The sequence below is a fragment of the Haliotis rufescens genome, unplaced genomic scaffold (assembly GCF_023055435.1).
Source record: "Haliotis rufescens isolate VD_foot unplaced genomic scaffold, xgHalRufe1.0.p SCAF_1, whole genome shotgun sequence".
Classification (NCBI taxonomy): Eukaryota; Metazoa; Mollusca; class Gastropoda; order Lepetellida; family Haliotidae; genus Haliotis; species Haliotis rufescens.
The window spans coordinates 19,897,743-19,959,265 of NW_025963779.1; the positions used below are offsets into that span (position 1 = coordinate 19,897,743).

A 61,523-nucleotide genomic window follows, 5' to 3' on the forward strand; every position below is an offset into this window, starting at 1 on the left:
CCGGTCGGATGAGATGGAAATGTGACATTTATCCTTCTAGCATCTGACAAGGCAGCCAGAGTTGTATACTCCCCAGGGAGCTGAGAATGACAATCGAGTGCACACAGATCCAATGACTGGCTAATAATGTTTGCCCCTTGATCATGCACTGAGTGTATGGAGGCTAGCGCAATATAAGTATCCGCATGATTACTATAATAGGAGACTCAAAGACTTGTGGTTCAGGTGTTTGCTGTGGGCACACAAGAATCATAATGCTTGAACACTGTACATCATTTCGTATTATCGTCATATTCGTATGTGAGTTCAAATTATAAAACCACAAGAAGGGTCCTCTTGTTTCAAAATACAGACCTAGAAGGATTAATGCCAATCTAGATCAATCAATCAATAACAGATAAATTAATCTAACATTAGACAATGTACCTATTACCATGATATCATAATAATGAACAGGCCTTGAATTTTAAATGGACACCAGAACACACACAATGTGGAACTTAACCTCTGTTATATATGATTTAGCATTATTTCGTTAAATTGATTTATGGTCAGCACCGCATAACTACTACTACCACTATCCTTTTGTTTACAAACATTCCCCTCCCACACTATCCCACCAAACAATGCCATAAATAATCTCCCCATAGGAACCATAAGTCATCTCTCCCACTGACGTCACTACCCAGTGATCATATGACATCACTACCTCTACTTGCCATAAAAGGCGACTAACAGGATCGGGTGGTCAGGCTCGCTGACTTGGATGATGCATGTCATCGTATCCCAATTGTGTGGGTCGATGCTCACAACATCAATCAATGGATTGTCTGGCCCAGATTCGATTATTTACATACTGCCGTCATATAGCTGGAATATTTCTTGAGTGCGGCGTTAAACATGTTAAACAACAACAACAGAAAAAAACAAACCTCTACTACCCAACCGCCATGTCACTCTAACAATGCGTACGACAGCTTAACAATGAGTGGGTGCAGAATGGATTTACAAAGGACAACACTCTGTTGGAGCTGTTTCTAATTGGCTGTTGGCCAGACATCTAAGAAACAAGCGAGTGCTGTTTGTTGTGTGACAACCTAGCTGTCGTAGAAATTATCAATAAATAAACAACAAAAGCACCCCGAGTTACGTCATTGCTTTGGCACTTCTCTGTTTACAACATATTATCTTGTTCAAAGCAGCTTATATTCCTACATATGTAAATGTTACAGGTGATTCACTTTCGAGATTTCACTTTTCAGTGGCCCATGTTCAAGCAAGCAGCAACGCAGACAGACGAGACACCTGACCACAGAGGTGCAACATCTAGTACAGTCTTCTCTTGCACTGAACACATGGAACCTGGATGGGGCCGCAATAAAGTCATTTCATATATTCCTCATCTCTTTCAGCCTGCTAAACATTTGGCCAACCTGCTTTATCACCTTATGGATTTTATCACCAGAGCTACAGATAAGCAGCGTATTTGCATAAATACCCCCCAGAAATATTCAAAACCTAATTACTTTCAAATAACTTGCGTACAGAAACGCATGCATTAAATGAAAAACTCAACAGCTCATGTAAATACCCAATGAAGCTTTTTCAGCATGCGTACAAAGGAGCTAATTTCCGAAACACAATTCAAGCTCACTGGTTGCTTGCTAACTACTATATATTCTTTTGTCTACTGTTTCTACAGGGGGAGTGATAGTATCTATAATTTTGGGCCTGTCTGCCAAGCACTTCGGAGGGATGGCTTAACCCGCGATAGGGTCTGTCTGTAAATTTGAGGTAGGACCTTGCTTATCTGCCCCCACCTGCATTATCCACTCTGTTTGGTTAATGTTTCCGTCAGAGATAGTCTGACCACAAGCAGTTACAATACCTCTTCATCTTTCTGTCTCCATTCATCCCATTGTTCAGGTTTGTTTTGTTGACCTCCTGATTTCTGTTTCTTGTTATGCTCAGAGGAAGAGTCCTTGTGTTGCCGAGGTGTGCGAGTGCCAAATGCCAACTGTTTCAACTGCATCAGAAATTTATTTTTTAACACATTAATAAAAAATGCAATATGTGATATATGTATTAGGACCTTTTTATCATATTAACATTCCAATTTCCACAGTGTCACTGTCAGTTGCAAGAGTGAGTGTGTGAATATTGTTTCAGCTGCAGTCAGCAATATATTCAAGCCATAAGACAGTGGCTTGTAATACAACAGATGTAAGCCTATGGTAAAAGTATGGGAGTTATAACCATCGTAGCACTAACATCACTTTGTGGAACATGGCCCTGGCTAATAGTTGTGGACGTGAGTAGCAATCCACACTATTCTGACAATGACATGTGCAATTGGTCTAGTCTGGTAATAATCACTGAGTATACTTCGATATCCTCATTAGCAAGATTAGTTCATTTCTTACAAGCATGGAGAAATTGTAATCCATAATTTTCCATTCCATTTAATAAAAAATCACCATTTTTGACAAGTATGGAAAAAATGGTGACGTATATTTTCCATTCCATTTAATAGGACTAAAACATCAGCATTTTTTTCTTGAAAAATACAATTATTCAATTTCAAAAGAAAACATCTTAGAAATTAAGAAAAGATAGACTATGCCATTCACTTAATTTTGTTGTTGTGCATAAACAAGCGGGGTTGTCATATAGCAAACTTTACTGCAGTTAAAATAGATGTTGAAAACTGAAAACTGGTATTATTTTATACGGTAGAACAATGTAGAAACAAAGCTGCTACATTCCTTCTTATCTTACTTCAGAGTTTTCTTGTTTCTGTTTTGATTTGTTCTTCTTTTTCTTTGGCTGACTTGGCTGTTCATTTGACTTTCCCTGTTGTTTCTTTGATGACTTTCTGTCATCATCACCACCATCATCAATTGACAATACTGCAAACCTTGATTGAGCAACGGATATTGACTTTGCCATTGTAAACCGAACTTCTGCACATGCGAAACGCAGATAACTCTAAGAGTCGTTACATATACAAGGGAGGTAATTTGTTAAAACTAAGTACCGCTAAAAACTGTCCACACTGCTTCAAAGCAGAAACTTATACTTAGTCTCTGAAAATATATTATTTTGTTAGAAACAAAACTAACAACTTCATTTAAACTGAAAAGGAGCCCTAGTGAGATGGGGGATTTTGAACCTGAGAAAAATCTTGACCAGCTTCATGTAGGGCTTAATTTGCATTACAGAAAGTGCTGGGCGGAAGGGAAAATAATTGTGAGACAGACAGTTCAAGCCTGGAGATCTTAGACGTTCATGAGTTTCGTTACATAAGCAGGGAGTCCGTATTAGATGAATATTAAATCCTTGATTTGAGTGAAAATATATAGATGTATGCAATTCGTAAATTCTTTCTGGAAGTCTTAAAGTTTTGCTTATCATTTTGTTATAACGACATTTCCCTGAGCAAGGGCCAAACAAAATCGATTTGAAACGAAAACATAAATTTTGATAATAGAAATACAAACCATTGTTTCCCTTGCATCAACCGAACAATATGAAGAATATGAAAGATACAAACGTATTATCATCCTATGTATTATTCTCTGAAACCGCGTATGAGACGGAGATGAAAATATTCAAAAAGTATTTTACCAGTGTTTGGCAGTGAGCAAAATTGTTCAGTAAAACCAGCAGGTAGAAGGATCTCCTGGTCATGTTCGGTCTCTCGTTATCCCGACCAAAAAGTAGCTATAGTACTTGTTAATACAAATAGAAAACCATATACTATATGCAGGGTTGTTTAGGGGTTTCTGATAGTGCTTATACCATGGGCTAGAATTCTGGAAATAAGTCATTGAGAAGATTTACTAGATTGGGTCCAACAGGCCAGCAAGTGTGTCAAACGCTGGTTATCACAAAGCTTCTGGTCACAGCTTACAGTATATGGATATTTCCCGTATATGGTGTTGCAGTATGTGGATATTTCCCGTCTAGGCGTATGGTGTTGCAGGATGTGGATATTTCCCGTCTAGGCGTATGGTGTTGCAGTATGTGGATATTTCCCGTCTAGGCGTATGGTGTTGCAGGATGTGGATATTTCCCGTCTAGACGTATGGTGTTGACGTATGTGGATATTTCCCGTCTAGGCGTATGGTGTTGACGTATGTGGATATTTCCCGTCTAGGCGTATGGTGTTGACGTATGTGGATATTTCCCGTCTAGGCGTACGGTGTTGCAGTATGTGGATATTTCCCGTCTAGGCGTATGGTGTTGCAGTATGTGGATATTTCCCGTCTAGACGTATGGTGTTGCAGTATGTGGATATTTCCCGTCTAGGCGTATGGTGTTGCAGTATGTGGATATTTCCCGTCTAGACGTATGGTGTTGCAGTATGAGGATATTTCCCGTCTAGGCGTATGGTGTTGCAGTATGTGGCTATTTCCCGTATAGGCGTATGATGTTGCAGGATGTGGATATTTCCCGTCTAGGCGTATGGTGTTGCAGTATGTGGATATTTCCCGTCTAGACGTATGGTGTTTCAGGATGTGGATATTTCCCGTCTAGGCGTATGGTGTTGCAGTATGTGGATATTTCCCGTCTAGACGTATGGTGTTGCAGTATGAGGATATTTCCAGTCTAGACGTATGGTGTTGAAGTATGTGTATATTTCCCGTCTAGGCGTATGGTGTTGCAGTATGTGGATATTTCCCGTCTAGGCGTATGGTGTTGCAGTATGTGGATATTTCCCGACTAGGCGTATGGTGTTGCAGTATGTGGATATTTCCCGTCTAGACGTATGATGTTGAAGTATGTGTATATTTCCCGCCTAGGCGTATGGTGTTGCAGTATGTGGATATTTCCCGTCTGGGCGTATGGTGATGCAGTATGTGGATATTTCCCGTCTAGGCGTATGGTGTTGCAGTATGTGGATATTTCCCGTCTAGGCGTATGGTGTTGCAGTATGTGGATATTTCCCGTCTAGGCGTATGGTGTTGCAGTATGTGGATATTTCCCGTCTAGACGTATGGTGTTGAAGTATGTGTATATTTCCCGTCTAGACGTATGGTGTTGAAGTATGTGGATATTTCACGTCTAGACGTATCGGGTTACAATATGTGGATATTTCACGTCTAGACGTATCGGGTTACAATATGTGGATATTTCACGTCTAGACGTATCGGGTTACAATATGTGGATATTTCATGTCTAGACGTATCGGGTTACAAAATGTGGATATTTCAGGTCTAGACGTATCGTGTTACAATATTTCGATGTTTCCCGTCTAGACGTATCATGTTACACTTTGTGGATATTTCAGGTCTAGACGTATCGGGTTACAATTTGTAGATATTTCACGTCTAGACGTATCGTGTTACAATTTGTGGATATTTCACGTCTAGACGTATCGGGTTACAATATGTGGATATTTCGGGTCTAGACGTATCGTGTTACACTATTTCGATGTTTCCCGTCTAGACGTATCGTGTTACAATTTGTAGATATTTCACGTCTAGACGTATCGTGTTAAAAGTTGTGGATATTTCACGTCTAGACGTATCAGGTTACAATATGTGGATATTTCATGTCTAGACGTATCGGGTTACAATATGTGGATATTTCAGGTCTAGACGTATCGGGTTACAATATGTGGATATTTCATGTCTAGACGTATCGTGTTACAATATTTCGATGTTTCCCGTCTAGACGTATCGTGTTACAATTTTTGGATATTTCACGTCTGGACGAATCGTGTTTCAATTTGTAGATATTTCACGTCTAGACGTATCGTGTTACAATTTGTAGATATTTCACATCTAGACGTATCGTGTTACAATATTTCGATGTTTCCCGTCTAGACGTATCGTGTTACAATTTGTGGATATTTCACGTCTAGACGTATCGTGTTACAATTTGTAGATATTTCACATCTAGACGTATCGTGTTACAATATGTAGATATTTCACGTCTAGACGTATCGTGTTACAATTTGTAGATATTTCACATCTAGACGTATCCTGTTACAATATTTCGATGTTTCTCGTCTAGACGTATCGTGTAATTATATGTGGATATTTCACGTCTAGACGTATGGTGTAACAATATGTGGATATTTCACGTCTAGACGTATCGTGTTACAATATTTCGATGTTTCATGTATAGACGTATCGTGTAACAATATGTGGATATTTCACGTCTAGACGTATCGTGTTACAATATTTCGATGTTTCATGTATAGACGTATCGTGGTACAATTCGCGAGTGGTACACCATTCAATAGTGTAGGAGGCTGAAAGAACAGTAATAGGCACGTATCAGCATGTATTCCATGCTGTGTCATCTTCACTTGATCAAACCGACAACAGACAATATTGCCAATAATGTCTTTTTGTTTATTTGTTTGTTTTTTAACGTCGCACTCAGCAATATTCCAGCTATATGACGTCGGTATGTAAAATATTCGAGTCTAGTAAGACAATCCAGTGATTGACATCATGAGCATCGATCCACGCAACTGGGTGAGGGGAGGTGAAATGGGGTATAACGTCGCGTCCAAGCACGCAACTGGGATACGATGATATGGATAACCCAAGTCAGCGAGCCTGACCACCCGATCCCGTTGGTCGCCTCTTACGACAAGCACCAATAACATATACAGTATACAGAGATGTACACTACAGTAGGCTATCCATATGGTCCGCACGTCGCTATATAAGTGCAATAATCTTGGACGCGACGTTAAACCCCATTTCACCTCACCTCACCATATGGTCCATTATGGTGAAATGACACTATTCGTTAGAGAGCTATAAAATAAAATGTACGTAACGATCACTTTTTTTATTATTAATACCACTGTTTACATAGGGTTCATAGATCTACATGCAAATTATATGCAGTCCTTGCGCATGCGTCAATATGGTCTTACATATATGCAAACATCCCAGGTCCAACAGAATAAATATTTGCATGTTCGTTGCATTTTGTTACTTGCGATTTGAGACTACTATGATAAATCCCTCATTGAAACAAAAACAATCAAGAATTCTCACAGTAGAGGAAGTGAAAGTACACGGCTAACACTATGTTACCGACGACGTTTATGCTGATTTTTTAACATTGGCAAGGAGGTTTTCCCCCGTGAAGAAATACGCCCTCCTCAGTTTCATAATAGTGAGTGAGTGAGTTGGGTTTAACGCCGCTTTTTAACAGTATTCCAGTTATATCACAGCGTGTCAGCTTAATGTGGGAGGAAATCCCGAAGTGATGCAGGTCTCAGACGTTTACCACTTTGGTGAAACCCACGAGCACGGGTATGGTGCCGACAAACCTAGAAACATAATCGGGGCGAACCGGGAGTCGAACCCACGATTATAGGTTTCTGGCGTGCCCAAGGGACGCAACTCTGCACAGCGAATCGCGGCGCCTTAGACGACTGGGCCACCCGTGCCCCCTAGTTTCATAATAATGTCATACAGATACCCATTATGTATTTACATATTTACAATGTGCATACAGATTTTCATAACCTATAAGCATAAAGAAATATAAAGTCAGAAGTTAAATCACTGAATTAAGACCGTATCGTCCAGCATAGTTAACGCACTGACGTCACACACTAAAAGCACTATTAGATAATTAAGTGTCACATCCTGTCCGTCCTTTGTAAAGTTGTTGAAATTTTAGGATGGCTGATTGACGCCCCAAGCGAAAGGCCACCTGTCATGCAGGGCGAGTCTCCGCTTTATTATAGATTAGATAAGCATAAATGTCAATCAAGTAAACTTAATTTATTCATGTTCATTCAAATGAAATTGTACATGATTTATTGCTCATTTGGTCCAATGAGAACGCAGCAGTTTATATTCAAACGATAGCAAATGGTTATCGTACTTCTGTTGATGTAATTATTATAGTTAGTGGTCACACTCTTGGTCAGCGCCTACCCGTGTCCCTAATAAAGGCCTTACATATAAAAAGGATTATGTTCGATCCCATATGGTCAGTCTGTGACCTTGTTACGCCATTACATCCATAACTATACTTAGGATAGTACGTGGCTTAAGTAACAATAAGACCAAAATCAACACACACCTATCCCACCCTCACCTCAAACACCCACCTTCGTGCTCTGTTACAGTGGAAAGAATCACCTTAATCATTAACCGTTTGATTGGCATTCTAGAAGTTCAGGTCTTTGAAAGGCATTTGAGAAGTGATTCACATAAGGAAGAGAATATATGGATGTCAACTTCTTTATTATGAGGAACACAACGTTTCGGAGTATATGCTTACTCCTTCATCATTTATTCTAGAAGTTGGCAAATAATTAAGAAAAAGAAAAAAACAAAAACAAAAAAACCAAAACAAACAAAATACGTACAACTTTATGGATAACAACTTCTGGTTTATTGCATGTAGCCACGTTTCGATGTAGATTCTTACACCGGTATCAAGCTGGTTTTCCATAAAGTTGTATGTTTTTCTTAACCTTAATCGTTATCAGGCTGTTTTCATCTCATCAGTGCGGACTTCGTGGACTAAATCCTAAAAGAACTCCCACCACAAGACAGATCATCTCCATTCAGACATTACTGATCTGCAAGTTGGAATACTTTGACTGACCCCACCTTCTCCACAACGTACAGCTTGTCTTTAAACACACATACGCCGCTGGGTTCTTTCAGCTGCTTAGAATCCAGTATCGTTTGTATATACTTGCCGTCAGACGACAACACGACGACATGGTTGAGACGCTGATCCGCTACATAAATCCGACACTGGGCGTCACATGCAACCCCAAGGGGGGCCTCTAAGGTGTGACCCTTCTCTCCGTTGTATACAAACTTTACAGGATTGTCGTCTGCTTTGGGGTCAACTCCCACGACTTTTCCCGCGTTTCCGTCCGACGCAATAAAATCTCCATTCGGCGATACAGTCATGTGTAATGAACACTGCATCATGACTTTGGATTTTTCTGGACAATTGTAGGATCGCTCAATCTCACCATCGTCGTTGAGTATGTAGATGCCACCGCCGCCGTTCCACCAAGCAGTGCTCGCTGCCCACGTGTGTTCGTCAATTCCCACAATGCCACGGTAATTGATGGTGGTGCTGACAGTTTTGAGAACCTTCATTTCACCAGTGTCAAGGTCGACGGTGACAAGAACAGTCTGTGGATCGCTATCGAAATTTATTGTCGAAGCAATGAGTGTGGGTGACAATGATGTCACGGCGCAGACACGAATGGGCCTGCTGATCTTGCTCAACGGCGAGCCCTGGGAGTCGAATAACTTTAAACCGTTGCCAAAATCTGACACAATGATCCTGTCTTCTCTTAAGACAACGATATCTCGAATCCATTCTTCACGGACGTCCTTCATAACCCTGTCTGTGCTCTCATGTATCCGCGCGGGGAAGCTGCATAACAAACTTGCTGTCTGTGACGCCATCAGACGACAAGAACCTGTGGGAAATAAAACATATGGAACGTTTAAACAGACATCATGTTTGTGGCCATCTTGTATAGAAGAGTAAAAAGGGTTCGTGGCTTCATATATATTGTTTCGTGTGTAATCTGAGGTTTTCAACACGTGTATGAAGAAGAATATTATTTCTAGGAAGATATAACACCAAGCTACAAACAGATAATGGCATTATTCTGTTTTCGAGAAGTGAACTTAAGAATATAGGGGTGAGAGAGAATTGCCAAATGGTTATTAAGTACCTGCATTAAAAGCGGAATGTACCAAAGCAGATACACAGCGATATCAAAAGCGCTTGGGGATGACTGCCTTCACAATTAACTGTTGAGAAATTGGCTGCTGAATTTAAGCGACGCAAAAGTAGCGCAGACGATGACCCTCAGGTATGGTCATCCTAAAGATGCCACGTCTGAAACTAAAATGGAGGCTGTCCACTGCATGGGTATGGCTAACTGACGTTTTACAGTTCAGCATATCGCTGACACTATTGGGATCACATTGCATACTGTTGCTATTAAATCACACCAGCATGTTTTTTACCAGTAAGGACGATGTATTGCGCTGTGGAGGCCTTTTTGGAGACCAAGATGAAGAGTGTGTAAGTATGGTTTTACGCCGCTTCTAATGATATTCCAGCAATATCACGGCGGAGGACACCAGAAACGAACATCATTCATAGTACCCATGTTGGGAATCGAACCCAGAGCGAACGAATTGAAGAGCGTACGATTTAACCACTAGGCTACCACACCGCCCCACCAAGATGAAGACGTCTATAGGACAGTACAGGGATAACCTGTACAGGGACCAAGTGGATTTAAGAAGATCACACTGAAACTCTTTTTGATTCTGTGATTCCATGTGAGGCCTTAAACATTTTGAATTTTAATAATAATTATCGTATATCTTAATTCCCCCCTTGCTCAATATGTAATTTACTCTGTAACAACATTGATTTCATGTTTGATCTGTTTATGAATCTACTGAGAATAAAAACATGCTTCATATATTCTATGAGTGAATGAATGTTGCGTAACGCCGCATCATCGAACTTGCAGAGTGTCTCCAGTTTTGTTAACAAGATCAATAACATCTATGTTGAAGATCATTAACATATGTCATACACTAAAAGACACTGAAAACACATAATCAACATTAACTATATACCAGAATAGATTTTCAGTTTATTAGACTATTCTTTTGATAAGGATAGCAATCATACCAGCAGTTTCTCCAAATTCCCGATGGTTAATTTCGACTCGATCGCTGAATGACAAGGGTGACGCCGTGTTTGTTTATAAACACTTGAAGTAATCGATCCTACTTGACGTTTGATATTTCCATGCCTATCAGCATATACGCTGAAAACATATAATCAACTTTAACTATATACCAGAATAGATGTGTTTTGTGCTGAAGTCCATCTACAAACACATCGTGTGAGATTCTAAAACGTGCGACATTGTTGTGTTTGATAATCTCATGCCTAAAACCCAGAACAACTTAAGTTGATTTTTGTGGCCATTATGTTACAAAACATAGGCGGATCCAGAGGGAGATGGTTAAGGAGTCCGTACCCTTTCCTTGAGAAAATGCTCGATCCGCTCTAGCAAAAATATCGAATATGCGTTTTTGTGTTTCAGTATATCGCATTCAAGGTCAAACAATTCAAATCAAGATCTAATTTAAACATGTTAAAAGGAAAATACACACTAGAAGATTTCATGCTTTCAGAAACTAACGAGGAGTAATCGTTTCATTAACAATTTAACTGATAAAACAAATTTCTGTTCACATTACAAAATTAATAGCACCCTTGTACCACGGTAGCGTTTCGTACCAAGGGAGGTAACTGTGGAATGCTTCGAGGGTTTGAAGCGCATAAATTATAGTTCGCGCGGAGACCGATTGACATGATTAAAATTTAACTTACAATAACTCCTATTCATTAATTAATCCATATATAATGACATCTACTCATATTTTCCAGATCCAAGTGCGTATTCCTTGTTCGAGTAGCCGATGTTGTTTTTCCCTGTCGTCAGGTATGATCAGGTGGTTGGTTACTTCCGCATTCACATCAACACATAGAAGGTGCCACCGCTCCGTGTGACATCCCAGGACGAATTACATTTAACATGCCGTTGAGTTGATGTATTACGCTAGCCAGCAGTGCAAACGCTCGGGCCACAGAGAGAGTGCTTTTATATAATTAATAACATGTCGTATGTTTCTATTTATATCTCAACTCGACCAAACGTGATGATCGCGCCAGTGTCCCGGATCAGAGCAACCGGGACGAGATCGGGACAAAATATTACAGATCGGATCACTGCCCGCTCTGAACAGTATAGTATCTCACGAAGCAGATAGTCTCAGTCGTGGTAATAGAGGTTATCACGCGAGTGCGTTTGCCTTAGCTACGTCACGGTTAGACACTGATTTTCAGCATATACGAGACTATTCTTTTGTTAAGGATAGCAATTATCCCAGTAGTTTCTCCAGGTTCCCGATGGTTAATTCTGACACGATCGCTGAATGACAAGGGCGACGCCATGTTTGTTAATAAACAGTGAAAGTGGTCCTTGACCTTTGATATTTGCATCTCTATCCGCATATGGCCCCAACAGATGCCGTTTTTATCCGTGGGCTTTATCCAGCCGAGAAACCCACCCATAATATGATAAATATTTATATCATGTTGTTGAGGTGAAGTCATACGTTCGTATTAGCTATAACGCAGCTAATATGATGGAATGTTGTAACCACTAAGTGAATGGGTTGATTTTCAGGTTTTGACTTAAGGGTATAAACAAATTATCCAGATTCATTTTTAATGAGGAAACTGTGTATGACTTGACCATTTATACACAACTATGTAAACCTTCCGATTACAGATCTATTCTGTCGATGTATGTTACGGTGTGTTAATATTTACCTATTCATACCAACAAAAGAAAAGAAAAAGTAACTACATCTAAGAACTGTAAGTGCTAATTGTAGTCGGGTGACATGGCATTGTATTGACCAGAAAATATTTGTGACTTAAATATTGTCCCTTGAATGTCAAATTCCTCCATGTTTCGCGTCTGTCGTTTTGGTAATGCTGACACAAATCACTTATGGACGATGTTTTATACAGAAATAAATTTGACTTTCAACTTTCGAGTGGCAGTCTACTTGGAATACTATTACCTGTTGATAGACCCGTGAAATTACGGGTTAGTATTGGTCTTCAGTAGCCCATGCTTGTTGTAGCGGGATCGGGTGATCAGGCTCGATGACTTGGTTGTTGCATGTCATCGTCTCCTAATTGCGAAGATGAATGCTTATATCCAGACTCGATTATTTACAGACCGCCGTTATATAGCTGGAATATTGGTCAGTGCGGCGTTAAACAACAAACCTGTTGACAGCTACCGGTATTTGGTTTTCTTAATTCAAATGGATCTAAGGACCGAAACACTGACGTTATTAATTCAATACTCATTTATTGTAACAATAATATCCTTTATTAAGTCCGTGTACACATGGTTTAGTTCCCACTTCCTTCTATAGGAGTTTTCCCAGGTGCCAAGACTTGCCAGGGGTTCTATATTTGCAAGACTCGCTGAATATTTTGTGAGGAATCGGTTGCATTGTTTCCATTAGGATTAAACGTATGTTCGAAGCATATACTGTGAATGCGTGACCGCCTCCATGGTCGAGTGATAGAGCCTCCGCCCGAAGAGCGGAAGGTCGAGGGTTCGATACCCGGCCGCGTCATACCAAAATACGTTCAAATATGGTACTTGTTGTTACCCTTCCTGGCGCTCTGAATTAAGGTGATAAAACAAAGGCTTGTCGGCTCACAGTCAGTATTCTGTGTCTTATTGGGGATTCATGTTAAACTGTGGCATGGTATGTAGTGGCACGCCAGTGTTGTAATCAATATTGGATGTAAAGTTAAGTTTCTCTAAATATAAATATATTTTTTATCTTTTTATCTTTTATTTGTAAAAGCAAAACATAACAAAATATCAAAATAAAACGCTGAAATGATATGCCGGACTATTTTCCTTTCTGAGAGGCTTGGGGTGATAACCGTCAACCTCAGACGGGACAGAAATAGACAGTCCACCAAAATTATAATTCCAGCCGGTATATTTGCTTAGAAATACCAAGTGACCTGTCGGTTACCACTTGTAGGCAAGTGACTTGACTATCTGTCATGTTTGGGTTTTTTATCATATTTGGATCGGGCTTGTTTGAAGTCCTTAAACAAACTGTTACGTCTATCCTTCTGACCGACAGCTCTGTCTCGCCTTGCTTTGGATCTGTCGCTACCACAACCATTGTTACTACCACTCTCATTGTCACTACCACTATCCAGAAGGGATTTCCGTTTCTTCCTCATTGTTCTTGGTACACTATCTTCGCTATCATCTTCTAGTGCTCTATCGGAAGTGTCATTCCTACTCCCATCTTCGTCGTCGTCTGTAGCAGTGCTATTAGTGTTTGGATCATGTGAAGATGGAATTGCAGGAACACGACGACCATCCTTATTTTGCTTTCTCACAGCTTGATTAGCATCATTATCATTATCCCCTTTATTCGAATCACGGATGCTATAATCATTCCTTGATTTCTTTCTGCGTAAGGATGATCTTCTAGACGTACCCTCCCTATTCGATGATTTGTCCTCATCAGAACTACTTGCTATGACCTTACTTGACTTCTTCACCCCTGTTTTTAGGCCAACTACAACGGCTTCGGTTCCAACCTCTGTAACCCCAGTGTCGCCATCAACGGTTCCGTCAACGCTGTTAGTCTTCTTAAGTAGTTTTTGACGAAGCAATTTTCGGACATCTTTGTCCTCGTTGTCACGTTCTTCCGGTAACTTTGAATCAGTGTCGGACCCAGATGATGGCTGAATAAGTCTTCGGTTTTTCACACGGTGCTTTGTCTTCTTCTTGCGATGATCGGGCTGAAGCAAAAAAACACAAACAGATACATATACACTGTTCACCCAGTCAGCAAAATCATAACTTGATTGGTGGTCAGCTTCTGTGAGTAGTCGAGTGTCATCCTGCCTTGATGGCGTGGATCGTTGCTCACGAATACCATGTCACAGTTTGACTAGTCCAGCATGGAGGTGGGGTGAGGAGAAATGCACTATTGCACTTATACATGGACATGCATGACCAGATTCACTACCACAAGCAATCAGTGTTGCTTCTTGTTAATATTGGAGAATCAGTAAAGTCTAATATCACATTATTCACCACGTATACCTCCAACATAAAAGTCATTTTCTTTCCAATTTCTGTGGGGATATTAAAATTTAAGTATATGTACCCAAATCAATGATAACTGTTGCAGCAGTTTGGGGACAAAGTGGTCTCTAACAATTGCCTTTGTACTTGTCTCCACGAACCTCCAGTGGTGTGTCGTCACAGAAGTCTGAGTCACTACTGTCACTGCTACTGTCGTCGTCCATCGCCAGGAAGCCATCTAAAGATGAGCCCTCATCACTTGTGTAGACGGGGTCGTGGTTGTAGCGGTGGGTGCTGTAGTGAACACAGTATAGGTAACTGTAAACCTGTGATATAGCTCGATTTTTCACTCACAGAATGTATGTGTGCATTAGATTAGATAAGATTATCCATGATTCTGTAAAAGTGCTACACATTCTACTTACAGGGTGACAAAATAATAATAGGGTCTTCATACTAGGCTTTTAGTAGGCATTCACATTGCTCTATGCAATATGATCTATTTGGTGTAAATCTTGGTCACCCAATAATGCCATAATGGTTTAGAAAGTGAATTATTTTCATTATTTTCATTATTGTCTTGAATGCCTTAATTACAGGTGTACCAAATTCCATTCCCAATTAATTTCTGAGATCTCTAAAAGTGGTGTAGGCCTTAAAGTTGATACAATTTTGTTTGGTAATGTAAACTTTTCGAAAAGTATAAATCATGTTTTAGAGCATGTTATTACAAGAAAAAGATTTCATTAGTTTGATACGTTCGATTTTATCAATTATATTCTTTCTCCTATTTTATGCTACATTTTTAATACATAATTTCTGTTTATGATGATGACTATATGTATGAAGTATTTCTGGAGATGGTCCAGTAAGCAAGATGTGCTTTTCCCAATCCAGATTGACATCAATAAAATATTTTTTTAAATCAGATGCTCCTCATAAGTGTTTTTGCGTCTTTGATCTTTGCATGTTATTCTAAAAACACATGTATTTACTATGTTGTGTATCGGAATTTCTACGGCAGCCTCGTCTCATCAATACTTGACATCATAACACACATCACTGCCATGACTTCACTCTCCTACCCAGAGTTCCATGCGACGGAGTGTGCAATGACTTGTAACACACCTTCATCATAGGAAGACAAACACTTTGCACCAATCTCTCTTCACGCTTGGATTCATATTAAAAGTTTGAATGCAACATATGTGCCACTTGCCTGTACTTACACTCGTGTAAAATTGTTGACTAGTCTTCTAGGCTTCAAGTCAATATGACTCTTCTCGGGGGTCTTGGTTGTTGGAATGGCATCCCAGATTTCGTGTCTGGAGGGCATCACAAACTGTCTAGTCTGCCGTTGCCTTATTCTACCAGAGCTCCGAGAAGAGGCATCCTGTGACAGACCATTAAACATAGGACTACCAGCAAAGAAGAATAAACGAACTAACTGGTTTCGTGCTCCTCACCAAAAAAATCGAACAAATGAAAAAAGGCCGTAAACTTCTGACCACTGTCGTAGAAAATCTAGGTGAAAGTAACTATTTAAATATTGAACCCAGAACAAAACAGTTTTGTACGATATTGTGGGCACGTGACTGCGTATATTGAAATACGTACATAACATTCTCCACCAAACTTGAACTCACTCAAGAACACTTGGATTATTATACGTTTGATATTTTACTCGCCCTTCCGGTATTATAGTACACCGGCATTGTCCGGGTGTTAACAAAAGAAAATGTATCGTTAGTACAAGGTTCACAGTACCTGGCCAGCAGAATGACTGCACGAATCAGTCTTTTTGGGTGTTTTATGAGTGTCATCGTTGGATGATGATGATGAAGAAAGTCGCCTTTTCTTAGCCGACATGGCTTTGCAGCTAGCAATGTTTTCATTGGAGTCATCGCTGCCCGCGTCCTCCATTACATACGTACTTCTAACTCCACCAACTTAACCATATTCGTATGATATCAAAGGAGCGTAAAATGAGTTCGTGAAACGGTGGACCAAAAATATAAAATGTCCACGATGAAACGGTTCCAAGGGATTCCGATTTTAAAGGAAAGCCCCACTTCACCAATTACTACTGGTAATTGGTAAACCAGGCTAAGCTGCTTCTTTGAGAGCCATTAGAAGTTGGAGTATCAAGTGAGGATAACAACATCTTTATGGGGGTGCCTAAAAGTCGGACCGACACACTTACACCAATACCGACGACCATACCTACATATTACTGATGCAACATACATGGCATTAATGTACAATCACAAACCAAAAACGCGCAGCGAGTAAATCGCTTGAAAATGATGAAGTCGTGGCCGAGCTAGATTGCATATAAAAGAGGAATAGTTAGTCCGACCTGGCACGGGCTGTCAAAATAAACTAAAATCCTCACATATGTATCATCAAATGTGTTTACATCTTTAGATTAGAATTATATCTACCTATTTACAACTTTATAATGTCACAGTACATCGCATTTAAAGATAACTGGTCCTTTAAAGTTAATCCCTATAACTGTAACGATCCGACGTTCAAACAGTTTGGTCCTCACTCCATGAATCCAATGATACACACAAAGTGAAAGTCAATTCTCATAATTACTTTCAGCATCAGATGATATCAACTCACATTCATGATAAACTCTGACTTGACTGGTCTTGTGACATCTACACGAATGCGGCGGCCGTTGATAGCACTATCGACGACTGGTTAGCCTACTTGACTTAAACTGTAAAGATCCGACGTTCAAACAGTTTGGTCCTCACTCATATGGGGAAGGCTCATGCCACTGATCGGCACATGTGCCAGGAAAAAAGTGCCAGTGAGCTGACCCACATCTCTGTGTTATTGTTTATATCCCCTTTCAGCAACAGCTGTGTTGTGGCGAGACTGTCCTTTATCTTAAAAAAACGGGGGGTCAGAAGACATTGACTTACACAGGCTTTTCCCAAAACACACTCCATGAATCCAATGATACACACAAAGTGAAAGTCAATTCTCATTATTACTTTCAGCATCAGATAATATCAACTCACATTCATGATAAACTCTGACTTGACTGGCCTTGTGACATCTACACGAATGCGGCGGCCGTTGATAGCGCCATCGACGACTGGTTAGCCTAGTTCAGACTTGAGCATTTAAAACATTCCCATAACGTTTAATTAAGCAGAATCCCACAATGTTTTCGTTTTGTGCTGATGCCATATGTCGCTACACAGACTATACACTAATCTTAACGTCATAATGTTCTTGACTGAAAGTGAAGCTTTTCGATTAACGAAAATGCTATTGCCATAAAATGACAATTCACTCATCTATTTCTAGTAAAGTGGAACGGAACTATGAGATGACACACTTCCCGAGTAGTAGAACACGAGTCGTGCCCACAAGCCGGACAGAAGAGTGCATGGGCGCACGGAGTTATCTGCCAACCACGCATACGTGGTAAGTATACATTTTCTATAATTTTGTATGCGATTAAAACACTTACATTGTTAAACCGTGAGAGGATGTTCGCCTTGTTACTTGCTGATGAGAATACACTTGCAAATTATAATGAGAGTGTTGCTTAAGTTTCTCCGCATATACGATTAAAAGAAGCAGGACGTTTAAAAGACATTGTCACAGGGAAGTTAATGTAGCCAAATATTGTATTATTGAAAACAATGACTGAAGTCGTGTGTTTTGTTGGTTGGTTTGTTGTTTAACGCTGTTTAAAGCAATATTCCAGCTATATGACGGCGGTCTGTAAATAATCGAGTCTGGACCAGATAGTCCATGATGCAAATCATCTGCATCGATCCACGCAATTGGGATCGATGGCATGCAGCAACCAAGTCAGCGAGCCTGACCACACGATGCCTGACCTCCTACGACAAGCATAGTCGCCTTTTACGGCAAGCATGGGTTGCTGAAGACCTATTCTACCCCGAATCTTCACGGGTCCCGTGTGTTTGGCAGACCTGCCATGAGCAAAGGAGTTAAACAGTCCAATTCAGTTCAGTCACTCACGTTCATCAGACCTATTCTGATTTACCATCTTACGCCACATGTCCATGCAGTACGTTTTAATCAGACAATTTAATCAGGTCACAGTCTATGAGAGAGGAACCTCAGTGAGAAACGAGATGTCATTTTGTAGAGAGGGGGAAGTAGTTTGTGTTCACACAACACAAAACCTCATATACACGGTATGAGAAAACAATGAGTGGAGGATGAATGTCGAGAAGGTTATGCACATACAGCTTGTGTGTTGAAATTGTGTGGTTATCCATTTGATAAGCCTCATTGTCGACTTAATGCAGCACAACTTTGCGAGGCCTTTGATAGTGTTAAGTATGTTGTTTAACGCCGCACTCAGCAATATTCCAGCTATATGACCAGTCCAATGACCAGTCCAGTGATTGATATCATGAGCATCAATCCACGCAATTGGCCTTTGATAGTGTACATACTATACATGAATATAGGGACTCGTGAAGTTAGAATAGGTCTTCAGCAACCCATGCCTGCCGTAAAAGGCGACTATGCTTGTCGTAGGAGGTCAGGCATCGTGTGGCCAGGCTTGCTGACTTGGTTGATGCATGTCATCGATCCCAATTGCGTGGATCGATGCAGATGATATTAATCACTGGATTGTCAGGTTCAGACTCCATTATTTACAGACCGCCGTCATATTGCTGGAATATTGCTGAGTGCAGCGTTAAAAATAGCGTCAATTAATGACCAATGAAATTGCAGAGAGCATTAGCTCCGGGACTTGTGTAAGGAACTTCTGGTACAATATAGTGACATGTGCCCTAATTGACTTGTCTGTGTTCGCACTAAATAATACAATTTGTATTACTTGACCCGAGTACAGATAAATATTCTGCTGGCACCAATAAGTTTTATCTCCAATAACCATTCATCATTTTAATGGAGTGATGAATACAAGTGTTCATGATCAACTAACATTGTGGTATGCTCAGTGCTGTTACTTGTTTTAATGAATGAAAAAAGGTAACTACATTTGAATTGGAGGTGGATTTTATGATCTCATAATGCTCATAAAGAATTAAGATTATGATCATGATCATTTTAGAAGTGCTATGAAAATAACAGTTGGAGTTCACGTGTGGCTTGTGTGAAAAGACACAGTATCAACAGAATCCAAGTGGCATTTTTGTAATGAAAAGTGATGTTGTTGCAGCAACTGTCTGAGAGTTTAAGCAAGTTCACTGACAAGTGGGAACACAACCCTGGTGATGGCGCCTTCTATGGGCCCAAGGTGAGTAAGTTAGACAGACGTTCTAGAGACCCGTGAAGATCCGTTAGAATAGGTCTTCAGCAACCCATGCCTGCCGTAAAAGGCGACTATGCTTGTCGTAAGAGGCGACTAACGGTAACGGGTGGTCAGGCTCGCTGACCTGGTTGATGCATGTCATCGATCCCAATTGCGTGGATCGATGCTCATGATATTAATCACTGGACTGTCTGGTCCAGACTCGTTTATTTACAGGCCGCCGTCATATAGCTGGAATATTGCTGAGTGCGGCCTTAAACAACAAACAAACACACATGTATATTAGGATAAAGACATCCATGTCAAACATGGATACCGATTCTGTAAGGTAATGACATTATCAGCAGCGTCTATGAGAATTTAGCCCGTTGGGACCCAGAAATGTAGGTTTCCCTAGCACCCCACTGCTGGTCGTTAGAGTGAGTGAGGTTTTACGCCGCTTTTAGCAATATTCCAGCAATATCACGGCGGGAGACACGACAAATGGGCTTCACACATTGTACCCATGTCGGGAATCGAACCCGGATCTTCGGCGTGCCCTATAAACAACTTCGTCCCTTACATCACCTAGACGGGTGGGTAGGAGGGGTTCGATCCTATCAATCATCTAGTCATAATTGCATAAATGTTTTGAAAATACTTGCTTTCGCTTTTGAACAACGGATTTGCCATGGTCATCTATTGAATTAAGAAATACAACTTGCAAGTTGTTTACAAAGGCTCAAGGCTATTGCGCAATGCCCGGTCCCTATATGGCTGAAATAATGCCGATGCGACGTTAAATTTTAACTCAACGGAAGGCGATGGCACATGGGCGAATCTAGTAGGACACATCTTTTCAAGTTCTATTTATGTCATCTTGAAAATATATCTCTCCGCCTCTGAAAAATATCAGGATTAAATGCCTAAGCGGAAGGATTCTATTTCGTAATTTGTTGTGATAACAATCAACTTTCAATTTCATCCAGGACTCATCTTGCCATTTCCTCATCACGCGTTAGCAAAGGCAGATGCTAATTCTACTCAACATGTTGTTCAACATGAGCAGTGTCCACCAATACAACACCATGTTCGCCCGTCAGAACCTGCCCGTCATCGTATTCCTCGCCGTTCTCTTGGCCGTGGGTGTGGTGGGCAATTCTTTGGTGTGTTATGTGTACTCTTTTAAGTTCAAACCTAGCAACAACCGCTGTTTTATTGTTGTCATGGGGATTCTAGACTTACTTAACTGTGCTGTCAGCATACCACTTCACATCCTGGAGCTGAATTACACTGCAAGTTTTGGGACGTTTGGGTTGTGTGAGTTAATAATGATGTGTGTTACCTTCTTCACCATGTCGTCTGCTGCCGTGTTGCTGGTCGTGGCCGTGGATCGGTACAGAAAGATATGCCGGCCCTTCAAGAGACAGATGACACCTTATTCAGCAAAAAGATCGTGCGTTATATGCTGTGTTGTCTCAGGACTGTTCACGATCCCCTCGTCTGTCATAGATGGACCTAAAACTATACCCGTAGGTCAGATTAATGCCACAATATGCAGTCAAAGAAATGAGGACTCTAACCTTCCCATAGTGTATTCTGGAATTCAGATGTTCCTTTTCGTTGGAGCCGTAGTGTCCCTCGTTGTGTTGTATGGATTGATATGGCGCCAGATTCGTCGAAAGCAAACTATCAGAAGACGACTTTCCGAATGCAGAAGTTCAGACAGCACTCCAACGCCATGTTCAAGAGGCAAAAAGCATTCTGCAAGGACGTCGGATAAAGACTGTGTCCAACCATTCAACTGTGTCACCCCACAGGGAGGGGAGGGGAACAATACACATAGTCTGGTAAGAGGGGATTCCTACAGCGACGCTGCTAACAATGGAGCACCTTCATGTGTTATACAGAACTATGTGAGATGTGAGAATGATTCTTCTCAGTCAAGCAGTGATCGGGCAGTCATTACCTACAGTTGTAGTCAACCCAGTTCCCCTACATTCATGCCAGCAGTGCCCATACCACGACAAACGTCGACGTCAGCATCTGCTCAAGGGAAACATGGAACCTACAAGATAACAATGGTACTCTTTCTTATTACGCTGACATTCATCCTAAGTTATCTCCCTTATCTAGTCCTGGTCGTTGCCAGATCTGCACACCCCGACCTCCTCGACGAGGCACCTGTAGTTGGGGCCATCTTGGAGCGGTCATACTTCATACAAAGTATCTCCAATCCACTCATATATAGTTTCTGTAACGCTACCTTCAGACAATACCTCAAATCATTATGCCGCATGAAGACATGAGTTTGCTTTGCATTTTACTTGACAGACAGACCGGGAAGTGGAAAGGAGGACTCCTTTACATCTGTGTAACACCAGTGGAATGTATTATTCAGTGCCCAGTACATACCACCCATTAGTCACTGACTACATATTGTTTGTTTGTTTGTTGTTCAACGCCGCACTCAGCAATATTCCAGCTATATGTCGGCGGTCTGTAAATAAACGAGTCTGGACCAGACAATCCACTGATTGACATCATGAGCATCAATCCACGCAATTGGGATACGATGACATGCGTCAATGAAAGTCAACGAGCCTGACCACCCGATCACGTCAGTTGCCTCTTACGACAAGCATAGTCGCGTTTTAGGTCAAGCATGGCTTGCTTAAGACCCCGGATCTTCACGGGTGGACTACATATTGTCTCACCTGTGAAGATCCGGGGTAGAATAGGTCCTATGTTTGAAATGTTTCTGAACACCTTCTTTGTGCTAGGATGCAATAGTGTCATTTTCAGGTGTACCCACCATATGTTCCTGTGAGATTTCTTGTGAAGAGTGATTTATTTACCAATGTGGTCATCTTCACATCCAGGTCTACGTAATACATTCCCTAATATAGTCGCACGATTCAGTTTGCTCTTCTATAATATGAAACGCCATGGCGTAGATAATCACCATCCGGCCAGGACAGTCTCATGTATGTTGTCACGTACCACTCAGGGTTATTACCCTGTTTCTTACAGATGCAATCTAAATCGCCAGACAATTAATGCCCGTAAGTGTGTGTGTGTGTGTGTGTGTGTGTGTGCGTGTGTGTGCGTACGTGCTAGTGTGTATGCTAGTGTGTGTGTGTGTGTGTGTGTGTGTGTGTGTGAGGCTGCTTGTACCGATTGGTGGCGATTTATAGTGCTATCCCACTGAGATACCATGCCGCAGTTTAACATGAATACCCCACTCAGACACAGTAATCTGACTCCGAGACGACCAGTCCTTGTTTTAGCCCCTTTATGCCTAGCGCCAGACAGGGTAACAAGTAATATCGTTTGACGTCTTTTGGTATGACGCGGTCGGGGATCGAACCCCCGACCTTCCGCTCGCCGGACGGACGCTCTGCCACTTGACCACGGAGGCGGTCACACATTCACAGTATATGCTTAGAACATACGTTTAATCTTAATGGAAACAATGCAACTGATTCCTCACAAAATATTCAGCGAGTCTTGCATATATAGAACCCCTGGCAAGTGTTTCCCGAGAATGTACAATCAGTTACTTGGCTCCAGGGAATACTACCATTGATATAAGCAATATTGGGTAAGTGAGTATGAGTAAGTTTAAATTTAAAGTCCCATCAGAATTATTTCAGTCATATCTTTAGAAAAAGTTTACATAATCAATGTATCCTGAAGACTTTATAAAACCTGTCAACGAAGAACAGTAAAAGAACTAGAATATCACATAAGGAACAGAATATATGGAGGTCAACTTCTTTATCATGGGGAACACGTTTCGGAGTACATGCTTACTCCTTCACCTGATGAAGGAGTAAGCAGATACAGTGAACTACGGTTATAACGAACTAACGGATATAACGAACTAACTTTTTAGTCCCGACTATTTGCTGCAGTTATACTGTATATATGCTTATAACGAATTACGGTTATAACGAACTACAATTAGTAGTCCCTTTGAGTTCGTTATAACCGTAGTTTACTGTATATATAACAATACATGATAAAACGGGCTATAGATCACCAGCAACTGAAGGTAGATCACCATACTGGGGACCATGGGGACTTACAGTACCTTTGCTACCTGCATGGACCCCAGCAGGATTTACATCATCCCATCGGGTGTTGGCGATTATTGAAGTTTAGCTGAACATTAATAGAACAGAAATTCTACGAATAAAAGATAGGCAATAGCCTTTGTTCGCAACGACAATCATTCTGTACCCACATGAATGCACTATTGCCAAGTCTTGGACATGCCCTTCGTTGGTGTTTTCAGTAGGACCAGTGGATATCATTAAAGAATTAGAATTATACAGCTTTTGCTGGAATACTGTGAAATTGAAATATGTATTATCTGACACCCAGTTTTATTATATTACCTTGTGGAAGACTTGTTTTTGTCTTGCTTTGCATTGTCAGTGAATAAAATGCTTTTCTTGCAGTCTTGCTATTTTCCTTATTTGCTGATGTGTTTGCGGCTAGCGATACCACGTTGTAAATGTGACCCACCTTCCATCAAAGTCCCGCGTCTGTAGAGTTGATAAGATGTTTACAGTCGACATGAGGTCCTACTGAAAAATCGAAGATATCACAAATGTAATTTCTGACATTATTAACTTGTTTGTTCCCATTTAAGCAAGCATTTTGTTTGATACCACTTTCACTTCTAATTCGGGAAGCAGTTAAATTTGTCAACAAAAGATTTACGTAGTAGTGAAATCCGCGGTTCCAGCTTCCTTGTATATTATTGCCATTATCTCCTGCAGCATCGTGCGGGTCAAGTGTGCGTTTCCTGTCTAAGTGTGGTGTAAATGCATAGACTGAAACTGAATGTTTGTATGTTTGAATGAGGGGTATGAAAATGCGATTAATGAGCATGACTACGACAATGAAAAGAAGGAGAAACAAAATAAAAATATGAAGCAGAATATAATGAATGAATGAATGAGTGAGTGAGTAAGCTGGATAAAGTATAACGGGTAAAAAAGGTTACATCACGGTGTGCCAGCTCGAAGCAGGTAGAAACCCATCTTCCCGAGGCAAGTGAGTTAACTCACTGTAAAAATCAAGTTCCCACCCGTGCCGAACTAGGCTGGAATTTCTGGGTCGTGGTACTTCCTTATACGGAAAGACATTACTATAGGCTTTATAACCTATCTTACCTATAACATCTTATAACGTTACTGATAGTTTATTTGATTCTATTTAATATTTATTTAGATGATTGAATGGTTGATATGCATATGTGATTGTTTGACTTCTCTGCATAATATCCATCAACCCTGCATAAACTGCATCAGTAATACAATACGAATAGTAAGCTATTGTCTAATTCCTTTGTGACGTCATGGAAGCTGAAGTTGTTGGATCAATAGACAGTACTGACAGCATTGTTTATGGACACAATGGAACAATAGACAACATTGTTCATGGACAATAGACAGTATGGGTCATGGACAATAGACAGACAATAGAAGCACTGCCCCTGGGCAGTGGGATAGTTATCAAAAGTTATCTACTAGTACGCAGTTTGTAGCAAAATGGCAGCGTCCACTCAAGACGACCTGATCGATAATCAAGATCTACTCTGTAATAAAACAGACCTTACTTACCGAAGTACATAAAATCATGTGAGCAACTTGAATAAAAACATGAAAAGATTTGGAAAATATCTGTTGACGGTACACATGCTTTGAAAATCCTGCATTCGACCGAATCTGCACGGCACTTTATGGAACCGGCAGTTGATTTCATTACATGATTTTGATTGGACTATACTCGTTAGTCCAGCCAAAATATAACTCCAGCCTATTTCGGCAAGGATGGAAACAGGGCTTTTATAGTCAGTTAACTCCCTTGCCTCGGGAAGATGGTAGAAAACCTACTCATGAACATGAGTATAGTGACAAATCAAGGAATATAATCAATGCAAATTGGAGATTCAAGCCTGTCTTCGGATCCTGCCACTGCAACTATAGCCAGCAAAGTGTATATCAACATATAGCCCACACGAGACCAGTCGATGTCTAATACTATCATCTTCAGCTCATATATAACCTTCAACAGCATCTGTAGTTGTCATCACTTCTGTACTCCTTTATCCACATATCCAAATAACAACAAACTCACAACTTAAGTTTATTTTAATTCATTAATACAAACGACAAATACAGTTTGTCATGTCACCATGGAGCTCATTATGAGCAGCCTCTGGAGGATTATGGCCACTCAGAGCTCTCTTTCAACTTAGAGGTGAGGTGAAATGGGGTTTAACCTTGCATCCAAGATTATTGCACTTGTGTAGGGACGTGAATGTATGTGTAGCTGCTTTTATATTGCTAGCCCACTGCTGCAGTTTAACATGACGACCCCACTCAGACACACCATTCTGACTCTGAACCGACCAGTCCTTGTTTGATCCCCTTAACGCCAAGCGTAGGCAGGGTAACAACAAGTACCATCTATCAACGTCTTTTGGTATTACGTGGCCATGGATCGAACCCACTACCTTCCGCTCTCCATGCGGACGCTCCATCACTAGACCACGGAGGTAGTCCTATTGTTGAATAATGTTGCAGTTGTATAACATTGTTTCTGTTGACATTCAGTAGGTCATAGCATTGTGTTTTGACAATAATTAGTTGTGAGTAATGTAGTACTATTTAATCTAAACATTGGTGTAGAAGTAACTATATTTAGATGCTTGTGAGGTCAAGTGTAATCTGGAGTCTTCTGGAATTTTGTAGCGTAGCTTGACTGATCTAGCACTGGATATAATTTTCCAAAAGGGATTTATACTGTATCAGGGAACAAGAGCGTGGCTCTCTCATCTCACACTTCATCTCACTTACATCAAGACCAGCTTTTGTGTGAAGATCACATGTTACTGCTATCATATATGTTTATACTGCCATTGTACTTGTACTGCCAGTCAATTTTGCACTGCCATTGTAATTGCTGTGCAGTAATTTAGTATCGATTTGTTAATCGTAGTTACCGGTAACCTAGTTAATATTATAATTCAATTGTTAATTGTACACAATTTGTCGTTTGTTTGTTGGTTTAACATTGAATTCTTGTATGTACAGATTTCTGGATTAACCTTTTTTTTCAATTTGGAAGTCAACACATAACAGTATATGTATATTAGTAATCGTTCCTGTTGGCATCACCTGCTGTATGAGGCTACTGACTGTGGAGCGAAAATGCCATAATGGCAGTGCACAAGAGAGTGGTAGTACAATATTCAATGGCAATATATACTATGATGACAGTGGTCAGTATCAAATACAAAAACAGTGGTGATAACTAAAGTCTGTGTTAATAACAGCAGCTTCCGAGAAAGAGTGAGTGAGTGAGTTGGGTTTTTTGCCGTTTTCAACAGTATTCCAGTTATATCACGGCTTGACAGCTTAATGTGGGAGGACAGCCCGAAGTGATGCAGGTCTCAGACGTTTACCACTTCGGTGAAACCCACGAGCACGGGTGCTGACAAACCTAGTACATAGGTTTCTGGCATGCCAAAGGGACGTAACTGCACAGCTTCTGAAAAAGACCATGGCAGTGGGGTAAGTGGACTAAACACAAAAGTTGGTCTTGATGTAATGAAATGTGAGATGAGACAGGCACGTGCCCGCTCCACTAATATAGTCCAACTAGCTTCCAGAACTTTCCACATAGTGCCATCACATCACAGAATATTCCACGTTTTTATAACATTTGATATCCATCCATACTATTCCGAAAGTTTTCAGATCACAGTAGTATCTTAATATAGTAACTTCCTCACCACTGCTTACATTAAATAGGACTACATTCCTGATGACCGGGACAGGTCTTCAGCAACCTATTCTTGCCCTAGAAGGCGACTATGGTGGTCGTAAGAGGCGACTAACGGGATCGGGTAGTCGGGTCGCTGACTTGGTTGATGCATGTCATCGCATCCCAATTGCGTGGATCGATGCTCATGGTGTCAATCACTGGATTGTCTGGCCTAGATTTGATTATTTACAGACCACTGTCCTATAGCTGGAATATTGCTGAGTGCAGGGTTAAACAACAAACAAACAAACATTCCTGAAAACTAAGCATTGTCCAATACAATTCAGTGAGCTTCTACCGAATCTGAACAGAAACAATGTAATACAGTTACAAGCATTGTTTAACAATAAAATACACTGCCATATAACAATGGAGACCGCAATCTGTGAAACTGCTCAAACAAAAAGAGTTTGTTAATATCAAAGTAGCTGTCTCAGTGCACAAGACACTGAGCTTGCTGCCTATCGGCAATCCTATCGGCATGGCTGAAGATCAAATTGCCATGGAACTGGAACAGTCTGTCGCAGCTGTCAAACCATTTACTGTAAAGAAGGATGGTGTTGTGGAATCAACAAACACATATCTCTTCCCATTTGCCTAAACTTCTATCTATCAAAGCTGGTTATTGGAGTGGAGGTGTATATCCCAAATGCACTCCAAATGTTTATCACTCTATTCTAACACACAGACACCCACACCTATTATATACCACTAACAAAAAAACAAAAAACAGCATGTTAAAGAACAACATTTTATTTGAGCATACCAATTGCAAGATGGTAAAGAGTTCACCACATCTCACTACAATATTGAAGGAATAGCACAGGCCCCCACCCTCCTTTATCTATATAGTTTGTTCTACACAGTGTTGGAGGAACAGAGCCCTGGCTCACAGTGCTGGAGGAACAGAGCCCTGGCTCACAGAGCTGGAGGAACAGAGCCCTGGCTCACCGTGCTGGAGGAACAGAGCCCTGGCTCACCGTGCTGGAGGAACAGAGCCCTGGCACACAGAGCTGGAGGAACAGAGCCCTGGCTCACAGAGCTGGAGGAACAGAGCCCCGGCTCACCGTGCTGGAGGAACAGAGCCCCGGCTCACAGAGCTGGAGGAACAGAGCCCCGGCTCACAGTGCTGGAGGAACAGAGCCCCGGCTCACCGTGCTGGAGGAACAGAGCCCTGGCTCACAGTGCTGGAGGAACAGAGCCCCGGCTCACCGTGCTGGAGGAACAGAGCCCTGGCTCACCGTGCTGGAGGAACAGAGCCCTGGCACACAGAGCTGGAGGAACAGAGCCCCGGCTCACAGAGCTGGAGGAACAGAGCCCTGGCACACAGAGCTGGAGGAACAGAGCCCTGGCACACAGAGCTGGAGGAACAGAGCCCCGGCTCTCAGAGCTGGAGGAACAGAGCCCTGGCTCACAGTGCTGGAGGAACAGAGCCCCGGCTCACAGAGCTGGAGGAACAGAGCCCCGGCTCACAGAGCTGGAGGAACAGAGCCCTGGCACACAGTGCTGGAGGAACAGAGCCCTGGCACACAGAGCTGGAGGAACAGAGCCCCGGCTCACAGAGCTGGAGGAACAGAGCCCTGGCACACAGTACTGGAGGAACAGAGCCCTGGCACACAGTGCTGGAGGAACAGAGCCCTGGCTCACAGTGCTGGAGGAACAGAGCCCTGGCTCACCGTGCCTACTGGTTGAGCTGTGTTTATCTCGCACCTACTGTTGTTAGTTCATGTTATCACTTTTCCCTTTGTCCCTTATCACCCAGCAAACATAATGTACAAGAAACAACTTGCCTGTGTGAAATTGTTGGATACAATACGATTCTAACATCGTATTGCTGCTGTCACACATTGTGCGTCAGCTATAGCAATTAGTACGGTTTTACACTGCTTTCAGCAATATTCCAGCAATATTAACGTGGAAAACACCAGGAATGTGCTTTACACATTCCCATCCAGGAAATCGAAAACAGGTCTTCCGCGTGACAAGCGAACGCTTTAACCACTGGACTATGCTACTTACCCGCTATTGCAAGAAACAAAGGAACTACTTGATGAATCAATCAGAGGCAGAGTTCTATCTGTAGTATGTACACAGAATCTGAATCATGTGCTCTGCACAAAATGGCCCATTCTGGGTGTGGGTCTAATATTTCTCACAATTATTCTTGATCTTTACAGCGTTAAGTGTACACTAGATGCTAATCCAAATGTTCCTCCTGTTAGTTACATGCTTCAGAACATCTGACCACGGCTACTACAGTTTCAAATCCAAAGTAATACCATATATAGCTGAATTTAACAGCACACATACACATTGATTCCCATATAGCCCTCCGTTTGTGGCTATGCTCCGTACACACTGATAAGAATACACACAATTTCCCTAGTCATATCACAAGCATTCATGCATGGTTGTCATGTAACAAAATGAAAGTGTCAAGGTGTGATACAGGTAATATTCTGGTTGAATGGTTGCCATATATTGTTTCACTCTGTACTTTCATTTGGCAAAGTGACCGTATGTGACCAATGACGTGAGAAAAAACTACATCCAGAAGACTGTGGAACAAGTGTCTTGGTCAGGCATTGTAGTGAATATTTTGTGCCACCTTTGTGATACTTCAAACTATATCATGGCGAGGAGAAACGAATAATTGGCTTCAAACATTTTACTCATGGAAGGTTAGTGAGTGAGTATGGTTTTACGTTGCTTTTAGCAAAATTCCAGCAATATCACGGTGGGGGGCACCAGAAAAAGGGCTTCACACATTGTACCCATGTCGGGAATCAAACCCTGGTCTGACGAGCGAATGCTTAACCACTAGGTTCCCGACCTCCCCACTCATGTAAGGAATCAAACCTAGGTGTTGGGTGACATGGCCTTAACCACTAGGCTACCCGACCTGCCCACTCATTTAAGGAATCAAACCTAGGTGTTGGGTGACATGGCCTTAACCACTAGGCTACCCGACCTCCCCACTCATGTAAGGAATCAAACCTAGGTGTTGGGTGACATGGCCTTAACCACTAGGCTATCTCATCCGCTCAAAGAAGAAAACTGGCTGAAGATAAGATATGACAGTGGAACAATGGTCATATCGGAATTACCATGAATGTGATTACTTCAGTACTATCCTGTGTTAACATAAGCTGTTATATCGTTTCAAGTACATCTTTATGAATCTTTATAATTTATTTTGTACAATTATTGGTGTTCTCAACCTGTCAAATGTCAACTAAATGTTTAGATATGAACGTAATGAACAGAAAGATCCATATCACAGAATGTTCTGCATTCCAGACAAAAGTTGTAGATGTCGATTCTACATAAAAGTATGTATCGGTAATAACAAAGATGAACAAGAGTCATGAAAATAAATAAGATCAATATGGAAATAATCACATCTATCTCTACAACTGGGCAATGAGGTTTTCTACAAAAGATGTAAGACTAGAGTGCTTCATAACCTTGTGATAACTATATCTAGGAACGAAAACACGAACCTAAGTCTACAGTAGTATTACTGCCTGAAGTCCCCATCACACAGAGAATACAGTCCTATTCATCATTCATGAATGGAGTTTAATTTCAATGTGACATCATATCCTTTACACAACACTGTTATCTGCAAATAATTTACCCAAGTGAAACAAATATATCTGAGTTTTCACATTCACTGGAAGTGTTCACAGGACAGTGTCACTGTTCTGCCTTGGGCACAGAGCAGTGCTGCTGTATTTGTGGAGTCTAGAAGGTCTCCTCAGCATCGGGGGATCGGCTGGTCTTGAAGTGGGTGAACCTTGAGATCACATGGTCAATGCCGTGTTCACCGTGAACCTTGTTGTCTCGGGTACGCACGTTGACAGTCTTGTTCTCTTTCTCCTTCTCACCAACAACTGTGGAGATTAGGTATATTGATAAGGTTCAGTTTAACACTGAGAGCTCATCCTTGTTTAATGACAATAAGCTTGTTTCTAGTGAGTATGGTTTACACGTCTATCAGATTTCAAGTTCAAGATTTTTATGACGTCAAATATTATTTCCTTGCGACAAGGAATAGTTTGGATAACAACTTCCTTTAATATAATATTCCTTGTCATATGCATATCCAACTGCCCATCAAGACTGTTATGTGGTTGCCAAAATATTTCAGGATTCAACACAATTTTACAACAATAAAAAATAAAAATAAAAACTTGTGCTTAGGATTCATGTTAAATGAAATAACAATGGTAACAGGTCAGAATACCAAAGCATGTTGAACCATGGGACAAAAACCAAGTATTGAAGATCCCGATTCCATGGTACAGAATAGGGCTGGGACGAGTCCAAATTTACTACCTGGGTACCCACCCCTCTATTACCCGACCCTACCCGAGTACCCTGTGTAGGTCTCAAGAGATACAAAATGTCCGATTAGGGATTTTGTTTTACCACAGCACTTGCAAAACGTATTTAGATACATGTATTAAACGATCTGAAGTTGACTTAAGTTATATCTTTATTCAACCATATGAAAAGTCAGAAGGAATGGGTGCATAGTCAGAAAGAAATGCGAACATTAGTGACTTGCAGTGTAACCATAGAGTTTCAGATAATTTTTGTCATTAAACTATATATCACATGACTAACCACGGGTCCGGGTAGTCCTGAGGGTACCCGGGTCCTACTCAGTACCCACCCGACCCGGGTACCCGTCCCAGCCCCAGTACAGTTAGCACGCACTATGGCCTATATTTTGAGGGGTCTGATAATATCCAAGGCCAATCATGAAATAATTGTGCTTGCCAATAAGTTTCGACCTGAGTCAGCCACAAAGTGACATCATGATAAATCATGGTGTCCAGACAGAATTTGGTGACATTGGCATTGATTTGCAAACTAAGATTCAGAACACTAGTAGCACGTACCAAAGATGAAGTTGTACTGGCTCAGCTGAGCATTCCTGACTTTCTTGTTGAGAGTAGCTCCGGTGTCCAGATCGGTCTCACACACAAACCCAGCCGAGTGAATCTGTCTCCTCACCTGGACAAGACAAAAAGTATTACAGAGGCGACCGGAGAGAGACTACAAGAGGTGCCTTGTCTAACAACTAGTCATTGATCCATGCTGGGATGCAATAACACAATCGGATACACTCCAACTTGAGGTTTGTTTGCACCTTCACATATATTCTTTTAAAATAGACAAAAGTTTATGGATAACAATTTCCTTATTATACTGTAACATTGATGTTTTGGTATAGATCCTTATACCATTGTCAAGATGCTTATACCTTACTTAACAATGGTATAAGGATCTATACTGAAACTTCCCTACTACAGTATAATAAAGAAACCGCTATCCACAAAATTTTGTCAACTTTGTCTTCCGTCATCTTCTAAGATATACTTCGTATCAAACAATTTGATATTCTTTTTGACTAGCGAAGTGCTCAGCAGGTCTACAGCAACACATTGATGTGTTCATGGAGCATAGACATCACATAACAGCTGTGAGTGAGTGAGTGAGTGAGTGAGTGAGTGTGAACAGCAATCCTTGCTGTTGACGCATGACATACCTTCAGCCAAGTCCCACATTGTAACCACCCATTATCATGGGGGACCCTACCCTGACACCCTATCTTCACCCTGGGGTACTGGGGACCCTACCCTGACACCACATCTTCACCCTGGGGACCTACCCTGACCACACAACTTCACCCTGGGGACCATACCCTGACCACACAACTTCACCCTGGGGACCATACCCTGCCCTCACATCTTCACCCTGGGGCATTCAGGACCCTACCCTGACCCCACAACTTCACCCTGGTGCACCTACCCTGCCCTCACATCTTCACCCTGGGGCACTGGGGACCCTACCCTGACCCCACATCTTTACCCTGGGGCATTCAGGACCCTACCCTGACCCCACAACTTCACCCTGGTGCACCTACCCTGACCTCACATCTTCACCCTGGGGCTCTGGGGACTCTACCCCGCCCTCACATCTTCACCCTGAGACAATGGGGCACCTACCCTGACCTCACATCTTCACCCTGGTGCACCTACCCTGCCCTCACATCTTCGCCCTGAGGCACCTGCCCTGACCCAACAACTTCACCCTGGTGCACCTAACCTGCCCTCACATCTTTGCCCTGGGGCACTGGGGCACCTACCCTGACCTCACATCTTCACCCTGGCGCACCTGCCCTGACCCCACATCTTCACCCTGGTGCACTGGGGACCCTACCCTGACCACACATCTTCACCCTGGCGCACTGGGGACCCTACCCTGACCACACATCTTCACCCTGGGGCACTGGGGACCCTACCCTGACCACACATCTTCACCCTGGTACACTGGGGACCCTACCCTGACCTCACATCTTCACCCTGGGGCACTGGGGACCCTACCCTGACCACACATCTTCACCCTGCTAAAGAGAGAAATAGAAAAGAAGAAAAAACCCTTGAAAATAGGTATGTGAAAAAATATTTTTAATGTCCATTTCTGTTGAAATGTGTGTTACCTCGTTTGCGTATTCATCGAAGGCAGGTGCAACAGGAATGACACAAGACTGGCGAGGGGAAAGCCAGAAGGGCCTGCAACACACAGGAGTAGACAACATGAGACCAACAAACACGGCACCAAGTCTGCAAAGTCAACTGTCTATTGCTTTCTTACTTAGTCCCAAAATGTGGCCTGGAAAATTTACTGCTGGTGCTAAAATGATATATCATTAATTGGTGTACCAGAACACCACTGACCAATAGGTACTAACAATCTGCCAGGTCATCAGGAAAATTCAGTTATCAACAAGTCTTTGTAGAGATCCGGGGATGAGAATGGATATTTTCCTTTTCAGCTGAAACTTCTTTGCTATGGAGCTTGGTCCATAATTTGGGGGTGTTTATGGGGAAAGAGATCAGATTTAACAGATTTGTGGTCACTGAAATTCGTGGAAATTTGTAGATCCCCGGAAGATTCTCACCCCTGGAGATCTTATATATTAATGAGAATTTTCCAAACAGTTGTACATTAATATAGATACATATCCTGAAGAATATCACACCATTTTCCACCGTAGTTCTCACACAAGATGGCAATCATTCTCTCCACAGATCCAAGGATGGCACGGTGGATTATGACAGGCTTGTCTTTCTCTCCTTGCTCGCTGGAAACAGGAAGTGAAACATAAAAGAGACACATATAAAATATTGCCATTACATGTCAAAACAAGTGCATCAGTTCCATCTCCACATTTATTGGAGTACCCCAAAATATTTGACACACCTAACAGTTCTGACTTGGATGTTTCGACATTAAACACTTACATATGGGATTTTAGTCACTAAACACACAGACAAGAAATTCCCCACACTGATATCTTTTCAATTCATGTTTGAACTGTTTCAGTACAGATGAAAGATACTGCTCTTGAAGTTCACATGATCAGATTGTTGTCCTCTTCCAGTACTACCTACTTGATGTATCCCAGGTTGAACCTGTTCGGCAGCTGGAAGTCCAGCTGGATGGTGGCACACTGGTGGGCTCTACGGAGGGCGTCCAGGATGGTGATGTCGATCTGAAACATGAGTACTCTCAAATAGAGAATCTCACATGATTGTCTTTTGAAATCAAAGATACTATGCCCAAAAACTTGGGGATGATGGGAATCATCCATCTGATCTATATGGTATTGGCAAATGGAAACGATATCTGCTGGGGAGGAGGCAATCAGATCTGATGGGCTCTAATAGTTGGTGTGATGAGATGGTGGCGCACTAGGTCGTTAAAGAGGTCAGGGGTCAAATTCGAAATTTGCATTTGCAGCCAACGTCACTGATATCGGGTAAAACGCCCCTGCTTCATGACTGTTACAATGTTGTGTACAGGAGCTTGATTTCTCAGGAAATGTGCTTCCCAAATAAATCACTTACTTTTACTGCCAGACATTTAAGTTTCACCTCAAAACAAAATATCCCCTACTTTTTATGCACAGTACATATCAACACTCATCTATACTTCTAACGACAAGCATTGATATATTTGATAGATGAGATTCTATTTATTATCCAACATAATTATTCCAAATTTTTAAGTTCATAAACAGTAATAAGTAGTGTCCTGATTGTAAAAGATCCAGCTAACCAGGGCCCATTCCACAAATGATCATAGTACTGAGGCTGGCATTTCAACTCCCACACTGTAACCAAGTTATGACAGTAGCTGTGCTACAATCACTTTGTGGAACACAGCCCAGCTTCAGTGACAGTGCTATTAGTGAGGTCATTTGATTGTTACATCATGGAAACCGATGACATCACAATGGTCTACAAGGACATTGTACTGCAATTTTATTGCAACAATGTCTCCTGTGGAAGCCAGTTCTGGATGATAAACAATCTTCAATCAGCAAACCAAGTGAGAGAATGCTGTTTTATTCTGATTTTCACAGCAGCCTGTAAATGATTGAGTGTTGGCTACGAAAGTTAGTGGTCCGTGGCTGTCAGATCTTTCGAAGCTGTAAGAGCACAATGACACCAATTCATAAAGTGCGACATCCAGGTTCTTATCTAATTCAGCCCGCGAATCCACAAAAACACACAACACTTCAAATTTCATGTATCAATCAGACTTTTGTCCACACATCAAGAACGTTTGTTTGTTTGTTCGTTGTTTAACACCGCATGCAGCAATATTCCAGCTACATGACGGCAGTCTGGAAATAATCGAGTCTGGACCAGATAGTCCAGCGATTGATACCATGAGCATCGATCCACGCAAATGGGTTACGATGATGTGCATCAACCAAGTCAGCAAGCCTGACCACCCGATCCCGTTAGTCGCCTCTAACGACAAGCATAGTCGCCTTTTACGGCAGGCATGGGTTGCTGAAGACCTATTCTAACGGATCTTTACAGGTATCAAGAACGTCTGTCTAACTTACTCACCTTGGGACCATAGAAGGCGCCATCACCAGGGTTGAGTTCCCACTTGTCAGTGAACTTGCTTAAACTCTCAGACAGTTGCTGCAACAACATCACTTTTCATTACAAAAATGCCACTTGGATTCTGTTGATACTGTGTCTTTTCACACAAGGCTCTACATGAACTCCAACTGTTATTTTCATAGCATTTCTAAAATGATCATGATCATAATCTTAATTCTTTATGAGCATTATGAGATCATAAACTCCACCTCCAATTCAAATGTAGTTACCTTTTTTCATTCATTAAAACAAGTAACAGCACTGAGCATACCACAATGTTAGTTGATCATGAATACTTGTATTCATCACTCCATTAAAATGATGAATGGTTATTGGAGACAAAACTTACTGGTGCCAGCAGAATATTTATCTGCACTAAGGTCAAGTAGTACAAGTCAATTGAGCACTTGACAATATATTGTCACGGAAGTTCCTTACACAAGTCCTGGAGCTAATATTAATTGACGCTATTTTTAGCATTGGCACCACATGTATGTAAATATTACTGTGACACAAATATTGGCACTCATCCTGGGCCTGGAAACACAATAAACAGATCCTGCTTACTGAGTGGTTATAACGCTGCCTTAAATGACTGGTCAGGGCCCCATGTTACGAAGTGATCTTAGCGCTACAGCGATCGTAATGTCCTTACTCTCACGTAGACTTTTACATTTGTAGCGCTGGGGTCACTTGGTGGAAGGTTTGTTTGTTTGTTTTTTAACGCCGCACTCAGCAATATTCCAGCTGTATGACGGTGGTCTGTAAATAATCGAGTGTGAAACCAGACAATCCAGTGACTGACATCATGAGCATCGATCCACGCAATTTGGATGCGATGACATGCATCAACCAAGTCAGCGAGCCTGACCACCCGATGCCATTAGTCGCCTCTTACGACAAGCATAGTCGCCTATTACGGCAAGAATGGGTTGCTGAAGACCTATTCTACCCCGGACTTAAATGAGGCACAGGGCTATAAATACGATGAGCTCACCTTCTCAGCATCATTCCAGACTTCGATGTCTCCAAGGAACTTCTCCGGCCTGGTGGACAGCTTCAGCTGGAAGCTGAACCCAAACACTCCATACACATGCTTCAGGAACTCCAGGCAGCCCTGGATCTCATCCTTGATCTGCAACACACACATGTCATCAGTGAGTGGGTTTGTGAATGATGTCACACATTGTCACCATCAGATCAGCTGCTGTTCTTGTCAACTGTTACTGCCATCATTGGGTATGAGGGACCTATTCTGACCTAGGATCCCTACCAAGTACATAAGCATGGGGTACTAGGGACCTATTCTGACCTGGCTTCCCCACAAGGAGATAAGCATTAGGTACTAGGGACCTATTCTGACCTGGCTTCCCCACAAGGTTGAGTTGAGGTGAAACGGGGTTTAACCTCGCGTTCAAGATTATTGCACTTATATAACGATGTGCATGCACATGCATGCCTGCGTGCGTTTGTGGCTGCTTGTACTGGTCCGGACTAATGCTGATGTTATAGTGCTAGCCCACTGAGATACCCTGCCACAGTTTAAAATTAATACCCCACTCAGACACAGTATACTGACTCCGAGCTGACCAGTCCTTGTTTTAGCCCCTTAATGCCCGAGCGCCAGACAGAGTAACAACAGTGAGTATTTCTGATTAAATGCAATGTTTTTATACTTACCCGATGCTACACAGTGCTATAGACGTAGCGTCAGGTAAGTGGTAAAACAATACTTTTGGTATGACGCGGGCGGGTATCGAATCCCCTTCCTTGCGCTCTCTGGTCAGATACTCTACCACTAGACCACGGAGGCGGTCCCACACAAGGAGACAAGCATGGGTACAAGGCACCTATTCTAATTTGCAACTGGAATCCCCTCAGGGAGACAAGCATGGGTACCAGGGACCTATTCAGCTTTGGAATCCCCACAGGAAGACAAGCATGGGTACTGGGGACCTATTCTGTTCTGGAACTAGAATCTCCACAAGGAGACAAGCATTGGTACCAGGGACCCATTCAGCTTTGGAATCCCCACAGGGAAACAAGCCTGGATAATAAGGACATATTCTGATCTGGAACTGGAGTCTCCACAGGGAGTCTAGCATGTATCATATTGTATCATACATCAGTGCACCTAATAATCGTCCAGACACTTCACATACCTGGTCAAATCTGCAGAAGATGTGGGCATCATCCTGCTGGAACCGCCTCACTCTGGTCAGCCCGGACAGTGCTCCGGACAACTCATTACGATGGAGGACGCCAAAGTCTGCCATTCTGAGTGGGAGCTCTCGCCATGACCGGTTTCGATGGTCGAACATCAAACTATACACGAACATACAATACAGCTTTACTTTCAGTCAAAAATTATAATATTTTTCTTACATGTAATGCAATGTTTTTAAATCATAGAGAAAGTTTAAATATCACATAGGTTTCACTAAATCAAGTCTTACCAATGGCTGGGGTGGCAGGGAAGCCTAGTGGTTAAAGCATTCACTTGTCACGCCGAAGACCCGGTTCGATTCCCGATTTGGTTTCAATATGTGAAGCCTAATAATGGTGTTTCCTGCTGTGATATTGCTGGAATATTGCTAAAATTAGCGTAAAACCTCACTCACTTACCAATGGCCAGGGCAGTTCATTGGCTTCAAGGCAAAGGTTTCCTTTTCAACTTCAAATGAGAACATATTTTCCTGCAAACAAAATTCAAAAGAATTTTCCATTATAGTAATCGTAAATTTCAAAGTTCCTTCATCTTCAATATAGCATTATATTTTTTCCATTAGAATACATTAATATCTTACTTTTCAGAACTATGTTACTATGGTTACAGGCAAGTACTTACAGCATAATGCTGCCAGTGACCAGACACCTCCCATAACTTGCTGTTGTAAATGTTGGGTGACACCACTTCCTGGAAACCTCTCTTTAAGTACTCCGACTGGAACAAGATCAGTGGACCATGTATACATCGTCTGAACAATTCAATGTCTGTAGACATGTTCACATGTATACATCGTCTGAACAATTCAATGTCTGTAGACATGTTCACATATATACATCGTCTGAACAATTCAATGTCTGTAGACATGTTCACATATATACATCGTCTGAACAATTACATATGAAAGCTGCTTCAGACACTCACCTTGATAAAATCTACTAGTGTGTTATATATGAAAGCTCCTTTGGGTAAAAAGAAACAGCTTCCAGGGCTCAGTTCATGGAAGAAAAATAACTCTTGTTCCTGAAAGACAAATTGAATCAGATCAAACAGACATTCAACAAAGACCAACAGCTTAAAGCTGACACCTTAGGATTTCAAAAAGAAGAGATGCCTTACAATGTGACAGCCAAAAGCTATCAGTCCTCAAAATACAACCAAGGTATTCCCCTTCATTGTTCCTTGTCAGATTTGTGATCAGATGTAATCCTAAACAAAAGCAAAATAGTGAACACGGTTCTGACAACAGGAACAGCAATGGGACTCTGACAATAACAAACAGTTCTGCCAAATTCTCATCAGTTGGCTATTGTGACCAACATGTGGTTTGTTTGTTGTTTAACACCGCACTCAGTAATAGTCCAGCTATATGGCGGCGGTCTGGAAATAATCAAGTCTGGACCAGACTATCCAGTGATTGACATCATGAACATCGATCCAGGCAATTGGGATACGATGACATGCATCAATCAAGTCAGCGAGCCTGACCATCTGATCTTGTTAGTCGCCTCTTACGACAAGCATGGGTTGTTGAAGACCTATTCTACCGGATCTTCCCAGGTCGATTTCTGGGAGGTAATCTGGCCTATATGGCTTTCATGACAATGTATTATAAATATGTGATAATATAACAGCGAAATTCATACAAAATGCTGTATACAATCAATAGGTCATGAGTGAGTGAGTTATTTGGGTTTAAAGCTGCTTTGACCAGTATTTCAGTCATATCACGGCTGTCATCTTCATGTGACCTTGACATTTGTCACTTTGGTGAAAACCACAAACAGGTATGGTGCTGACCAACCACGAGTCAAACGCAGGGCACATATGGAACGAACCCACAGCCATACAATTTAGCTTGACTAAGGGACACAACTCTGCACATGGACTTGCAGAAGGAAAGCCAACTGGGCCACGGTTGTCCCCAAGTATGTTTAAGGTATCCAGTTGTTCCCACCTTTCCAATTTTGCGGTGGTCCCTCTTGGCTGCCTCTGCCTGGAAGTGTTCCCACTCCTTCAGCTGTTTGTTGTCGGGGAACGAGATGCCGTAGATCCTCTGTAGAGACTCCGCATCTGCCTTCCCTTCCCAGTAGGTGGAGGAATTCTGGGTAACACAAAGATCACAGGTCACACAAACTTCGCCATCCTTAATATCCCATTTAAAGCATTCCCTGATTCAGTGTTCTAGTAATTCCCTGTGGGTACTCATATGATCATGTCTCGAGGTATTAAAACAGTGATACTGTTTGTGTATCAGCAAGTTCATCCTAATTTATCATAGCTATAATACATAAAAAGGGGCAGGGGGAGTGGGGGGCAAACAGTATATGATGCAGTCCCCCAGAGATACACATTCTTCAATAGCATAATGGGTCAGTGGGTCATCTAATGGCTGCCAGTGTGAGCAATGACCCGTCTCATCAGATCGCGACGACACATGATCCACAGTATTCAAACTTGATGAGGAAGACCAAAACTCTCACCTTGGTTATCTTCATGGCCTTGACCTTGCCAGTATGTCGTACATGAGGCCCACGACATAAATCAATTAAAGGGCCGCATCTAAAAACAGAGCAATGTACAGTTGAAACTCAAGTCCTCAACACAAGTCTGCATCTATACACAGTTAAACATTCATCGTAAACTCAAGTACCTAAGCCTCTCTAGGATTAACAAGTAAGTCAAACAATTAAGAAAAATTCTGACTGTTTCTTGGGCTTCATTCCTGCCCCAAACAGAAGCACATGTGGTGTCTTCTTCGGCAACAGACTTTGTTTGAAATATAATTCTGTTGCCATAGCAGCATAAATGGGTAACCAATATTATAACTGCACTCATTATTATCATTATTATCATTATTATCATCATCATCATCATCATTATTATTATAGGTATGTCAAATAATCAAAGTAAGAAACAAAGAATGCCTACTTATATACAGTGGTGGTAGGGGTGGTTACTCTTTCATTGAGAATCCTCTGCTTGAATTTGTTATACTGAAACACAGAACATACATTGACAATTAAATAATGTTAAAAAGATATTTCAAGGAATGTTTGTTATTAACATCTCCGTTGGTAATATTTAATGAACTACCTGATAAATATATCAACATTTAGAATTCTCACATCAAACATCTTCAGGAGATCTTCTTTCTTCATTTCTAGCCTCTCAAAGGGCTGCTTTTCCTTGACAACCTGCTTGACGACGCCCTCAAGACAGGGAAAGTCATTGCTGGATACTTGTCTGAAGGGAGAGATCAACATATGTCAGCTGACTAGTTTCACTTCACAGAGTGGCTTGGTGTAAGAAATAGCTAGAGTGTGTGTCGTGTAACGTGTTAAAGATCGGAGTCAACATTGTAATCCTGTTCCCCACACCAACTTTACTATGTTATCATTCGTCAACCGAACGGCACAGGTTGGACTTACCTGTCCTCCAGGAACATGTCATAGTAGAAGCCGTTCTCTACAGGTGGGCCGTAACAAAGATGGCCGCCATAGTGGCACTCCATGGCCTCGCCCAGAATGTGAGCACTGGAGTGCCAGAAAACATACTGACCTGAAACGTGGAACAGTAGTTGTTAATGTACAGGAATGAGAATGGATATTCTCCTTTTCAGCTGAAATGTCTTTGCAATGGAGCATGGGCTATAATTTTGAGGAGTTTATGGGGGAAGCCATCAGATTTTAACAAATTTGTGGTCACTAAAATTCGCGGAAATTTGCAGATCCCCAGAAGATTCTAAATGTACAAGAGGTTTTCTAAGTTGCTAAAAGCTGCAAGTACACATTTCAGTTTAACAATCAATATCCAACATAACCAAAGTCATAGTAACTCAAATTATTCCACTTTTTCCAGCAGTCATACAATGAAAACAAACAGACAAAACAAAGTCATCTGACGCTAATCATCTGAAGGATTTGTTTCACCATTCTACAAGACTGCTTAAGGTGAGCAAGAGACTGCCTAATTTTCTTACTAGCCTTCAGAGATCCTTAATACTTTATAACAAATATATCTTCACTATCAGTAATCAAGATGTAGTATTAGTATTCTTTATGGAGAAGTTCTTCACGGCATTGTTGACATGTTTAAATGTTTACCATCTGGGTCATCAAACTTGAGTAACTGCAGAGATGCATCCTTCTCCAGTGGCCGGTCGAGATCCCACAATTCTCCGTTTACTTTAGCTATCACAGTGTTGTCTGCAAGACCCTGGCTGGAAAATATACATGTCCAATTGTAATACGCTCTCAACAGTTGGTATGCAGAGGTTTCCAAATGATCTCTTATGATTATCACTACTTCCCAAGAAGTAGTTTGTTTGTTTGTTTGTTGGCCTGGTCAAGGCTTGAGCATTTAAAACATACCCATAACGTGGCTGTGATTTGTTTGTTGTTTAATGCCGCACCCAGCAATATTCCAGCTATATGACGACGGTCTGTAAATAAGGAAGTTTGGACCAGACAATCCAGTGATTGACATCATGAGTATCGATCCATGCAATTGGGATATGATGACATGCATCAACCAAGTTGACCACCAGATCCCGTTCGTTGCCTCTTACGACAAACATAGTCGCCTTTTACGGCAAGCATGGGCGCTGGAGACATATTCTACCCCGGATCTTCACGGGTCCCAAGAAGTAGTATTTATCATATCATACGAGTGAGTGAGTGAGTTGGTTTTAATGCCGCTTTTAACAGTATTCCAGTTATATCGCGGCGTGTCAGCTTAATGTGGGAGGAAAGCCCGAAGTGATGCAGGTCCCAGACGTTTACCACTTCGGTGAAACCCACGAGCACGGATATGGTGCTGACAAACCTAGAAACATAATCGGGGCGAACCTGGATTCGAACCCACAATCATAGGTTTCTGGCGTGCCAAAGGGACGCAACTCTGCACAGCGAATCGCGGCGCCTTAGACGACTGGGCCACCCATGCCCCCTCATATCACACGAACATAAATCATAAAGAGTAGAATATTATATTACTTCTAAGCATTTAAAACCATTTTAAGATGAATCTCTATCATAACCATGATAACTCAATCTTCAAAATGTTCGATCATGGAAAACAACAGTTCAGATTACAGTAGATGTTCTTGTACTAGACTGTTGTCCGACTTCACATGACTTCAATTTCTGTCTTATTCAATAATGAATTTATTCCAGCAATACCACAACTGCCTGGAAAAAATCAAGTCTGGACCAGACAATCCAGTGACTGATATTGTGAACAATGATCCATAATATCAGGTTACGAGGACACGATATCAACCATGTCACCGACCCTGACATCATGATCCATTTGGTCACCTCCTACAACCAGCATAGGTTACTAGGGACCTATTCTAACTTGGAATGTCCAGAAAGATGTCACAAAGTGTGGATGGTTTACATTGCATTAAGATTATATCCTTTGTAGCCCCTTCCAGGTTGAATTTGGAAAGTTCTGACATCAAGACCTTTATGTGCAACAAGTGTGTGTGGATCACCATTTTATATTGTAGGAAAATGAAGAAACAGTAGTATGCATGTAGCATTGTACTGTGTCAACTCCACTTGAGCTAACCGTTGACTGAGACAACACAGCCAATAACTACTTATATACAGGGATATGCGCTACAGTAGGCAATTCCCACAGTTCATTATGGTGAAATTGGAATCCCACGGGTTAAATCATGAATGAAATGATGGGATATGTTTCATACAAACAGAAAATAACCAATCTGGTTCAAATGTTGAAATTCCACAAGAATTGTATCGTTGCCATGACATCACCCCATTACCTGATTCCCTTGGCAACATCATACGGTGAAGTTCTCCATGACTCTCCCTCAACAACCTTGCCATCAGGTAGAGTGATTTTGATTGGCTGGGGAGTTTGAGCTGCCACCCAATCCTCATGCTCCTTCTTTAGTTTGGCCCACAGTTGTTCTCTGTGTGCAATGAACTCTGGCGGAGGTTCCAGCTGAAATGAATCCCAAACATGAGTTGCTTAACACAGCTTCAGAGGAGTCAGTCACTGAGTTGGGTTGTTTCAGCAATATCCTAGCAAGGCATGTAATCGTACATCGTGATATAAATGTATTGGTAATGTCAATACTTAAGGATTGACTGTGTATTTTTTTCGGTTCATTGAGGTATGAATCGAAAAGCCGATATGCAAACTGTATGAATCCGCGTTGCGGATTCTTACAAAAGTTTGCACATCGGCTTTTCGATTCATACCTCAATGAACCGAAAAAAATATACAGTCAATGCTTATAATTTTGTAGAATTTTCCTATTCGGAATATTCTATAAGTAATACGTTACCACTGTTATACCGAGGCTGTTGTCTCCCACAACTGCTGCTATAGCGAAATCTACCACAGAGATCTCAATTACCTCATGCAGCACGTGCGTAGCCACCTAGCTGCCATGTGACACCCTTCACTCTTGTCTCCTGCGAGAGCAAGTGCTCGGGGGACGGACGGGCGGGCAGCAGCCCAGTGGTAACGTATTACTTATAGAATATTCCGAATAGGAAAATTCTACAAATTACATTAAGTAATACGTTACCACTGTTATACTGAGGCTGACTACCACAGTAGGCGGTGGGGAGCACCTACAACCCGAATCCTGACTGCTAGCGTTCCTTCCGACCAGCGGAAGTAAACACCAAGGCGGAAGCACTCGATGCGCATGCACCTATCTAGGCGTTACCCTATAGGAATACCAAAGCACTGTCAAGCGCATACCGTAAGGCTCAATCGTCATTGCCAAAACGATTGGTGACTCCAAACGGCCCCACTGGATAGGTATTTCATCGCCGCAGCGGATGAGAACACTGTATCCGCGTGAGCTTAATCTTAGATCAGGTTAAACAGTCGAAAAGAGGGAAATTAATTTCATTCAGACCGTATATCCCAGAGCAAGCCTACTTAAAGTATGCATTAGGCGCGTGACCTAATTCCAGTATTTGTAAGCATGCATCACAAGGTTGGGATACACGACAGACAATTAAAGACATAATTGTCAAAATACAAATAAGGACAAAGCACACAAAAAGCCGCCCTCACCTGTGGTGTGAGTGCGCTGGTTTGCGGGACCCCAACTCCTGTACCCACGGCAGTGGGAACATTGGAGTAGACCCAGATTGACCACCGTGCAAGGTCAAACGCCTGAGGAGTTCGGAATTGCGCTGGGCACACCCCTTAGGTGCCCGCTTGCGCCGCGATCCGCGGGCCAAGACGGTGCACACTCTCCACGACGGCATCAGCGACCTGTTTGAGGTAATGATTGGCAAAAACCGAGTCAGAACGCCAGTAACAACCTCGTAATATTCTGCGAACAGAGATATTCGAGTGTAGGGCAAATGTTGCCGCTAGCGCCCTGATCTCGTGCGGGTTTGACCCCGCTACCGGTAACCCCCGAGACAGGTACGCCAGATTGATGACAGAACGAAGCCACAACGCAATCGAGTTGCGAGGTATGTCAACCGTGCGATTAGGGTTACACGATATGAACAGACGGTCACGCCCTTGTCTACGTTCATTCGAAGCCTTAAGATAATACTTAAGGGCCCTAACCGGACACAGCGCTCTGTCCTCAGTATCAGCAGGATGTAAGATTTCTTTGAGTGATCTTACAGTGAATTCTCTCTCCGTTTGCCCGACTCTCTGATTCTTGGCGACGAAGCCCATGAGCAGGCCCAGGCGGACCGCTCCTTCGTCACCCCTATCGAATCGTACCTTGGCGACATCGAGTGCATGAATTTCGGATACACGTGCCGCCGTGGCAAAGGAGAGGAGAAATGCTGTTTTCCAAGTCACATGCCGGAACGAAGCACTATGCAAGGGTTCATACGGAGCTTCCGTAAGTGATTGCAACACTAGGGAAAGATCCCAGGCCGGTGCCCGAAGGCGGCCCTTCTTAAGATCGTGCTGTTTGAAACCCTTGATAATACCCCGTATCACCGGCTCTTTGGAGAGACTGGTACCCATAGCAACGTCCCGTACCGTAGCAACGGACGAGACATAGTTGGCAATGGAACCCCCGGAGAGTTTCCGGGTCTCTCGCAAGTGAGACATGAAACGAGCAATATCCTGCACAGATACCTTATCTGGTGAATGAATGTGATGTTTACAACACCACTTCGTGAAAATAACCCAACGTGCATTATACACCTTCTGGGTAGAATCACGATGCATACTAACGTATGCCCGAGACGCCCGGCGAGAAAAAACTTTACTCCTCAGACGCTCGGTGACAACATCCACGCGTGCAGATTGAACTGCCCTGCGTTTGGATGAAGCTGACTGGTGTGAGGGTGGATCAAGAGATCCGGTCTCACAGGCAGTGGAAGTGGCGACTGCTTGACCTGGGTCAGCAAGTCGGGGTACCACGATCTGTTCGGCCACATGGGCGCGATCAGTAACATTCGACAGCGAACTCCTCGGAGCCGGCTTAGAATGTGTGGTATCAACGCTGTCGGCGGGTAAGCATAAGCGACCAAGCCCGTCCAGTCTAACGCGAGAGCATCGTGATCGATGGCCCTCGGGACCGGGACTGGTGATACAAACAACGGGAGTTGATTGTTGAACCGCGTTGCGAACAGGTCGACCATAGGACGACCCAAACGTTCGCACAGCCACTGAAACACTACTGGGTTCAGCATCCACTCTGTGGGGCTCGGATCCTGAGGCCTCGATAGAGCATCGGCCAGTACGTTCCGCACACCTGGGATGTGACGGGCGCGTATCTGGCACGGGACACTGTCCACCAGAGCGTAAAACTCGAACGTGAGATCGAGTAGCGAGTGACTGTGGGTTCCCCCCAGTTTGTTCACATAGGACACTACCGTCGTGTTGTCGGTCGCCAGCATGAGCCGGGCGTCGACGAGACGATGCTTCCAGTGATTGACTGCGTTGATCACTGCCTTGAACTCGAGACAAGTGATGTGAAGACCTAGTTCGTCTAAGCACCACAGCCCCGAGCTCACCTCCCCCTTTAGATGGGCGCCCCAGCCCACTAGAGAGGCGTCTGTATACAGGGTCAACGTGGCCCGGTAGGGCCGCATAGAGACTCCTGATAAGACAATGTAAGGGACCGTCCACCACTCCAGATGCGGTCGGAGCCGATCCGGGAGGGCGACGGTCGCACTGTTCACCTCCGTTGCTAACAACTGGATTAAAAACCGTTGCAGCGGGCGGAGTTGGAGACGACCCCGTGCGGTGCAGTCCTGGGCTGATACAAGTAGCCCTAACAGCTGTTCCCAAAAGTGAACAGTCTGTTGCACCGCTAAGACTTTGGCAATCATCGCCTGAATTTTGTGCCACCGGTCTGGGGGGACAAAGAGGCGATGGGACACCGTGTTGAACCGACCTCCGATGAACAGCAAGTTCTGAGAAGGGGTTAACTCGCTCTTGGGGAGATTGATAATCCACCCAAATTGCTCCAAGAGCCGACGTGCGAAATCGAGATGGCGTGACAGGGTGTCCGTCATTCGATTTGCTACTAGCGAGTCGTCCAGGTACGCGAAGTACCGGACACCCCTCCTGTGGAGGAACCCCACTATGGGGGTGGTTAACCGGGTGAACAGCCAGGGAGCGGACGTGTGAATCATTCTGAGTTCGGCACTGTCCTACTTGGGAACGAGAAATATCCTGGAGTAAAACCCCGGTGTTCGGGGCAACGGGAGACCCCGACCGGAGGCCGCCGCGAAGGCGTTCTCCAAGGAAGGCTTGAAACCGCGCAGCAAGGTTGATGCGGGGAAAGCCGTGTCGGAAGACTCATCGTATACCTCGGAGGAACCCACAGTCGTGGATTCCCCGCGGTACCGGCCGGGGCATGTCCTCAAAGAGGTCATAAACCATGGCCACGCGGTCCTAAACCGATAGCGGGAGCAACGGTTCGGGGGAAGGACCGGTGACCACGGGAGCCGCCGCCGTACCGGTGGACCCCGCGTCCGACCCTGCGGCCACCGAAGTGGCCGGGTACGGAACAGCCAGCGGCCTATCCTGAGATAAGGCCGCCAGCTTGGAGTCCACAAGTTATGCAAGTAATGCAGCGACGGAATCCCCGGACAGCACACGGGCCGCCAAGAGATCCGCCGCTTTACCGGTGGACCCCGCGTCCGACCACGCGGCCACCGAAGAGGCCGGGGACGGAACAGCCAGCGGCCTATCTTGCGATAAGGCCGCCAGCTTGGAATCCACAAGTTTCGACAACAATGCGGCGACGGAATCCCCAGACAGCCCGAGGGCCGCAAGGGGATCCGCCGCAGCCGAGGAGGTGGTACCCGCACGGGGACCCCGACCGGACGAACCGGCCACCACAGGGGTGGAGACGGACTGTACGTACAGCCGGTACCGCTCAAAATCCGCAGGCCCCAGACCTTCGCACAGGATGCACCGGGTGTCCCCGCAAGGAACCCTGCACCGCGGGCAACTATCGTGGGGATCCCGGGACGACAAAAACTTTCTGCACACCCCATAACTCCGAGGAGCAGGGGTAGAGGGGGTGGATACTGAGGACATATCCATGTCAGACATTGATTGTTTGCTATAAACAAAGAACAAAACATGGTTACAACGCACGCACCACAATGATTCACAAACGAACATTTTCACAAGAAAATAAACGAGCAATGTGAACATATAACATACACATATAACTTTTAGTAAAGAAATAAGTTATGTTAACCCCCAAAACATACAAGAACAGGGGAAACGTAAAACACAACGTGCATACGCGAACCCCACAAGTATATAGAAAAAAGGGCGGGAAAAATTTTCCGTTTGGCGGGAAAATTATAACCAAGCGTAGCTACCGCAACGCCCCATAAAAGCACAGTTTATTAGACAATAAACTATAATAAATATCACCAAATCTTCAAGGAACGCTTCAGCAGGAGAAAACACGTCTTGCTAAGCAGACGAAGGAGACAAGAGTGAAGGGTGTCACATGGCAGCTAGGTGGCTACGCACGTGCTGCATGAGGTAATTGAGATCTCTGTGGTAGATTTCGCTATAGCAGCAGTTGTGGGAGACAACAGCCTCGGTATAACAGTGGTAACGTATTACTTAATGTAATAAATTTGACAACGTAAAACATGTTTTATTTACAATAGTTTAACCCAAAACAGTTGCATATATCAAAACAGACAAAAATGACGACATTGATAAACATTCCAGGTGTAGGAATACATACAGTGGCGTGACATGAATCAGGTGATTGTTTAATTTATGCACATAACTTGACACACCTACACAGTCAGTAGCCAATCAACGGAGAGTCGGATTAAAACAATGTTCATTTGACCTGTCAATTAAGGCAAGAGGCGAAAAGAACTGCAACAGTCAGACTGTAACGAACCGGAAGAAATATGCCCGAGAGAAGGCGGCAGTTTCAAATAACATGGTCATTTACTGCGTGATTCAAACATTACTTCCCTGATTACGGTAAATCACAGTTGGAGAAATGCTAGTTATAAATGAAACCCGAAGACATGAAAGTTTAACCGGGGCGAGCGGGAAAAAAACAGGCGAGCGAGCCTGCACGTTTGCTGTTTCATTCATTCTCGGCCTTCGGTTTCAAAGGGTAGTTTGGACAATGAATATGCATGAAAGTCGCTAAATGTCCTGTGCATGACGATACACGTGAGCAGAAAGGGAATTCCCTCGACTGTAATATTGTGATTCCCCGACATTCCGAAGTAATAAAAGTAGTGCGCCGCGGTGGGCGTGGCTTAATTTTTTACATTCATTGGGAAATGAATGCAATAACACGTGACCAATTCAGCTAATCAGAATGCAGGAATTTCCATGAACACAACGAAAATTTAATTATTGTGTATTGACACAAACTTCTGAATGTTGACACTAAATGAATATTTCATTGCCACAGAAACATTTGCATTTATTGCGATTACCATGGTTCATATTTAGCACTAAATTGCAGGCCTACAAAGGTACTTTATATCTGTACACACAGAATAATCCACATCATAATTAATCAATATACTGTTTGTTTTTGTTGTTTGACCACCTCATCCGTTAGTCGCCTTTTACGACAAGCATAGTCGCCTTTTACGGCAAGCATGGGTTGCTGAAGACCTATTCTAACCCGGATCTTCATGGGTGAATCGATATATACTCAAATATTGTGATATTGAGTCCATGTAGTGATACCAAAATCTCCAATCAATGAAACCCCTAACTCCTGCCATATCAAGATAGTGGGACACCATAAATGGGCATTGTATCAGGGTCCTCAGCATGGCGAGAAAAAGATCTAACTACTTGGCTATGTACTGCCCCTGGTTCAGAGGACTGTAGAAATATCGCCACACAACACTGCTGTAAAGTGTCTTGTTCTTGGAACATATGCATGTGCATAAATGGCACAGGCTGCTATTGGCTGTATGAACAGTTTTGTGACTTATTTTCTTGCAAATAATAACAAAAAAGAAATCAAGCTTGGGACATTTTCACGTTAACTCATGCTTGTCGTAAAAGGCGACTGACGGGATCGGGTGGTCGCTGACATGGTTGATAGATGTCATCAATCCCAATTGAGTGGATTGATGCTCATGATGTAAATCACTGAATTGTCTGGTCCAGACTCGATTATTTTACATAGCGCCGTCACATAGCTGGAATATTGCTGAGTGCGGCGTTAAACATCAAACCAACCAACAAACAAACAAAATGTTTACCTTTATGTGCATTTGCAGTAGCAAAGTTTAAAAAAAACCCACGAAACTTCATAAAAGTTGTTTGGATACATTGGATTCATTCGTTAAAAGAGAAAGCTAACTAAGGGTGTGTGGTATTACCTGTATATCAGTAAATTAGGGTTATTCTTGACGCGATATTTACCACCATATCATAATGTTGGTATATCGGGTGATGTCAAATAGCGATATTTATCATGTGTTCAATGTTACACACATACATGTACTTATACCTCCAAAATGTCCACAAAGAGGAAGGTTTCTGGGTAGCCATATTATGTGCATTTGTATCATTTCGTACACTTCGTCAACAACATTCGGGGCACTCTCCTACCCAGAGTTCAATGCGGTCAGCCTGGTACCTCTGCCACAGGCTAGTGACATGTGATGATTCGTCACATCTTACACAGTTATTTCAACAAGTTACATGTTTTTCATCTGTTTCAGTTTTTTAAAAGTCTACACATTTAGATCAACAACTGTCATGAAATGGTTAACTTTCATTGAGAACATATCCTAAAACCTAACAAACTATTTCCACTTTTTTTACATTAGTTGTACAGCCCCAGATCAAAACCCTGTGGAGAGCTAACGATACAGTCACTTTGATGTAGAAAGATATGTTGTCATGCAGCTGCAATAGCATATCTGTATAATACATATATTTGACAGTCTCTAGGACTTCTAGCAAGTAATCAAAGTTTCACTACAATGGTATGCCCAAAATATTTTCAGTTTCCTTCTGCCAATATTTCTCCCCCTTTGTAAGTTTCCACTTTCCAAGCAGTGTACTTACCCGAGCAGGGTTGGCTCCATCCCCTCCAGCTGAGCCCTTCTTCTTCGATTTCTGAAGACAAAATCATGTAGTCATTAGCATGATTAGAACTTAATCCAATTATGATTGTATATATTATAAACTACCATTGAGCATGTTGAAAGAATTGAAAATATAGATATGATTGAAACAACAAATAGCATGGAGAGAGCACACATTCTTGTCCCCACAATCCTGTATAGATTTTTTTCCTGCCAGCTGTGACACGACTACAAGTATGTACATACAACCATGACCATGTTGGCAGAAAGTCAGTGCACTATATATCTTACCATGCTTTGTTTGTCTTCCATGGTTAGGTTTTACTGAGTACAGGCAATGTTACCCTGTATTGATTTAGCTATAACAATCGACTGCTCTACTCCTGAGTTGATTTGTTCTTAAATAGCTCCACACTGCTGCCCGGCTTGTTTATAGTACTGAGAAAGTTATCTTTCTTCTCAACAAACTGGCTGATGAAATACAAATGTAAGGTGTTCAGTTAGTACAGGTTGTACTGTCCCATAGAAACAATGTCAAGCATGACTGACATACATAAATACTATAAGCCCTTAAGGGTGTTGCTTCAAATAGCCGCCAGTGGAAAGTAATCAATATTATTGTTGTAACAATTTCATCCACATGAACATGATTAAATCATTGAAATGATATGAGGTAATAATATTGTTCAATAGATCATTTTCTCCGGGTTAGATCTACTGAACAAAGCAATGACATGTTTGAAAAACGTTACATGGAAAACATTGTTGGTCCCTTTTTTTCATGGGCGTCACGACTTGAGTCTACACCGCCCGGTGGCTGATGCAACGTCTAACAATCAATGCGGGTGTGACGAAACAAACACGCGATGTGATGACTACTTGACACTGATCATAATAGAATTTCCATGCACATCCAGCCGGATCGTTCACAGTTACCCACATTATCTATGATGTAGCAAGCGTATTTACAGTATATTTGTTTTATCAGGCGCACACAAGTTGACACAACAGAAACACACCATTCCCATGGCCCTGACATAGTTGAGTCCTATCTTCTTTCCTAAGCGGAACAAATTTATCCTGGAAATCATGATTTGAAGAACGTGATATATAATCAAAATCGTCGTGCCTGCTTCTTTCCAGATATCTCCATCTTCTGAACCCCCTCCGCCACGTTGTCCGCCATGCTTCTCTCTCGGCTGTACTTCAATAATATCTAGTTCCGGTTACCAGTGTTACGGTTAGTTCCTTTCGTCAGGATCAGCGAAGTCGTTGAACGTACCTGTCAACCATCAATATCGTTCGATACCCTGGGGCAATGTTTTCTTCTCCTGTGACAATAGAGACATCCAACATAACTAATGTCAGCAGCTGGATGTTATAGCCTCGACCGTGGTGGGGTGGAATATATTGGCAGTGTCAATGCATTTAACGTGGTGCAAATGACAGCCTTGATGTTTTGGGACACTTTCAGCAATATTCTAGGTATATGAGGGCAGTCTGTAAATAATCGAGTCTAGACCAGACAATCCACTGAGTGACATCATGAGCATCGATCCACTCAACTGGGATACTATTACATGCCATCATCAAAGTTCCAGAGTTTGACCACCCGAGCAAATAATATGCAGTATAGTATGAAAGCCTCCCCTTCTAACAGTGAATTGTTTGGTTTTTTTATATAACGCGTTGATAAGGAAACTCATAAACTCAGCTGAGTGAACAAATGTTGTTTAAAGGGGCACTGATCTAACGCAATTCCCCGGGACTGGTTGTTGCCTTTGTTATTGTTTTTCCCCAGTGAGTACCCGGATGTATAGCAGAAATCAAGACTAGTTCGCGACCTCTGCTGCGCCATTCGTAAGCGCATTAGTCACTTTTATGGGTAGTAATGGCGTATGGTCACATTGATCAACACAATGAAATACAGTTTTCGAGATAATAAGGAAATGTAGGTATCTTTGTGAGTAGCATCGGTAATGGTGACGAAGTTTTGACAAGTCACTTGCTTGGTAATTTTCCGATTTTCGTTTACACTATTTTGACTTGCAACACAAAGTAAATATTTCACCTGAGCATATGCTTTTTTATAGTGTGTATATTTTTTTACTGTCAAATGTGTAACAAATTTATTAAACGTCTAAATATTCAGTTATTTTACAAAGTGACTGAAAAACATTTCCATCTGTATTATTATGACAATGAATTCCAAACATTTTGATGTTTAATGTCATCACCAAGAGACTGAAAATGTTACGTTGAAAAGTACATTCCTAAGTTGTTTGGCTTTTAATCCTACATAACAATCTGTTGTGATGTTTGTAGGCCCTTTTGATCGTCTTGATCAGTCTGGACAGATTTTTTAGTCAAAATGACTGAAATATTTACACATTTTATAAATTGCCTGAGAGAATCACATTTTACAAATTGACGGTAATATATACACGCTTACAAAGGAAGAGACCTGTGACAACGTCTATCGCGCATTGAAGAATTTCCCAACCAAGACGTAAAGAAACAAGAACGAATCGGTTCAAATGAAGGAAAACAAAATGCAAATATCATAATTACAATCTACCAAATTTATGTGTATAAGTTTTAGGCAGCTTCCTAGTTTGAGGAATGTATCCGTGAATATCCACACAAAGGAACAATATCCCACTCGTCTGCAGCTGTACAAAGAAACTTATTCGATGTCACGTGTCTCAGTAACAATCAAATGTTTTAAAAGATATATATCGTTTCGGGATATTATAACCCGTGTTCGTTTCTCAACTGATCGCTTGGATTGTTTCAGGTGTTTTACATAGGTGTCGCGTCTCAATGGTCGGCTTAGAAAGCCCACGTGACAACTTTTTTCATAACGTCCACGGTTCCTAAAAAATCCATTGAGTGATAGATAACAATGATCAATCAATCAACGTGTTATCAGTTAACCCTTTGAACAAGGTGAGGTGAAATTGGGTTTAACGTCGCGTCCAAGATTATTGCACTTATATAGCGACGTGCATGCACGTGTATGTGTGTGGCTGCTTGTACTAGTCCGGACTGATGCCGATTTATAGTGCTAGCTCACTGAGATACCATGCCGCAGTTTAACATGAATACCCCACTCAGACACAGTATACTGACTCCGAGCCGACCAGTCCTTGTTTTAGCCCCTTAATGCCGAGCGCCAGACAGGGTAACAACAAGTACAATCTTTTAACGTCTTTTTGTATGACGCGGCCCGGGATCGAACCCTAGACCTTCCGCTCTCCGGGCGGACGCTCTACCACAAGACCACGGAGGCGGTCCTTTGAACAAAGTATGTTGTTTTTACATCGGCACTTCGTGCTATGATATGAGTGTATTCCCTTTGTTATAGTAAACCTAGACATGTAAACACTCACTCTTGACATATCCACTGTGCAAGATAACAGTGATTAATCAATCAACATATTTTCTGTTAATCCTTTGATGACTAGGAACGATCCGTTGATTTACAAAAAAAGTAAATCAACTGATCATTCATCTCTTGCTGGGCTGCCACGTGTATATTACATAACACACATTTCACCTCACTTCAAACCTGGATTTAGATTGAATAATTACCCCAGACACAATAAATGCCAAATGGGAACCTTTGTCAGGTAATCTAAGTGGTGCTACCACTAATTGTACCTGTAATAAATTCATTAACTGAGCATCAAGTGAATGACGACAAATACACAAGTGTAGGGTTATACGAGAAAACGTGGATGACAACAAGGGAGTAGTAATCGTATTATCGACGCAAGCCGAAATCCGAAAATGCTTTCACTGCATGGATACTTTTTTTAAAATAAAACTAAAACCATCTGGGGTATTTGCAAATGACGACATCCGATGAGCTCCCTTGTTGTTTTTGTCTGTTTGTTTAGGCTAAAGAAATTAATTAACATGCGCCCTTTGTCGAAACTTTATAGATCACGGTTAACCAATCAGTGTTTATGCAAAAATGCGTGAAATAAATATTGCCTCCAGGCTCCAAGTTTATTTAGCTGTCCTTGCAGACGGTAGCCCAGTCTCTGGTCACGCTCAGTTGCATTGCGTATCATCCGGGTACTCACGGGGGAATAACAAAGGCAACAACCAGTCCGTTAGATCAGTGCCCCTTTAATTAACATCTCGGTTTGCAATATTCATGCCATATCGTGGCGGCCTGTAAGTAACTTCACTGCAGCTCGAGCCCAGACAGGATAGATACTAGTATATATGACCATTCGACTGGATGGCATATTACCTAATTTCAGTCTCTTCGCTGCTAACCTAATATGACACCGTATACGGCAACTAAAGACACCATAACGAATTTATTATGCCGAAAAGTTAACACTATTTGGTATCTTTGTCGCACATGTCATGTCAAAACTTAAAACTCAAAACTTAACATAAAGACGTAAGGGTCAAAGGGTGACTACTCTTCAAACCTCAGAGGCCAAACCTTGTTGATAATTTTAACTTTAACGAACTTGATCCCCCAAAACCACGTCCTTCCACGTCAAAATCTATTATATTAAAACACAAAACAGTGTCGAATCACGAATTTCTGTACCAGATTTTTCATGCGAAACATGTGAGGTGGGTGTCGAAAAATCCAAAATGGCTGTTACTGACGGTATACGGTCTCATATTAGGTCAGTAACAACCATCTTGACTGACAGTATACGGGCTCATGTGGGCTCAGTTGTCGGAATTACGTCACATTAGAAACGACATCATAGCAGAAGATTGCTGACGTCATTCGACAATTGTGGTTTTCATTTTCCTTATCAGTGTATTGTTTAAAGGGGACCCCAAAAGGATTAAGAAATAATGGGTAATACATTATTACACTCGCATGTAAGAATTTGTGTATAACCCTCATCCTCGCTCGGGAAATACAAGAATTCTAAAACCCGTTTGGTAAAATCAGTGTGACACACATGCGGGTTAGTGTAATAATTTCTATCTATCAACCACTGGTTTGTCTAATAATCTCCTATCAACGACTGGTTTGTCTAATAATCTCTATATCTATCAACGACTGGTTTGTCTAATAATCTCTATATCTATCAACGACTGGTTTGTCTAATAATCTCTGTATCTATCAACGACTGGTTTGTCTAATAATCTCTGTATCTATCATCCACTGGTTTGTCTAATAATCTCTGTATCTTTCAACGACTGGTTTGTCTAATAATCTCTGTATCTATCATCCACTGGTTTGTCTAATAATCTGTGTATCTTTCAACCACTGGTTTGTCTAATAATCTGTGTATCTTTCAACCACTGGTTTGTCTAATAATCTCTGTATCTTTCAACGACTGGTTTGTCTAATAATCTCTATATCTTTCAACGACTGGTTTGTCTAATTATCTCTATATCTTTCAACCACTGGTTTGTATAATAATCTCTGTATCTATCAACCACTGGTTTGTCTAATAATCTCTGTATCTGTCAACTACTGGTTTGTCTAATAATCTCTGTATCTATCAACCACTGGTTTGTCTAATAATCTCTGTATCTATCAACTACTAGTTTGTCTAATAATCTCTGTATCTATCAACGACTGGTTTATCTAATAATCTCTATATCTTTCAACGACTGGTTTATCTAATAATCTCTATATCTTTCAACCACTGGTTTGTCTAATAATCTATGTATCTTTCAACCACTGGTTTGTCTAATAATCTCTATATCTATTCAACCATCGGTTTGTCTAATAATCTCTGTATCTATCAACTACTGGTTTGTCTAATAATCTCTGTATCTATCATCCACTGATTTGTCTAATAATCTCTGTATCTTTCAACGACTGGTTTGTCTAATAATCTCTGTATCTATCATCCACTGGTTTGTCTAATAATCTCTATATCTTTCAACCACTGGTTTGTCTAATAATCTGTGTATCTTTCAACCACTGGTTTGTCTAATAATCTCTGTATCTTTCAACAACTGGTTTGTCTAATTATCTCTGTATCTTTCAACCACTGGTTTGTCTAATAATCTCTGTATCTTTCAACGACTGGTTTGTCTAATAATCTCTATATCTTTCAACGACTGGTTTGTCTAATTATCTCTGTATCTTTCAACGACTGGTTTGTCTAATAATCTCTGTATCTATCAACGACTGGTTTATCTAATAATCTCTATATCTTTCAACCACTGGTTTGTCTAATAATCTCTATATCTTTGAACCACTGGTTTGTCTAATAATCTATGTATCTTTCAACCACTGGTTTGTCTAATAATCTCTATATCTATTCAACCATCGGTTTGTCTAATAATCTCTGTATCTATCAACGACTGGTTTGTCTAATAATCTCTGTATCTATCATCCACTGGTTTGTCTAATAATCTCTGTATCTATCATCCACTGGTTTGTCTAATAATCTCTGTATCTTTCAACGACTGGTTTGTCTAATAATCTCTATATCTTTGAACCACTGGTTTGTCTAATAATCTATGTATCTTTCAACCACTGGTTTGTCTAATAATCTCTATATCTATTCAACCATCGGTTTGTCTAATAATCTCTGTATCTATCAACGACTGGTTTGTCTAATAATCTCTGTATCTATCATCCACTGGTTTGTCTAATAATCTCTGTATTTTTCAACGACTGGTTTGTCTAATAATCTCTGTATCTATCATCCACTGGTTTGTCTAATAATCTCTATATCTTTCAACCACTGGTTTGTCTAATAATCTGTGTATCTTTCAACCACTGGTTTGTCTAATAATCTCCTTATCTTTCAACAACTGGTTTGTCTAATTATCTCTGTATCTTTCAACTACTGGTTTGTCTAATAATCTCTGTATCTTTCAACGACTGGTTTGTCTAATAATCTCTATATCTTTCAACGACTGGTTTGTCTAATTATCTCTGTATCTTTCAACCACTGGTTTGTCTAATAATCTCTGTATCTTTCAACCACTGGTTTGTCTAATAATCTCTATATCTTTCAACGACCGGTTTGTCTAATAATCTCTGTATCTATCAACTACTGGTTTGTCTAATAATCTCTATATCTTTCAACCACTGGTTTGTCTAATAATCTCTATATCTTTGAACCACTGGTTTATCTAATAATCTCTGTATCTATCAACCACTGGTTTGTCTAATAATCTCTGTATCTGTCAACTACTGGTTTGTCTAATAATCTCTGTATCTATCAACCACTGGTTTGTCTAATAATCTCTGTATCTATCAACTACTAGTTTGTCTAATAATCTCTGTATCTATCAACGACTGGTTTGTCTAATAATCTCTATATCTTTCAACCACTGGTTTGTCTAATAATCTCTATATCTTTGAACCACTGGTTTGTCTAATAATCTATGTATCTTTCAACGACTGGTTTGTCTAATAATCTCTATATCTATTCAACGACTGGTTTGTCTAATAATCTCTGTATCTATCAACGACTGGTTTGTCTAATAATCTCTATATCTTTCAACGACTGGTTTGTCTAATAATCTCTGTATCTATCAACGACTGGTTTGTCTAATAATCTCTGTATCTATCAACGACTGGTTTGTCTAATAATCTCTGTATCTTTCAACGACTGGTTTGTCTAATAATCTCTATATCTTTCATCGACTGGTTTGTCTAATAATCTCTGTATCTTTCAACCACTGGTTTGTCTAATAATCTCTATATCTTTGAACCACTGGTTTGTCTAATAATCTCTGTATCTTTCAACATCTGGTTTGTCTAATAATCTCTGTATCTTTCAACGACTGGTTTGTCTAATAATCTCTGTATCTATCAACTACTGGTTTGTCTAATAATCTCTGTATCTTTCAACCACTGGTTTGTCTGATAATCTCTATATCTTTCAACGACTGGTTTGTCTAATAATCTCTGTATCTTTCAACCACTGGTTTGTCTAATAATCTCTGTACCTATCAACCACTGGTTTGTCTAATAATCTCTATATCTTTGAACCACTGGTTTGTCTAATAATCTCTGTATCTTTCAACCACTGGTTTGTCTAATAATCTCTATATCTATCAACCACTGGTTTGTCTAATAATCTCTGTATATTTCAACCACTGGTTTGTCTGACTAAAACTCGATTGTTTACGGAGTTTCATTTTATATGTTTAAAATTGCTGAGTGCTGTGTAAATCAACAAAAAACACAACATATGCTACAAATGTCAGACATTGTCTCTCCTTTCCGCAACCGCCAACTTTCACTCACAATTAACCACCGCATGTGGTTCTCGATTTCTCAATACAAGACTGGTTGAGTAAACTGTATTTTTATTGTCATTGTGAAAACGAAAACGTGCACACAAACTCGCTGGTTCCTCGTCGCGCGCGCCAGTGCATATGTAGCATCAATTAGACAGGCTTATGTCAACATCCCTGACTTCTTTGAGATGGACAAAGGACAAAAGGAAAATTTGGGTGAATATATTTATTCAAGGTCATGTCTACAGTACCTGCAGCGTCATTCCATCTGCTGTAAATCAATGACACCGCTGACACCGTAAAACCTTTCATTAATGAGTATCTTAATATTAGCTATGCCCACAGAGCTGTGAAAATGTTGCTATTTTCTGATCAAAATTAGAATCGGTATTTTATTAGGATTATATGTTTATAATACATTCAATATTTTTAACACACGATATGACAATACAATTTGTATTCACAACATACAACATTTACAAAACGGAAACATTCGGCTTATAAAGCTCTAAGTGACATGTGCAGTAGAGAACTAGTTTCTTCTATAATAAAAAGCCGTCGTGAAGTTAACAGGGTCAACGTGACGTCGACAATGAAACGGTGTAACGTCATTACTATTGTGACGTAACTAACACGACGTCAACAATTATATATTGCCTTACGCCAACAATGCAATTGATTATAACACATAGGGAATCTCACCCATGTGTCTTTTTATATTAACTATATGAACACGGGTCGTACA

General features: G+C 41.7%; 5 protein-coding genes across 12 annotated transcripts in view; 1 reads left to right on the top strand and 4 right to left on the bottom strand.

Annotated features, from left to right (window-relative positions):
• LOC124113393 (G kinase-anchoring protein 1-like) overlaps positions 1 to 2,995 on the bottom strand; it is a 13,605-nt gene extending 10,610 nt beyond the window's left edge. The window contains exons 1-2 of the mRNA XM_046473714.2: positions 2,779 to 2,995; positions 1,889 to 2,026 (exon numbers count right to left, since the gene is read on the bottom strand). Coding sequence (XP_046329670.2) covers positions 1,889 to 2,026; positions 2,779 to 2,949 — 309 coding nt within the window. The 5' untranslated portion in view covers positions 2,950 to 2,995. The remainder of the gene's footprint in view (positions 1 to 1,888; positions 2,027 to 2,778) is intronic.
• Positions 2,996 to 8,325: 5,330 nt separating this feature from the next.
• LOC124113396 lies at positions 8,326 to 11,917 on the bottom strand. 4 transcript variants are annotated; one of them, XM_046473722.2, is made up of 3 exons: positions 11,436 to 11,908; positions 10,681 to 10,819; positions 8,327 to 9,439 (listed from the first exon to the last, which is right to left on the bottom strand). In XM_046473722.2, the coding sequence occupies exon 3, from the start codon at positions 9,423 to 9,425 to the stop codon at positions 8,565 to 8,567; it is 861 nt and encodes a 286-aa protein (XP_046329678.2). In that variant the 5' UTR covers positions 9,426 to 9,439; positions 10,681 to 10,819; positions 11,436 to 11,908; the 3' UTR covers positions 8,327 to 8,564. The 4 variants fall into 4 exon arrangements, with proteins under 4 accessions (XP_046329676.2, XP_046329675.2, XP_046329678.2 ...); XM_046473721.2 differs by having other exon boundaries at positions 11,392 to 11,908; XM_046473720.2 differs by lacking the exon at positions 10,681 to 10,819 and having other exon boundaries at positions 8,326 to 9,439; positions 11,436 to 11,917.
• Positions 11,918 to 13,428: 1,511 nt separating this feature from the next.
• LOC124113395 (clumping factor A-like) lies at positions 13,429 to 17,802 on the bottom strand. 2 transcript variants are annotated; one of them, XM_046473717.2, is made up of 4 exons: positions 17,345 to 17,802; positions 15,943 to 16,106; positions 14,875 to 15,007; positions 13,429 to 14,424 (listed from the first exon to the last, which is right to left on the bottom strand). In XM_046473717.2, exons 1-4 carry the CDS (start codon positions 17,348 to 17,350, stop codon positions 13,660 to 13,662), a joined length of 1,068 nt encoding a protein of 355 aa, XP_046329673.1. In that variant the 5' UTR covers positions 17,351 to 17,802; the 3' UTR covers positions 13,429 to 13,659. The 2 variants fall into 2 exon arrangements, with proteins under 2 accessions (XP_046329673.1, XP_046329672.1); XM_046473716.2 differs by lacking the exon at positions 17,345 to 17,802 and adding an exon at positions 16,481 to 17,316.
• A 247-nt stretch (positions 17,803 to 18,049) lies between these two features.
• On the top strand, positions 18,050 to 22,538 carry LOC124113394 (neuropeptide S receptor-like). The gene is made up of 3 exons (XM_046473715.2): positions 18,050 to 18,163; positions 19,911 to 19,988; positions 20,972 to 22,538. The coding sequence occupies exon 3, from the start codon at positions 21,014 to 21,016 to the stop codon at positions 22,289 to 22,291; it is 1,278 nt and encodes a 425-aa protein (XP_046329671.2). The 5' UTR covers positions 18,050 to 18,163; positions 19,911 to 19,988; positions 20,972 to 21,013; the 3' UTR covers positions 22,292 to 22,538.
• A 6,026-nt stretch (positions 22,539 to 28,564) lies between these two features.
• On the bottom strand, positions 28,565 to 53,806 carry LOC124113397 (threonine--tRNA ligase 1, cytoplasmic-like). Of its 4 annotated transcripts, XR_007219991.1 has the most exons (21): positions 53,593 to 53,725; positions 52,554 to 52,604; positions 44,827 to 45,008; positions 43,139 to 43,254; positions 42,464 to 42,593; positions 42,161 to 42,278; positions 41,964 to 42,028; positions 41,516 to 41,594; positions 40,990 to 41,136; positions 39,957 to 40,055; positions 39,654 to 39,749; positions 39,431 to 39,501; positions 38,968 to 39,130; positions 37,803 to 37,940; positions 36,767 to 36,844; positions 35,297 to 35,397; positions 34,885 to 34,986; positions 34,342 to 34,414; positions 32,738 to 32,852; positions 30,799 to 31,723; positions 28,565 to 30,660 (listed from the first exon to the last, which is right to left on the bottom strand). XR_007219991.1 is itself a non-coding variant. In XM_046473724.2 (20 exons), exons 1-20 carry the CDS (start codon positions 53,757 to 53,759, stop codon positions 31,575 to 31,577), a joined length of 2,130 nt encoding a protein of 709 aa, XP_046329680.1. In that variant the 5' UTR covers positions 53,760 to 53,806; the 3' UTR covers positions 28,565 to 31,574. The 4 variants fall into 4 exon arrangements, 3 of the variants coding, with proteins under 3 accessions (XP_046329680.1, XP_046329679.1, XP_046329681.1); XM_046473724.2 differs by having other exon boundaries at positions 28,565 to 31,723; positions 53,703 to 53,806; XM_046473723.2 differs by having other exon boundaries at positions 28,565 to 31,723.
• Between the last annotated feature and the right edge of the window lie 7,717 nt (positions 53,807 to 61,523).

Coding starts and splice junctions, on each gene's coding strand:
- LOC124113395 (XM_046473716.2), bottom strand. CDS start 16,636: ATGGAGGACGCGGGCAGCGATGACTCCAATGAAAACATTGCTAGCTGC. Junction 16,107..16,480: donor GCAGTCATTCTGCTGGCCAG/GTACTGTGAACC, acceptor GGTCTGTCACAG/GATGCCTCTTCTCGGAGCTC. Junction 14,425..14,874: donor GTGACGACACACCACTGGAG/GTTCGTGGAGAC, acceptor TTTTTGCTTCAG/CCCGATCATCGCAAGAAGAA.
- LOC124113397 (XM_046473723.2), bottom strand. CDS start 53,664: ATGATTTCCAGGATAAATTTGTTCCGCTTAGGAAAGAAGATAGGACTC. Junction 39,131..39,430: donor ATGAACTGCCCTGGCCATTG/GTAAGTGAGTGA, acceptor GTTCGTGTATAG/TTTGATGTTCGACCATCGAA. Junction 37,941..38,967: donor TCTTCTGCAGATTTGACCAG/GTATGTGAAGTG, acceptor TGTGTGTTGCAG/ATCAAGGATGAGATCCAGGG.
- LOC124113394 (XM_046473715.2), top strand. CDS start 21,014: ATGCTAATTCTACTCAACATGTTGTTCAACATGAGCAGTGTCCACCAA.